At 32.6% G+C, this 72089-nt stretch overlaps 3 protein-coding genes across 3 annotated transcripts; 2 read left to right on the forward strand and 1 right to left on the reverse strand.

Moving 5' to 3' along the window:
* Nucleotides 1–13457: 13457 nt before the first annotated feature.
* Nucleotides 13458–18846, reverse strand: LOC127701031 (uncharacterized). The gene is made up of 2 exons (XM_052204803.1): nucleotides 18792–18846; nucleotides 13458–16060 (listed from the first exon to the last, which is right to left on the reverse strand). Exon 2 carries the CDS (start codon nucleotides 16012–16014, stop codon nucleotides 14485–14487), a length of 1530 nt encoding a protein of 509 aa, XP_052060763.1. The 5' UTR covers nucleotides 16015–16060; nucleotides 18792–18846; the 3' UTR covers nucleotides 13458–14484.
* A 359-nt stretch (nucleotides 18847–19205) lies between these two features.
* On the forward strand, nucleotides 19206–36366 carry LOC127701028 (sodium-dependent neutral amino acid transporter B(0)AT3-like). Its single transcript, XM_052204797.1, has 11 exons — nucleotides 19206–19363; nucleotides 23010–23476; nucleotides 25258–25541; nucleotides 27038–27199; nucleotides 27598–27708; nucleotides 28636–28837; nucleotides 30263–30471; nucleotides 30774–30975; nucleotides 33742–33901; nucleotides 34913–35075; nucleotides 35792–36366. Exons 2-11 carry the CDS (start codon nucleotides 23056–23058, stop codon nucleotides 36032–36034), a joined length of 2157 nt encoding a protein of 718 aa, XP_052060757.1. The 5' UTR covers nucleotides 19206–19363; nucleotides 23010–23055; the 3' UTR covers nucleotides 36035–36366.
* An 11803-nt stretch (nucleotides 36367–48169) lies between these two features.
* On the forward strand, nucleotides 48170–55369 carry LOC127701781 (sushi, nidogen and EGF-like domain-containing protein 1). Its single transcript, XM_052205747.1, has 7 exons — nucleotides 48170–48238; nucleotides 49312–49462; nucleotides 50512–50631; nucleotides 53262–53375; nucleotides 54142–54255; nucleotides 54501–54614; nucleotides 55341–55369. The coding sequence occupies exons 1-7, from the start codon at nucleotides 48170–48172 to the stop codon at nucleotides 55367–55369; spliced, it is 711 nt and encodes a 236-aa protein (XP_052061707.1).
* The last annotated feature ends 16720 nt before the right edge of the window (nucleotides 55370–72089 follow it).

The following is a 72089-nucleotide window of genomic DNA, read 5'->3' on the forward strand; positions in this document are numbered from 1 at the left end:
TAGTTCAAAGCCACTAACAACTTATAAAAAAATGATGCATCTAAGACTAAATTATCAATCAGTACACATTCAACATCCAATGGATTTAGTGTAAAGACGTCATAAACAGTCAAAGAAATACATGACCTTGTGCAATGCCAAGATACAGGTATTGACAGACTGTAGATCCATGAATGTGTATAGTTAGATAACAATAATATTTAGTTTACTTTTAATAGCCAAGTATATCTAGCATATTTACCTTTATCGTTAGAAAATAAGGCTTTAGATGAGTTGCAGCAAATATATTTGCATTCAGATCTACCAAACGACCATTTGATTAAATAGGAAAACTTTTGTTTGATAAGATTGTGTGGAAGTTTAGTGTAAAGAGTAGAAAAGTCAAAACTGTCAACATAATCAAAAGGACTATCAAAAGCACGTAATTTATCTAAAACATCCAAAGAATTTTTTACACTCCAAAAATAGTTAATTCCACTATATTTATATATATATATATTACAATAGTTTATGATAAGCTCTGTGATAGAAGTTAAGAAACTTGTTAAAAGCACTGAAAGATTAGTTGTAGAACACTTACTAGAGGCCGAGATGAAACGATATTTTACTGGTGTTTTGTGTAGTTTAGGTAACCAATACATAGTAGGGTCCTTCAAATGTTTAGAAGAAGCCTTAAGCTGTGATATGGTAATGATATGTTTGTTTACTATATGACTCTCTGAAGAGCACACGGACTTGAATGTAGATGAATTTAAAATTTCATTCTTAAGAACGTCCTTGTAGTATTTACGACATACCACCACCACATTGATGGCTGCTTTGTCGGCCGGTACAAACACAAACCGCTTTGACAGTTCTCAAAGTTTATTTCTTATTCTGGAAATAGGTGTATTATGTACTATTTTATTTATTTCTGAATTAATTTCAAGATGTGATATTCTATTATCTACAACATATACATTTATTTAAATAAGAATCAAGAAATTTTTTTATCAGATTTTTCCCGTTTTCACCGATTTTTACAAAACGAGGAAAGAGCATTTTTGGTGACCAGACGACAATGTTTCAAGTCTATTTTAGATGAAGGACGATATTTTGGTCCTTTCTTCAAAAAGTTTTTAACCTCTCTGTATGGTATTGCAGTGATGACGTGGGGTAACCTGAATATATAAATTAATTGCTAAGGTGACTTTTAGTAACCTAAATACACATATATATTCAGGTTACCCCAGGTCCTTACTGCAACACCATACATGCTGAGGTTACCCTAGGTCAGCTTTAAAAGCAAACATATTTCCAGCCAACCTCAAGTCATTTCTGTATTACTAAAAAGAGGGACGAAAGATACTAGAGGGACAGTCAAACTGATAGATCGAAAACATACTGACAACGTCATGGCCAAAAATAAAAAGACAAACAGACAAATAATAGTACAGATGACACAACATAGAAAACTAAAGACTAAGCAACACGAACCCCACCAAAAATTGGGGTGATCTCAGGTGCTCCGGAAGGGTAAGCAGATCCTGCTCCACATGTGGCACCCGTCGTGTTGCTTATGTTATTACAAATCCGGTAAATAGTCTAATTCGGTAGGTCACATTCGTGAAAAGGGAAGGGTATTGTAGTTACGACATAAGGAACATATCCGATATCATCTGTGAAACGGTTATTCCATAACGGTCAACCAACTCGTGATGGCGTCCGTAAAATTTACGAAGGGATGATTTCAACTTCACCCTTTGGAACTCTTGGTTTAATAGCTTATAAGAGTAAATTAAATGGTCAGGTTACCTCAGTTCACCTCAGTTTGACTAAACATGGTCCGGTTACCTCAGGTCACCGCCGTATTACTGTACATGCTCAGGTTACCCCAGGTCAGCTTTACAAAACACTCATATTTTCAAGTTAACTCAGGTCACCACTGTATTGCTGTACATTTTCAGGTAACCTCAGATCACCATTGCAATACTGTACATCGCCAGGTTACCTCAGGTCACCATTGCAATACTGTACATGATCAGGTTACCTCAGGTCACCATTGCAATACTGTATATAACATGTAACCAAAGTCACAGTGACAGTACACTTGTATATTCAGATTACCTGAGGTCAACACTGAAAAAAACATACATTTGCATAGTCAGGTTACCTAATGTCACTTTTACGAAAAACCAAAATAGTATCTGTAATACAATATTTGATTATGTTACCCAGTTTACTTTTGAAATTCAAAATAAGACCAGGTTTCTTAATGTCACTTTTACAACATCATTGCTATTCGGGTTACCACAGGCCTCATTTGCAATACAGTACATGGTCAGTTTATTCAAAGTTCACCTTTTAGTACAAATAAAAAAAGGTTTATAAAACAAAAATATTTCGAGGTTACCTCAGGTCATTGGATTACTGTACATGGGCAGGTTACCTCAGGTCCCCACTGTATTACTGTACATAGTCATAATACCCTAGGCCAGCTTTACAAAACACAAATATATTCTGGTTATATCAGGTCAGCATTGTATTACTGTGCATGTTCAGGTTACCTCAGGTCACCCATTGGTCGATCCATCCCCCAGCCCATTTCGTGGGAAAACTGTGGTTGATTATATCGGAAATCACTATAGCATGACAGTAGGGGGGCTATTAAGGCAGTAAGTAGCCCCTCTCTTATAAAAAGTTCTGGATCCGCCACTGTCACCACTGTATTGCTGTACATGGTCAAGTTACCTCAGATCACCATTGCAATACTGTACATGGTTAGGTTACCTTAGGTCACCATTACAATACTGTACATGATCGGGTTACCTCAGGTCACCATTGCAATACTGTACATTGTCATGTAACACCAAGTCACATTTAAATACACTTGTATATTCAGATTACCTGAGGTCAATACTGCAAAAGCATACATTTGCTTGGTCAGGTTACCTTTTACGAAAAACAAAAATAGTATCTGTAATACAATATGTTACCCAGTTTACTTTTGCAATGCAAAATTAGACCAGGTTCCTTAATGTAACCTTTATAATATCATTGCTATTCGGGTTTCCACATGCCTCATTTGCAATTACAGTACATGGTCAGTTTATTCAAAGGTCAACTTTTAGTACAAAAAAAAACAGCTTTATAAAACACAAATATTTCCAGGTTACCTCAGGTCACCATTGTATTACTGTACATGGTCAGGTTACCTCATGTCACCACTGTATTACTGTAAATTCATGTAGTCATAATACCCTAGGCCAGGTTTACAAAACACAAATATTTTTTTAGATTATCTCAGATTAGCATTGTATTACTGTGCATGGTGAGGTCACCTCAGGTCACCCTTTGGTCGATCTAGCCCCCACCCCTCCCCACCCCTTTTCTTGGGAAAACGGTGGTATGATTATATTGGGAATCAATTAATCATGAATGTAGCGGGGCCTATTAAGGCAGTCAGTAGCCCCTCCCCCTTTATAAAAAGTTCTGGATCCGTCACTGTCGCCACTCTATTACTGTACATGGTCAGGTTATCTCAGGTCACCTTTGCATTACCTAAACGGTCAGGTCATTTTAACAATTTAATTTTTCCTGAAAATCCTATTTAATTTTACCGTTTCTCCCCAAGTCAACTCGCACACATATTAAGATAAATGATCGGTGCCTTAGGTATGAAAATAATTAAATCGCCTGGCAATTTGGTTAACATCTTTGGTATTTAGTCACATCAAAATTTGGTATTAAGATTGATCCAAATAGGGAACTATATTTTCGTGCGAATTAATCGATGACAAATTTCCCCGGTTACCTGAGGGCACCTAATACCTGAGGTCCTACATCAGCGGACCTTTTATCCACCTGCGTTTCATTTCAGAAAAGTCCATTGACTTTAATTGCAATTTGTAACCTTTTATTCAATTTACTTGAAACTTTCTTTTACTGTTCTTTTAATTTCAGATATGAACTTGATTTTAGTACCAGTCACACTTACAAGGATACTAGGGTTTTTACTTTCCTATCAAAAAATTGCAGCTTTTTTCTTCTTTTTAATGCAATGCACTACACTCAGACTAATAAATCAAATTTCTGTATTTTTTTTCTAGAAATGCATATGACCCTATAAAAAGGTCGACATCTTGGTATAAACATATATTTTGAATTTTTAATCAAATTATGCAATATTTTTTATATCCATAGTCACTCTCATAGCATAACTGCATGATTCTTACATGGAGCTGTAATTTAGAGCGTACAAACGATACAAACGTTTCAGCGAGCACACGTTTAGATCATTTGTTTCTATCATACGTTTGCAAAGTGTGCATAAACTTTGACAAATTATACACTCGCTGTAAATGCGTCTACAGTTTGTCATTCGTCGTTTGTTAGTACAAACGATGCATTTCGTCCTAACATTAACATTAATAAAATCAATGCTGCACTTCAAAAGAGGTAGTATGTTCTTTCTTGTCATAACTCAAAATAATGTCTAAAATTACTCAAATTTAGGTATTACCCTCATTTCTTTCATTGCTGTTATTTTCAATTAAAAGGTTTTATCGTCACTATATTCATAGATTCATTTGATGAAGATGAAGAACTGCCATTAAAATGAAATATGCATAGAGAAGCAATGTCCGATGTGTCTATAACATTTTCAACAGAGGCTATTTTCCCCGCGTAATAAGTTCAAATACCAACAACATGTGCATGCGTTTTTTGACAGTTCAAACAAGGTCAGTATACACTGATTAAACGATGCATTTGTTTCCACATGGAGGAAATAAAGATCCATTCATTCATTCATTCATTCATTCAACGTTTCCCAAACTTTGGTTAGAAAGAAAGGGCGCATTACGTTTGCGCGCATTTGAGGATTAAAACAAATTACATTTGCGCGCAGCTTTTGATTACATTTGCGCGCATTTATCTTTCAGGTAAACTGAGGTAAAAAAAAGGTAATATAAATATAAATAATATAAAAATATAAATGACTATAATTTGTTAATTTTCATAATAGATATTACTATAAATCAATAACTTTGAAAATATTTTTTATTTGAAATTACACATTGTTCATATTGAATTCTAAGACAAAATATAAAGTGTTCATGATAAATCCCGTAAGAGCTTAAAGCATACATGTAACTTCATTGCGAATATTTCAGAGTGAACCATTACCCTGAATAGTGATCGCTTTTAAAAATAATTTAAGTTAGTTTGTAAAGTTTGGTCAAGGCACAAATATTGGATTTTTTTTAAAAAACAAATCGGGGGGGGGGGGGGGGATCATTAGTGTACGATGGATATACTTTCCGTATTGATATATATAATACAACGGACTTATCCTGCTTGAAATCCCACATCCACCTCTTCGTGGGCGAGTAGGGGACTTAGAATAACGGAAAGGGTACGTTTACTTTACAATAAATAAATAAATAAATAAATAAATAAATAAATAAATAAATAAATAAATAAATAAATAAATAAATAAATAAATAAGTATTATTCCACTGTTTAAACATATTGATAGTTTAATCAATATTTGATTGGTTGAGACTATCCCACGTGTCATTGAACAAATCATATTATTCCACTGTTTAAACATATTGATAGTTTAATCAATATTTGATTGGTTGAGACAATCCCACGTGTTATTGAACAAATCTTCATATTCCATTCTGAGGATCATATTCCCCTCTGAAATGTCGGGATTACTTCGTGCGACGTTACGCACGGTTAATGTACATAACGTTTTGAACTTCTTATTCTTCTTAGAATAGCGATAGCAAAAATCATTATCATGTTCAAATTTATTTCAGACGATAAAACAAAAAGACTTATAATTAAATTTTGATCCTTACTATTTATCAATGGGTATGTCGTGTTTAGTTTGACTTACAAAAACAAGCGGATAAGTAAAAAAATGTATGCAAAATAATATTTAATGTATTGATAGTAAACAAAGCATAGGCAGTGGAATAAAACATTCATTTCCCTTTGCCTCGGGAGATATGAAGATTTGCTCGCCCTCGTGAAATATGAATTTTCTTGGGTGAACAAATCTTCATATCTCCCTCCGGCACGGGAAATAAATGTATAGTATTACCTGTATTTACCTGAGTTTACCTGTCAAATAAATGCGCGCAAATGTAATCAAAATTTGCGCGCAAACGTAATGATTTTTGCGCGCAAATGTAATGGTAATGCGCTCAAACGTAATGCACCGGAAAGAAATGCACTCTAAGTTTCAAAACGATAACGGATAAGTTTAAAATCTCACCTTTGACCGGGTGTAATTAAGTTTAAGAAGGATAAGTTTTTTAAATCTCAACGTTGACAGGGTGTATTTAAGTTGAAGAAAGATAATATAAGTATTAAATTTCAGCGTTGATAGTATGCAAGTAAGTTTCAAAAAGGTAAGTATTAAATATCAGTGTTTACAGAGTAAATTAAGTTTCAAAAGGATTATTAACATAATATATTGTTTTATCTTATATCACAATTTATTATGTACTGAAATCTTACAGGATATTTTTACCCTCTTCCTTTTTCATAAAATACTTTACCCTTCTCATGTGATACATACACATTTAACTCCGAATATAAACGGAGGTACATAGCTGAACATAACAGAACAATTGGTCTATATCAGGTTCTAAGGGTCCAAAATTAAACTACATGTATTTTTTTTTCAACAAAAATTGTATTATTGGGGATCTTTCATATGCCGAATCTAACCCTGTATTTAGATTTTAGACCCGGTTATCAGATTGGTCCACATTGAGGTCCAGAGGGTCCAAAGTTATACTTCGTTTGATTTCATAAAAAAATGTATTCTTAGGTTTCTTTTCATATGCTGAATGTAATCTGAATGTAATCTGTATTTAGATCTTGGAAATTGGACCATAACAGGTAACCATAAATGTCCAATTTCAATTTTTTTATTTCTTAAAATTGAGAATGGAAATAGGGAATGTTTCAAAGAGACAACAACCCGATCAAATAGCAGAAAACAGCCGAAGGCCACCAATGGGACTTCAATACAGCGAGAAAATCTCGCACCGGGAGGAGTACCTCAGTTGGTTCCTAGACAGTTTCTTACATTTATAGAATTATAAGTCAATATCTGTAAAAAAAAGAAGAGACAAATCAAATTAACAAACCAAAACTGAGGGAATCGCATGATCTGCAAAATAAGCAATACCACGTACGTCAAAACAAAACAATAGTGAATAGGACACACTCAGTAAAGTAACAGTGAGCTGAGACTCCGTCACATCGTTTAAGAGTTTAGTTTGTCAGGAGCACACCCCTATTATTGTATTCCGTATAGTGTAAATGTGCTGGACCACATACGTATTTGGACCTTACGGGAATGGTAATGACCATATGGGTATACTCATATGGTCTGACCATACGAGTATTATACTCGTTTCGTTATTAACGAGCCAGACCATATGAATAGAAGAGTATGAACAAATTAAATAACTACATTGTATGTGTAAATGTAATTCGAAATGTTTAAGAAATTTAAATTTAAAAATTGGATTAATTTTTGTGCCCTCACTCGTGCTTCCAGCTAATTCAACAGTAGAAGCAAACAGTGGATTATGTCGCTCTAAGTGATCTTTGAGCCTTTCCACAAATTGCTGAACCTTTTGCATAATTTCTTTAACGAATGTGTTCCGTGTGTTTACTGGTTCTCTTAGATTTTTTAATTTTTGTTTAGACTTTAAGTAGGCCGTAGAGATTTTCAACAATAATTCTAATTTCAATTTGTCTTTCTTTGGTATTTTACCATTTGAGATAAAATGAAAGGATCAAGTATATATCTCAGAGTTGACAAGTTTTCAGTTTCGGGCCAGATATTATGTGCTGGTTGAGTCATTGCATAATATGAGCATCCCCTACCGAATTTATCTTTTAGAAGTAAAGGTAATTTGGATTTAGCTAATATATGTTTAACTACATCTGTATACCTCAACCAACAAGAAAAGTGTAGAATAGTCATGCCGTTGATATCTTTTGTGTTTACGTCAATTTTGTGCTTCTCGACTACTTTTAATTCTTCGATGATATCATTTTGAGCATCCCGTCTTATCTTCAACGCGTTCTTATCAAACGTAGAATTTTGCTTAATGGATGCTACAGGATGAACTATCAGTCCGTGGATGAAGGAAACGGCATAGTCTGACTGAATGATGTAATCTTCTCAGTATATTTTCACAAAAATGTGTCTAACTCGACTGATTTAAGTTTATTATGATAGAATGAAGAGCTGTGTATCCCCTTTGATGGCTCTCACTTGTCAAAGAAGTTCCTCCATCGACTAGTATTTCTACTATGTCAATACCTAGGTTGCCCTTTAATGTCACGTATTAGGTGTAGAGGGAAACCATTAAAGAACCGATCCAAACAATTGACATTAGCACCATGTTTAAGGAACAAATTTAAGAGTGGCACGTTAGATGTGACGACAGCCCAATGTAGTGGACAATATATCATGGCGTTGCTATTGAGATTGACCTTGTACTCTTTGATGAGTTCTAACTTCCGCTAGATCCTTTACGTCATTCTCCGATGCATTAATTGTAGAAAAACTTGGTTTAATTCTACAGAGATCACAAAGAAAATGTCACATTAACATGATGACACTTTTCTCTGTAAGTTCTTTCGTTTGTAGTAACCAATGTCTAACTTTCTTTATTTGACATAAATGTGTCTCAGCGGTTGGAACGTGTGCGTGCAAATATAAAAAACATGGAGCTTGTAACAGTTTCTCAAATGATTCTAAAACGGAGTTCTCGCCTGCGAGTGTTTTTTCGTCAGTATGTTTCAAGAGCAGCTCCCATATTTCAAGTTGTACATCCTTGTCGCTAGCCAGATCTATGCTTGATTTGCCATTTAACTTGGCGTCGATGAAAGTTTTTAGGTATGCGTTGTCGACCAACTGTTCAACCATTCTAATGTTATTTTCAGGAACGGCTTTTTGGAGCTTCTGTGTAAGCGATTCTTCATCATCAGCCATCCTCCGCTAAAAAAAAATTCTGTAAAAAAAATTTATATATTCAAACCATCATATAACATGTTTATCATTCCTTAGAGAAAGAAGGAGAAGAGGTTAAAAAGTTTCGGATCTCAGTCAATACATTCTGTTTGAAAAACTTCTTTGATAATCCTTGATGTTTCTTCTTAAATACTGATGAGAATATGTTTGTTTTGCTATATCATGCTTTTTACAATAGAGGAGGCATTGAAGTTCTTTGGTTGTTTCCTGGAACAACTGCCATAATATTCTTTCGTTTATATAGTTGTGGCCTGTTATCAATTTCTCGCATAAGGAATATTCCTCGTATCACACTGCACGGAGTGTGATACGAAAAATGCGTTAATTTGATTGGCTAACTCAATATTATGGATCATTGGCGAATGCTGTTTGTTTATTTTACATTAGCTACATTTATAGAGCGAGATGAGATTCACAAGGCATGTTTAACCCAGCCGCATTTTTGTGCCTGTTCAAAGTCAGGAACCTCTGATAAATTCATTTAAGAGAAACTTCACTAAAGCAGCGAAATATTCTGAATTCAATAAAATTGAGAATGGAAATGAAGAATGTGCCAAAGAGACAACAACCCGACCAAAGAGCAGAAAACAGTGGAAGGCCACCAATAGGTCTTCAACACGGCGAGAAAATCCCACCCCCGGAGTCAGGTTTTAGCTGACCATTTATCCTTACACCACAAAACCGAAACTTCAAAAATCTAAAATGTACTATGGACACATTCTTGTTTATGAATGTAAACGTATTAATTTTGTTTTCATATGAAGTAAATTTACGCTCTACTAGATAAGTGGTCACTGGTGGTGTATTGAAAACGAAAGCACATGTCCGATAAAAAATAAGAGAATAAAAAAAAATATTCGGGTTTACATGAACATTATAAACATAAGATCTGTCAAAATTTTGTCGACATTAATATTAATAAACAACATACAATATTAAGACATATAAAACACACACGTGACACATACACATGGTAATGTTTTTAGAAGTATAAAGTATTCTATCATTTAAATTTAAAAGTTAAATGACTTAATTCATTGGTACAAATGCAATTCAATGCAAGAACTTATTACTGCTTTGACGCTTTATTTACAATACTTCATACGGATCACACGAGGTGTGGTCAGGATACACTTAACATGCCAAGAAATTGCCTCCGTTGAAATTCTGCAAATATCCCATGGAGCAAATTACATGGATGATTAATATTGACCATTTGGTATCTTGTCGTATTCTAAACGACACGTACATGAAGGTCATAAATTAATTTGTTGAATGAAATCAAATCTTTAACTACTAATGTGTGCCGTAGGAGGTCGACCGGAATTTTTAGCGAGGATTTCTTGGCATGTAACAGATTGAAAACTCAGGGTTAGAATTCATAGAACAGAAAAAGGGGCAGTGGCAAATATTTCGTGTATATTTCCTACACAGAGGGATTAACCCGGCTGCCTTTGCCCAAAAAAAAATTAATTTTCTTCTATGTGCCTTCGGACTTTATGTTTTGAATTGTAGTTTCACTTTCCATATTAGGTATTTATTCTAATGTAAGCTCCGCGTGGTAGAAATCACGTGATGCAGGAATATAGTATCTTGGAAAGGCTATTTCTTTCTTTGCGGGCGGGCACTCCCAGCAAACATAATGAATGTGTATAACGGCATTGTAGATTTTCTTATTAAATAAAGAAAGTTGCCTGTCCGGTACATGAATAGATCGGTTAGAAAGCAAGGTTTTAATAAGATTGGAAACCTTAATTCGAGGGTTGAAAATAGAGAGCACAAAAAAAGGGGGGGGGGGGTGGGGGGGGGTATTTTTATCTTATGAACTCTACATTTGAAAGATATATTTTTTTTTTATTTAATTAAAAGGGAGAAACACAAATGTAAGACAAATAGTGAATGGTCTTTCTTCCTTTCTCCCATGCCAAGAAATTGCCTCCGTTAAAATTCTGAAAATATTCCATGGAGCAAATTACATGGATGATTAATATTGACCATTTGGTATCTTGCCGTATTCTAAACGACACGTACATGAAGGTCATAAATTAATTTGTTGAATGAAATCAAATCTTTAACTACTAATGTGTGCCGTAGGAGGTCGACCGGAATTTTTAGCGAGGATTTCTTGGCATGAATGCTTAAGTGGTTTACTTTTATAAATTAAACCTATAATGGTTTACTTTTATAAATTGTGACTTGGTTGGAGAGGTGTCTCATTGGCACTCATACCACATCTTCCTATATCTATTAAGGGCCATGAGTGGTAGGAAAACTCCGGCGGACCGTCTCCGACAAAGTAATGATTTGAAAGAGGGGTTGTACTATTTATATAAATGTTGAGATTCACTTGTACATTAAATGCAATTAATGGTTATAGTTTCTAGCTAAATGAATACTTAAATAAGACGAAAATTATCTAGATTAAAAAATGTGTAAGTTTATTTGGCTTATGTCATCGGAGGATGAATTTTTTACTCTATTGAAATGATATAAAAAGAGATAATAAATATAGGAAAAAACTATCCCAGTCTATTTTCCTCGAATGTGACATTCCGAATTAGACTTATTACCCGGTTTGTACTCAAATGAGCAACAAGACGGGTGCCACATGTGGAGCAGGGTCTGCTTAGCACCAGAGATCATCCCCTGTGTTTTTTGGGGTTCGTGTTGTTCAGTGTTAGTTTTTTCTGTGTTTTGTGTTTTGTGTGTTAATGTTATTGTTGGGTGTTTAATTTGTTCATCGTTTTATGCTATGGCCTTGTAAGTTTGTAAGTTTGTTTTCGACTTAATAATTTAAATGTCCCTCTATCTGTAAACCCCACCAAGACCCTTATGCATGCATAGTAATCCCACAGGGTTGGCTACGCACTTCATAACGCTCGTTTTGGTGAACGTGTGGTTCTAAAAGTTTTTGTTTGTTACCTTTATTTGAATGTTTTTATGGATTTTTTTTTAAATTTAACATCAGCATACTCTTTTTGCCTCTAGAATGACAATTGTTTGGCCCCGTTCGGATATATATAGCTCCTAAACGTCTTTACACCCCTGTTTTTCAAATGTTTTTGGTCAATTATTCTCTACATTTCATATTTAGCACCCTTTAATTCTGTAACCTTTGATTTTTTTTGTGGAAAATTCAGTTTTCTCATTTTTTTTAAAATTAATATTATTTGAGCACTTTATTCTGCATTTTTTTTTATCTATTATTCTCTTTTAAGTAAATCAATAAATGGATGAATAACAAGAATGTAAGAAAATGAAAGGAACTGAAAGGAACTGAAGGATAACACACGACGGTGGACAAAAAGATGAGTTCAACTTCCCAATTGTGAACTTTCTATTTCTATGTAGCAACTTTCTAGTAGCACCTCTATATGGAGTATATATCTCGTACGACATTCATGATCGTGCATTTCCTATCATAATTTCTTTCCAAGGTAGTTGTGGAACCAAAATTTTAAATGGGTGAAGTTGAAATAATCTATTCGAAAAATTTACAAACGCCCTCACGAGTTGGTTGAGCGTTTCACGGAGGACGATGGATATGTTCAATAATCCCGGTCTATTTTCCAAGAATGTGTCATACCGAATTAGACTTATTACCCGGTTTGTACTCAAATGAGCAACAAGACGGGTGCCACATGTGGAGCAGGGTCTGCTTAGCACCAGAGATCATCCCCTGTGTTTTTTGGGGTTCGTGTTGTTCAGTGTTAGTTTTTTCTGTGTTTTGTGTTTTGTGTGTTAATGTTATTGTTGGGTGTTTAATTTGTTCATCGTTTTATGCTATGGCCTTGTAAGTTTGTAAGTTTGTTTTCGACTTAATAATTTAAATGTCCCTCTATCTGTAAACCCCACCAAGACCCTTATGCATGCAAAGAAATCCCGCAGGGTTGGCTACGCACTTGATAACGCTCGTTTTGATGTACGTGTGGTTCTCAAAGTTTTTATTTGTAACCTTTTTTTGAATGTTTTAATGGATTTTTTTTAAATTTGAACAATAGTATTCTCTTTTTGCCTCTAGAATGACAATTGTTTGGCCCCGTTTGGACATATATAGCTCCTATGTTTCTTTACATACCTGTTATTCAAATGTTTAAGTACAATCGTGCCTTGTGAAGGTAAAAAATAAGAAGCGCTTCGGATGCACGAAAGTTATTAAAAGTGTTAATTTCATTTTCGACTTACACATGCTTAGAAAAACCAAAGAAAACAACCGTTGTCCAAAACTTTTTTGACACAGTTGGCGTATTTTGTATTTATGTATTCAGTGCAAAAAAAAAATGCGGCTTGTGCTCTAAATATTGCCAAAAGTTTTTGTTAGCCAATCATTGCTAGATATCTTTAAAAAAATAACACCATTTATAACGTCACAGAAAACATTAGAATTATTACGTGAAGTCTTATATTTCGAAGGTTAGACAAGGCAGATTTGAAACTTTTTCAATTTACAATTGGTTAAAAGATGTGTTTTCATTAGTAATTAGTTTTCGTGTATGATAAATAGTTATCACATATAAATAAATAGTAAGTACATACAAATAAATAGCACATATGAACATATAAATGAATAGTAAGTACATACAAATAAATAGCACATATGAACATATGAATAAATAGTTATCACATATAAATAAATAAATATCATAACGGTTTTGCATTTGTATTGTCCTTCTATAAGAATCATCAAATATCGTGTTATCAAAATTTCTAACGTGTGAGGCGTAAGGCAAGAAAACTTTAGTATTTATTCAGCCCCTAATGTATGTACCAGTTGTAAGATTTTAACTCTGAAGGTCATACAAAAAGCGTATTGGTCTAGCATTGATACCAGCAAAATGGTTTTATTTTTATATTAATTATAATAATTGTATCTGTAAGGTTTGCAAAATTTGGTGATTTTTAAAACGAAAATGGCAATTATCTGAATACTTTTCATTGAGACAGCAGTCACACTTCTTGTTGGAATAAATACATTAAAGTAAGTATTCTGTTCAGTTTCTTGTTATCCAGTCATTTTTGACAATGTCATGCAGTGTTAAATATATGATTGTTATCCAGTCATTTTTGACAATGTCATGCAGTGTTAAATATATGATTGTTATCGAGTATTAATGCTCTGGAAGAGGAAGAATTCTGTGAGTAGGATTCTTTGAGGTAGAGGTAGAATTCTTTGAGGTAGATATAGGATTCTTTGAGGTAGAGGTACGATTCTTCGAGGTAGAGGTCGAATTCTATGAGGTAGAGGTAGAAATCTTTGAGGTAGACATTATCATCATTGCTACTGAAAAAGTACTGAAGATTTGTTGCACGTGACAATGCCCATTAGTCTCGGTCTAAGGTTTATATAGTATCGGGTGTCAACAGAATGCTCGGCCAATTCGTTCTATGATCGAAACTGAAATCAGTCTACGAATATGTTACAATCAGGCTTATATAGTATCTGGTGTGAACAGAATGCTTGGCCAGTTCGTTCTATGGTCGAAACTGAAATCAGTCAACGCATATGTTATAATCGTTGGTTCTTTATCTGTAGATCTTTGTGCATTAACCGATTTAATAAAGTCTATTCCTTTCTTTTCCAGAACAAATTTACATGTGGGCGACAAAAGAGCATGTGTATCCCAGGGACTTGTGTTTGCATTGTTGATGATGATACAAAGTCCACAGCTCATGCATTCGATCACGTGTTCAAACCCGTTGCGATAAAATCCGGCATCAGCAAACTTTTGAAAATCTTCATCCCCATTATCTTCCATAGACAGGTCTGAATTATCAAACTTCTTATGGTGTACTCGATACGGCGGGAATCTCGCTGGAGCTAATGTTTGTTGCACATAGGGGCATAACGGCATGTAACTTGCATGATATAACATTGGCTCAAGGTCCATAGCTGACAAAGGAATATGCCATCCACATTGAAAACACTGCATGCGGTCAGGTTCAGCTATGCATACAAATCCTGCCAGCGCAATCGTCTCTCTTCTACTCTTGTCCTCTATGTTCTTTAAAGTTTCTCTTCTCTTGTTTATATCTTCAAATTCAGGCAGAAATGGAACTTGCATTTTACTTGCTGCTTTGTTTAACAGTGCATAAACGACACTACCAAACATATCATTAATGTAGTAGGCATGTGACGGTTTGTATTCTCCACTCACTGAACAAGACACAGACCACAAATTACTTTTAGAATGGGGATTGTATGCATCCATAACACATTTCATCAACTCCAGTAAACTTGTACTCATCTCACTATTACCGAACTTTTCCTTCTCAGTTTCGAGGAAATCATCGGTAAATCCCAAACTAATTGTTGTATTCAGATCGCATAAAAATCCACAGTCTTCGCAAGCTTGTGGGACATTTAACTTAGTATGCTCATTAATATGTTTAGAGAATTCGGGAAGATCGATTAAGAAGTTCTTATTCCTGGCTGTTATCAGCACCCCATACAAGTCCATGTCCATTTGTTGGAGAAGAAGGCCCTTTGACGAAACAAAATTTGATGCTCCTGTATTGGCATGTAGGATGGAATACCCTGGTATAATTGTCAATAGTTCAGTTTTGAGGTTCGAAACCCAATTTGTGTTAAATCTTATAATTGATGTGTCCTTAAGACAAAATAAACCATTGACGGACGAAACTTTGCCATCTGTTATCAGTGTGATGATTTTTCGCCTTATACTTGGTTCGGTGCACGCGGCCTTTATCATATGACTGCATATTTTGTTTACAGATAGACTTTTAGAAAAAATTATCAGTACTTTTCTAGACTTTGCGACGAGACTAAATGCAGTATCGAAAGTGTAACTGCCTGGGATGCCATGTTCTTGTAAAGAACTAAAGGAAATATTCTCTGTTTCTAAGACCGGAAGTATATCTTCCCTAGCTTGTTCATCACTGTCGTCATAAAAAACAAATAATTGATATGGTTCTGGTCTCTGCACGGAACTAGCGTCCATGCTTTACTGTGCAATCAGCTATATGTGTTCAACTCATGATTGGAATCTTAAAAAAACAAACATAGAATAGAAGAAAAAGTTTTGAGAAAAAATAAGAATTAAAATATTTCAGTCTTAGATATATGATTTTGTATTAAAAAAAAAAAAGTTGGTTTGGAAAAGTTATGAATAAAATTAAAGTGTACTATCTGAATTTTGTCCGAACTGCAAATTCGAGCTTTTTTCACGAAGATTATTTTAATTTTTGAATTTGACAGCAATATATCAAACTACCTAGTTACTTAGGATTCAGTAAGATAAATCTATAACTCAGTTAGCTGTATAGTTTGATTGAAATCCAAGGTAATTTAAAAAAGTTATGAAAAATGTTATAGTGTACTATCTTAATTTAATCAGAACTGCAAATTCTAGGTTTTTTGACCAAGATTATTTTAATGTTTGAATTGACAGCAATACACCAAACTGCATAAAACAACCTTGGATTTAGTAAGTTCAATGTATTACTGATATAGCTGTATAGTTTAATGTAAATCCAAGTTGGTTTGAAAAAGCTATGAATAAAATTAAAGTGTACTATCTGAATTTAGTCCGAACTTAAAGTTCAAGCTTTTTTGACAAAGATTATATTAATTTTTGAATTTGACAGCAATATATCAAACTACCTAGTTACTTGGGATTCAGTAAGATAAATATATAGCCCAGTTAGCTGTATAGTTTGATGAAAATCCAAGGTAATTTAAAAAAGTTATTAATAAAATTAAAGTGTACTATCTAAATTTAGTCTGAACTGCAAATTTGAGCTTTTTTGACCAAGATTATTTGACCTTTTGAATTTAACAGCAATACACCAAACTGCATAACAACCTGGGATTTAGTAAGGTCAATGTATTACTGATGTAGCTGTATAGTTTAATGAAAATCCAAGTTCGTTAGAAAAAGTTATAAATAACATGATTTTTTATTAGTTGTTATTGGCTTGGAACTAGGTCAGTAACTGAGAGCACTCTCAGATCTGTACTTAATGTCTGTTTTTTTTATGTATTAAGTACCTGTCCACGTCCACTCTGTTGTTTGTTAGATGTATTTCTATTTGTATCCTACTGATCTGATGAGCTAAGCCTTTTTCAACTATTTTTTTTATAATTTGTTCTTATGTTGTATTGTTACACCACTATACCTTGTTAGGGGGAAGGTTTGGGCGCCCGCAAACATGTTTAATCCATCCATATTCTTTATGTGCCACTACCAAGTCAGGAGCAGATAATAAAGTGGTTGTCGTTTGTTGCTGTACATAATTTTTGTTTTTGGTCCATTGTTTTGTCCATAAATCAGGCTCTTAATCTGCTCGTTTGAATTGTTTTTCATTTTTCATTTCGGGGCCTTTAAATTTATAGCTGGCTATGTGGTATGGGTTTTGCTCATTGTTGAAGGCCGTACGGTGACCTATAGTAGTAAACTTCAATATCATTCAGTCTCTGGTGGCAATCACACCACATCTACTTAATTTTATAATCAGACTTTGTTGAATATTTTATTCCCATCATTGTGGAATAAGTCAGTATTAAGAAAAGTGTAGAAATCTATTAAAATTGCTTAAAACTTGCTTAAACCCTCATTTGTTTATCATACGTTAATGTGTCTGTTCAAAGACAAAACATCTTTAGTTATCATTTTGGTTTGTTTTTAGGGATTCTATTTTGTATATAAATGGCAGATCTGTGACGGTCTCTTAATTCACCAGAGTTTTTGAAAAGTAGTGGTCCGAAGAATTTTCAAAGGATTGACATAATTTTGGTGTTTCGCAAAATAAATAATAGTGAGGACCAGCAGATAGTTCCTATATCTGTGGAGTGAGATGCAAACACTTGTTTCGGGATGGATTTTTTTCCAACGTGCAATAATAGTACACTAAATGAAGATGGAAAATAAGGTTTAACCATTTGATAACGTAACGGATATGGTCCGAAAATGAAGAATTTCGTACATGAAATGGTGACGTAAATCTGTCTTTCAATTTTTGGTTTTTTAATTAAAAACGACACTTTACTTAGATAAACACTCATTACAGTATAAACATATTGTAAGAATAAAGGAGACTCGTTAATTTAAATTTACTTAAATTATAATTTAAGGAATGAAATCAGATCATGAAAAATAGGTATCAAATATATTCGTTTAGTATATGTTTACTTGCTTTTGTTGATATGTCTGTTGATTGAGTTAAGCCATTTCAATTGATATCTTATAGTGTGTCTTTCTATGTTGTAATGTTACACTACTGTCTCAGGTTAGGGTAAAGGTTGGCGCCTGTTAAAACGTTTAAAACCGCTGCATTTGTTTGCACATGTCCTAAGTCAGGAACCTGTTGTTCAGTGGTTGTCGTTTCTCGTTTTTAATATAGATTAGACCGTTGGGTTTCCTGTTTTAATGATTTTACGCTAGTCATTTTGGGGCCCTTTATAGCTTGCTGTTCGGTGTGAGCCAAGGCTCTGTGTTGAAGACCGTACTTTGACCTATAATGGTTTACTTTTACATATTGTGACTTAGATGGAGAGGCGTCACATTGGCACTCATACCACATCTTCTTACATGTATCTAGAACCGTTGTAACGTGTTCGCGTATACTAGAAATTCCCATTTCTAATTATAGAATAATAAATAACCTGTTATTTCTCTATTATCAAAATTCATTAAATAAGAGGGAAGTAATAGTTTGGAAAAAAACGAATTTTAACAAAATTAAAAATGATTTTTTAATAAATAAAGAACTATCTTACCGTTTCATGCCACAAAGTATGAAGGACAAAGCCATTTTGTTTCTTTCAATGAGCATGCCCAATGTATCAATAGAATTACTCTTGCATTAAATACTGTAACTGTATGATATATTTATAAACTTAATTTTTCCAATCAATAAAAGATAAGTAAACATTATTTTATTTCCCATTTTGACGAATGGATTTTTTTTTAAAGTTTAAATCCGGGAAATATATCTGATGTATTGGACTTTTAAAATATAGATCTTTTACTTTTTGTGGTTTTAATAGCCATTAGCACACCGTGAGAAAGCGACGCGTAATCAGACATATTTAAATTACATTATAGTATACAACCAAATAACATGTGTCTATAACAGCGAGACATAACGTGTATCATTAATGATTATACATAAATTGTATTATGTTACCTGTTGGGTAATTTTTAAAATTTCCCATTTTTTGTCCTAATTCAGTCACCCATGCATAAGACGACTGAGGATAATGACTTGACATATAATACAGACTTTTAAAACAGTATATAATATAGTTTGCTTTAGTGTGTTTATGGAGTGTTTAGTTTTTGTAAATGGGTGAGTCATATATATACATTGTTACTTACTGTATTTTCAAATGGTCTTACATTGGTCTAATATACATTTGTGATAGATTATAAAATACTGTGCCCTATAGGTTTTGCTACATGTATGTGATTGTAGCAGGTAGATTCTCGTTTTAATTCTTCGTACACAACAAAATCAAGTTTACTTGTACATTCTCCATTCCCTTCATTGTTATTCAACTAATGGAGATAAGAAAACAAAAGGAAGGTTGATAACTTTGGTAAACCAGCCACAAGTCATGTGTTGCGTTGTTTTTTTTTTTGAGTCTTGTTACTATTTTAACAAGGAAACACGGCTCTAGTTTATTGCGCCTTTTTAACCATGTTCCTAAATTTAGGCGAAAATACCAGAGATAATCAAACTCAAAAGTCGAAAGAGAACAAACAATGCCAAAGCAGATAACAAAAAACGACAAAAAGGCTGTATAAAAAAACACAACACTATGGGCGCAAGAAATTTGGGCTAAACCATAAGCCTGACCAGGATATCATTTGGGTTCAAACTTATGCAGTCAAGTTTACATTTGGGCTAATTATTTTCTAACCTGTATAGGTAATTTACAGGTAAATTTATCATATTTGATATGATACATACAAGATATCAAACAAAACAAAATTACAACTTACATAAAAATATGGTCATTGGGAAGCCATACTAGTTTAGAAGAAAAAGAACTTTAAGTTTTACACCATTTGATATAAATGGGCATTTTTAAAGGCTGTTAGATTTAAATTTAAGATCAGAACCAATCTTTGAGAAAAATCTATTGGATGTACTTTTATTAATCTTAGAATAGCTGTTTTATACCTGGAATTCACGTTGTACATAGTTTAAACAATATTTGTGATATAAAGACTTGTTTTGCTTAAAATCCCACTTTCACAACCCCGTGGTGAGCAGGAGGGAGAACACACTGTATAGCTAATAGAAGGGGTACATAATAGAGGAACATGTTATCAATAGAATGTCATTTATTACATATAAAATATAAATTTATAATCAAAATATAAATATTTTACATGTAATGTACCTTTACTTGCGATGATAAGCCCAAAATGTCGACTTTGAAATTTATCTCAAATGTCGACTTGTGATTGGTTCAAACGAAACATTTTTTAGCCCAAATTTTACACCAATTAGCCCAAACGTGCTTAGCCTCTTTCAACTGATTTTTATAGTGCGTTCTTATGTTGTACTGTTACACCACTGTCCCAGGTTAGGGGAGGGTTGGGATCCCGCTATTATGTTTAACCCCGCCACATTCTGTATGTATGTGCCTGTCCCAAGTCAGGAGCCTGTAATTCAGTGGTTGTCGTTTGTTTATGTGTTACATATTTGTTTTTCGTTCATTTTTTGTACATAAATTAGGCCGTTAGTTTTCTCGTTTGAATTGTTTTACATTGTCATTTCGGGGCCTTTTATAGCTGACTGTGCGGTATGGGCTTTGTTCATTGTTGAAGGCCGTACGGTGACCTATAGTTGTTAATTTCTGTGTCATTTGGTCTCTTGTGGAGAGTTGTCTCATTGGCAATCATACCACATCCTCTTTTTTTATATATCTCGCAAAACTAAAGACTGAGCAACACGAATCCCACCTAAATGACCAATCAGCTATATACTTTACTGACTACACAATCAATATAAGCCTACCGATTTTTTTTCTAATAGCCTAACTTATATTGTGATTATATTCATAACTACTCTCCATGAATGGAGAAAAAACTCAGAAAAAAATGAAATAATTCGGAAACATGGTTCAATGTAGAGACAGGTAAAGTGTTAAACCAAAAAGAAAGGCTATGATAAAATTTATAAATGTTAATACAAAACTGATAGACGTGCATTCTATCATAATTAGGCAAAATAATCAAACAAGAAAGGTCGCTTTTTGCATTTGCCATCAGTTTCTATATGTTTAGGGGTAGCTCATTTATTTCTAAGAGAATTTGAATTCCATGGCTGTCAATAGTGAAAATTTTATTTTACTTTGACAGAACTATGCCCGTATATATACGAATCAAAAGTTATCTTATAAAGCCACCATTTAGTCAGGACTTTGATCAAGTTTTAAGATGTGTTCACTGAAATAAATGCTTCTATAAATACGAATAAAAAGTCATGTTATCTATCAAAAAAAGTATCATATTAATATAACGTCATTATAAAGTCAGGACTTTTAAGTGACCACGTTTGAATATTTGTGTCTGTATGAAGTGGGAGATTATTGAAGAAGTAAATAAAATTGAGAATGGAAATGGGGAATGTGTCAAAGAGACAACAACCCGACCACAGAACAGACAACAGCAGAAGGCCACCAACAGGTCTTCAATGCAGCGAGAAATTCCCGCACCCGGAGGCGTCCTTCAGCTGGCCCCTAAACAAATGTATATACTAGTTCAGTGATAATGAACGCCATACTAAACTCCAAATTGTACAGAAGAAACTAAAATTAAAAATAATACAAGACTAACAAAGGCTAGAGGCTCCTGACTTGGGACAGGCGCAAAAATGCGGCGGGGTTAAACATGTTTATGAGATCTCAACCCTCCCCCTATACCTCTAGCCAATGTAGAAAAGTAAACGCATAACAATACGCACATTAAAATTCAGTTCAAGAGAAGTCCGAGTCTGATGTCAGAAGATGTAACCAAAGAAAATAAACAAAATGACAATAATACATAAATAACAACAGACTACTAGCAGTTAACTGACATGCCAGCTCCAGACTTCAATTAAACTGATTGAAAGATTATGTCTTCATTAAAGGAATATCAGGCACAATCCTTCCCGTTAGGGGTTTAGTATCATACCATCATAACATATATGAGAAATTTGTTTTGCAGCAATGTTCTGGCAAAAAATCATTCCCCGTTTTCTCAAAGCTGTGCAAGAAACAGTATTGTAAAACAGAATGAAATATCAACCTAACAGCACGTATGAATAAAAGGAGTATTCATTTAAAGAAAAAAATTGAAAGCATGTTTGTCTTGCTTGCAATAAGAAAAATTATGATTGCCAATAGGACAACTATCCACCAAAGTTTAAATAACGTGGATGTAAGCAATTATATGCAACCGTACGGCCTTCAACAATGAGAAATAGTCAATGTCTACATTGTTGAGCAGCGGTTCATCAGTAATATAAAAAAATCACTGCAGAATATATAAATGCTTCTCTTTGATCAAATCTATTTTTAAGTACTTGTATGTTAACATGAATATTGATGTTATGGGGTGGGACTAATCTGTGCATTCACCATATATGAAGCTCCATAAAGGGAGGGGGATATCCCTCCTTAATCCACCACGGAGTTTCATCGTTTGTATCTCAACCAATTACCCATTTAATGTAACTATGGTTGTGTAAATAAATGTTGTCTGTTGTATTTCATGTGACTAGAAAAAAAGATAGTTTGCTAATGCATCAGCAGCTTTTGTCGTCATTTTCCCAACAAATGTGTCATAAAATAAGCGGGAGTAAAAGAAATTGTTGAGACATATATTTTCCACTCTATGACTAGAAAAATAAATTCACCAAAGTTTTGAAATATATTTACAGATCTGTAATAAAAAAAATCTATAGTCAGTACAGAATTGCAAGTATCTCTTTTCTTCAGTTACAGAACCTCACCGGTATAATTTGAACTAAAACAAATCATAATCATGACCAAGAAAAAGAAACAAAACAATGGAACAATGAAAGGACAGGTAAACAAAGGAATGGACACGTCCAGTGTGTTCACGATCGAATCGAGTGCATCCAATTGGCGCGAGTCAAGAGAAACACTCACAACAGATACGCACACGCCAGTTCAAATGTCTCGAAGAAATTCTTTTTCATCCGCAATGGAGAGTGGCAGTATATTTTCTGGAAGTATTGGGTCCGTGCCATCAAAGGCGAGTGCATTATCTACGGACGCATTGTTATTGAAGCAGAAAACATCTTCAGAGGATATCGAAGGACAATCTACCGAACGCGAGTCGTGGGATAATAAAGTGCAATATCTCTTAGCCGTTGTCGGGTTTGCAGTTGGACTTGGAAATGTCTGGAGATTTCCTTACCTAGCACAGAAAAATGGTGGAGGTAAGCGAGGCTTCATCAATTGTCTGTTAGGAAGGGGTATCTCTATGTGTGGTGTCACTGAATACAAGTTCCATTATGATAATTGTTTAAATGAAATTATCTATATTACAATATTAGTTGATAAAGGGTAAATAATATTTATTCCATTGATCCAGAGAATTTTCTGTTAATATAAAAAAAAAGATATGGTATGATTGCCAATGAAACAACTCTCCACAAGAGACCAAATAGCACAGAAATTAACAGCTATAGATCACCGTACGGTTTTCAACAACTAGCAAAGCCAATGCCACAAGACAGGTACTCACAAACGTTGACAGTGGTACTGTTTCTCCTTTTTGAAGATCATAATTATCAACATGGTAGTCCTATGACCTCGGGAGCAATATTTTCTTTGTCTGTTTGTTTTCTGATATTTGTATTTACTTTTTGCTGTTTTTAATATCAATGCCAATTGATACAAAATTAAACTATCAGCACAAAAACGTTAAAAAATGGAATAAAAATGCGAAGTCATATGTTATATGACTAATTTGATGGGTGTGTCTAACCTGTAAAACATGTAAAATATATGCTTATAAAACTTATCTTCTCAGAGAAGTTACAAAGTATACTATTTTATATCACATGAGTGGTTTATAATAACTAGTTTTGGCAATTAATTTACAATGCTAAACATCTGAAAGGAGAAATTGTGATAAGGCAAATTTTTAGAGACCTGAAAAAAGTATTTTGAATCTATCAAATAACATCCTTCATGTGTTCAAAAGAAAGTCGATAAGATTTCAGTATCCACACTTTTCAATTATATCTTATTTATATATTTTCTGTTGTTCAATGATTTAACACAACACTGTCAAAATCATTTTGAAATTTTTCAATAATATTTAAAATGAGCACACAGCCTTAACAAAAAAAAAAACCCATCATCTTTGCTTTGCAAAATATGTCTTATAAAAATGAATACAAACTCGTTCTTGGTAAGATATTTTTATAAATTTTGAAGAAAAACTATGAACAGATATATTGTGGATGGGTATTTGAGAAAAATAGCAGCCGAGAGAGAGTAAAACATTCTGAGTCGCTAAGCTCGTGAACATGATCTATTTGTCAATTTCAAAGAAGACAAAAAGAGATTCGAAATTTCATTCCAGTATTCTCTCGCCTAGCATACAACACTATCAGCAGTCTACACCAGAATCTTTTCCAACTTCTAGTCTCGAAGATTCCGACAATTCTTTCTAGGGCATCGGACTAGTGGTTTATAGAGTAGACTGCTATAAGGATGTCAAAATAGCAACAATAGCTGTAGTTAATAAAGCGGACAAATTATCAAGCGTCTATGTGAATGATAAAAATTCGAAACACCGCGACACAGAAGGTTAAAAGGAGAAACTTTAAAAAAATTGTGCAAATATCCCGGCGGGAGTGAATTATGAACGCAATTAATCTGAAATATTTTCCCGAATAATATACATGAATAAATAAATCAAAAGGTTTGCATTTGATATGAATCGCTACTCCTTCATTTTTTAGTTGCACCATGATAGCACATTTCCACATACGGAACAGAGGAAAAATACCAGTGTCATTTTATGGTGAACGTAATGGTGCAGGACATAATTATGAAATATATGCCACTGAACATCCAACAATTTTACATATCATTAGTTCTGTTTATTTTTAAGAAAGTATACAATTTTGAAAATTTTGAGTTATATTTATGCCTTCTACGTTTGAAAAATATTAGGTAATTTTAAACTATTACCTTTTAATTACAGGTGCTTTTCTTATTCCATACGTCATAATGTTAGCAATCGAAGGTATTCCTTTGTTTTACCTTGAACTTGCAGTAGGTCAAAGGTTACGGAAAGGAGCCATAGGAGCATGGAATGAAGTTAGTCCCTTTTTAGGCGGGATTGGAATAGCTTGCTGTTTTGTCTCGTTTTGGGTAGCGTTATACTATAACACTATTATTGCATGGTGTCTGTATTATTTAGTGCTGAGTTTTCGAGCTACCTTACCGTGGGCAGCATGTCCAGATCCGGTACCAAAAGAGTGCAATGTAAGTATGGTACAGATATACATTATTGTGAGGGGCCAGCTGAAGCTCGCCTCCGGGTGCGAGATGTTCTCGCTACGTTAAAAACCCATCGATTGCGATTTCTTATGTTTTGTCTGGTTGTTGTCTCCTTGGTACATTCCCCATTTCCATTTTCAATTCTATACTGTATTAAATGCATCCTTTTCATTTTGTTCCTGACAGCTAGATGCTACCCCGAGTGTACGAGGTGGTTCAAACGCCAATAAGTAGTAACAATCCTGAACAATGCTCATTGTAAACATACCAACAAAATCCAAGTAGATATTAGGAAATTAAAATGATTTTCAAGATGCATTTACTGTTGAGGTGTTAATATAAATGAAAAGAATAATTTCATAAGCAAGATTTGCTTTATTGCGTTTTTGAATCGACTTCGCCCAGAATTTTTATGTACTAACATTTAGTTGCGTGATGATTAATGAATAGAATAAAAGAATAAAAGTTAATATTGGATATACGAAAATGAAATCACCCCACCCCACCACCTTAACAAATTCTGTTGGCTTGCATCAAATGAATTCAAAGCTGAAATTACACAACGTGTAATTTCAACTTTAAATCGCATTGTTTCACTTTAGCATACATTGTAGACATCTGTTAAAGGGACTTGGAGGATAAACCATACACAAACTTCACACAAGTTCCAACCGACTGTAAATATAAACACCATCAAAAGGATCCAACTTAACTTGAATATTAAAACATAACTAAATATGAATTTGTATACATTAATAAAACCGTCTGATCCTGTCGATATTATTTTGGAATTGCACAATGTATTGCTTTTCTCTGACTGTTTATGACCTCCTTAACCTAAATCCGTTGGATGTTTTCTGGTTTATATTGAAGTCTCCCTCTGGATGAATATGATTTTGTTTATTGGTAGTTATTGGCTTTGATGTAGCTTTCTGTAACTTCGGTTTCTCCTATTTAAAGCGGTACTTTGCGTCTCTTTTCTGTTTTTTTTTAAATATTTCATTTCAAAAATTTCTAAGAAGGGCATTCTAAACCGGAAGCTTATCAAAAAACCCTTTCTTTTACGATTTTGCATTTACTCTAGCACAATTTAACGGCACAATAGAAATACAGGAAACAGCCTTACGCTATATCCTTTCTTTTCATTATATTGTATTAATTTATGAGACACACTTGAAAAAAAACCAAAAGCGAACTTTATTGCTGTTCATTATCTCAAAACCACAGTGGGTCCTTCAACATGAAACAAACGTTCGCACCTGACTAAGCTCCAGACAACCTTGGCACCGGCTTGAGCGGAAGTCTTAATGAAGATGCATGTATATTCAAGGTTTTAGATATGGTTTAAATTTTCCATATATTTTATTTCCTGTTTCAGTTCTTTTCTGTGGCTTTTTGTTCGTCAGTTTTTGATTTAGACTTTTAAAGATCTATCAATGCAATTTGCAAAATTAAAGTTGACCCTGATCTCCGTTTTACAGATGAGCAGTCCGACAACTTATTTCTGGTACAGAAAGACTTTAGATATTTCGTCATCAGTAGAAGAAACTGGTAACCTGAACTGGTGGATACTGGTTTCTCTATTTGTAGCTTGGCTCATTGTGTTCCTATGTATGATTAAAGGAATTGCATCTTCCGGTAAAGTAAGTCACCACTGAAATATAAGTTTTACCAAGACTGGACGAAGATTTTAGTTAAATAAATACAAAGACCATTCTTCTTTTGTATTTTCCATCTGAGATTTTAAATTGTAAACCTTTCGAACATTTCGTTCTTTTTATTTTTGAATTGTTTGGAAGTCTTATCTGGCAAATAAAGGCAACAGTAGTATACCGCTGTTCGAAACTCATAAATCGATAGAGATAAAAACAAATCCGGGTTACAAACTAAAACTGAGGGAAACGCATCAAATATGAGAGGAGAACAACGACACAACAAAAACACAACATTAAAATGTAACACACACAGAAACGAACTATAATATAATAATAATACTATAATTTATACAATACTTTATTAACTCATCTTTACTTTTTCCTAGGTTGTGTATGTCACTGCAACATTTCCATATTTGGTTTTGATCATTTTCTTCTTCCGGGGAGTTACTTTAGAAGGATTTCAGCATGGACTAGAATATTTCTTTGTGCCGGATGTAAGTATTTACACAGATATTGCTGTACAGACGAAAGTATTGCGTTGTACTGGCTGTATTTCGAAGTATCATAAGAGATTCATATGCTGTCTTTACCATGTGTTTGTTCTTGTTGTTAATAAAATCAAGGATTTGTATAGTAAGAAGGATTGGAAACTCGTGGACTTAAAATTTTAAGGAAAACAAAAAGGACGCCATTTAACATCCTATGTTCAGACGTAATTAAATGTATATCAATATTCCGTCTACATTCTGAAAACAATGTTTATATGAATAAACCATTACTTCAAGCAAGTTAACAAAAATACACTACATTACTATTCTTTATATGCAAAATTTATTTTTGGGAACTAAATCAAATCAAATCAAATATTTTATTGGATAAATGACATAATATATGTGACATTGCGTAATCCAGGTGTACAACATATACAACATGACAAATAAAGATGCTAAGTTTTTACGTAAAACATGTTAACCTTGGAAAATAAAATAAAATGCGTTCAGTATATTGTTGTAAGTCTTTTGGTTGTTTTTTTTTGGCATGGCGTTGTCAGTATGTTTTTCTTCTTATGAGTTTGAATGTCCCTTTTTGGGGTATATGTTGTATGTACGAATTCCCACCAAGTCTAAATACTTCAATTGGAGACCCTATTAAAAGGCGCAGAGGCAGAGAAGATATTTTCCTTTCAAAGGACGACAATACTATGTTTATGTAAACTATAATCAATATGGTGTTTAGTCCTTCAGTCACCTATGGCTTCACTCCTCAAATACCACTTTAAATGTTCTGAAATACGCCACGGATTAATATTTATTTATAAACATTATGCTAAGTATCCTTTTCAAGCGTATGTACAAAAAGTGAACCTTATTTATACGGTTTAGAAACAATTTTACATACAGCGTTTTCATCTTTTATTGTAGTTTTCTAGATTAGGAGATCCACAAGTATGGTTAGAAGCAGCCACACAAATTTTCTTCTCATTAGGATTAGCCTTTGGTGGACTGATCGCCTTCTCCTCCTATATGCCAGTGAGAAACAACTGTTATGTTGACGCCATCTTGGTTTCTGTTATTAACTGCGGAACATCTGTTTTTGCTGGAATCGTCATATTTTCTATATTAGGTAGTTGTGATTCATTTTTTTGTGCTTAATTTTATATTCAAAACTAGTTAATTATGTTGATTTCTATTACAGTTTATCAATGTGTACATTTCGTGTTCACCAGGAATATTTAATTTTTTCAATAGTAATGATCTCAAAATTCACAATGAATTAAAAAAAAATGTCCGAAATATTTGTTTACACCTGAAACATGTTAGATTATAAATTTTGTATTTCCTCGCATAGTTATTAACTGCGGGGCATGTGTTTTTGTTGGAATCGTCATTTTTTTTGATATTTTGTTGTTATTAACTGCAGAACATCTGTTTTCGTCATATCTTTTATACCAAGTAGTTTTAATAGACACCACTGCGGGATTTGTCCAAATATGCGTAATTAAAAAAGAAAAAAATAATAACAGGATGAACATTGATTATCAAAACCAAAATTTTGTAGGAAGTAATTATGGTCCATTGAGAAAAGAGTTGTGTATACTAGTTTACCCCTGTCCGTCCGAAAAAATTACAGCTTCCTGAGATTCGGTAAGCTTTCAGCATTTTTCTACCGTGTGATGCATTATAACGTTCAAAATTCATCAACTTCATTTCCACCGAAATTTAGAAATTATTACGATGAATTGATTATTGAAAAATTTGCGTTGGGAAATGCTTTGCAAACACAGAAACTCGCATTTCAAATTTGTATGCAGCATTTCATGGAATCGCAATAATTAATCTCACATTTTTGTCAACTGTTCAACAATCTCAATAATAAATGCACGCAATAATTTCTGAATTTACAGTACTTAATTACATATATATTCTTACACATTACGTGCGCGTTTATATATGCATTCGTCGTCGACAGTATCGGGAATGAGGGAGGTTGTGCTTTTGATCCCAGGCGGGCAAAACCACAAAGACTAGGAAATTGGTAATGGCCGTTTCTATGCAATGTACGCAGCATTTAAGTGAAAGAGCAAAGCCTGATTGACGCGGAGTCAGAATAATTTGCCCAAGTAGGATGGGATGTCTTCTTGTGGACTATAACCTTGTGAACTAGCACGTTAAAAATCTGGCTAAGCGTGTCGGTCTAGTAGGGATCATATTCTATTATTATGTTCTCATTATAAAGAAGCATTTAAATTGCCACTGGACGTCTAACGACAACAATCTATCATCATTAACTTTTTTTTTATCTTAGTTAACTTAAAGGTGCATTTCGATGGAAAGTTTTACCAAAAAACACAATATATAGCAATGCAAATCATTTTGATAGTATGGGAAAATACAAAAGTGTTGCATCTTTTTTTTAGTATATAGAATAGTCTCCTTATTATTAAAAATCCAGTGAGATTTGAAACCTTTTAGATTTATAATCTGCTCATACAAGGGAACAAGGGAAATTGGTCCTACTCCTTTAGTATTATATTATTGTTTGATATAGGATTTAAGGCTAACAACTCCTACAACGAATGCTTAGCAACAAGGAATAGTCAGCTGATACGTCTGTTCAACACAACGGACCTTACAGTACCGGAAGCTGGAACACAAACAACATTTACCGTCTTCGAACCATCTCTTCAACGCTGGATACAAAAACTCGGAATAATGCCTGAACTTCCAGTCTGTGATTTGCAAGCAGAGCTTCAAAAGGTAAAATTACCAAACTTGCTTCTTCTTTCTCTGTATGCGTTTGTCACTGTTTTGTTTCACAGTTAATTCATTAATGTAATAACGTCGATATCTAAAAAAAAACGTGTTAATTCTTTTTTTCCTAAAGAAAAACATAGCACAATGCAAAATAGAGACAAATACAAGCGAGGAATGTATGTAGAAAATATTTTTTTTTCCTTTACGTTTTACAACATGGTATGTTATAGACAAAATCTTTTGCTATATAAGTTGTCTTTGACATTCCAGCATATTTTGATAAACCTTTGTATCTATCTTCTTAGTCGGGTTCAGGAACAGGACTTGCCTTTATTGCGTTCACAGAAGCCATTAACCAATTCCCAGCAGCACCATTCTGGTCGATCTTGTTCTTCCTGATGTTACTGACACTTGGGTTAGACAGTATGTTTGGTACACTGGAGGGTGTGGTGACCTCTATAATGGACATGAACCTCATATCAAACTTAAGAAAAGATGTATTGGCAGGTAATTATAAGGTTTGATTTTTAGAATCGCGCAAAGTAAGTAGTATCTACCAATCTTCCCTGTATTTTATTGTTAACTTACAAGATTAAAAACGGAAGAACTTCATTAAGACTGCACAATTTTTATGAAGGCGGTTTGGTTTGACTTGAAGATGATGCTTGCATATCAAGAGACGCTTACCTAGTTTCGTGCCCTTTATAGGTCATATGATGCCCTCGGACTTTGTTTTTTTTTTCACCTTGATTTCATCTACTAGATAATATAATGAAATATTAAAATCGGTAAACTGCTGTTGCCTCTATGTTAAAACAAAATTCAGCCATAACTACTTTATTTGCAGTTTAAATGCAATATCCAGCTTTACTTACAATAGAAATTGATTTTTGATTAAGAATTCCTTCTTAACCATTTTACGAAAAAAATTGAAAGACTTAGAAAATGGCCCTTTGTCTTGTGATACGCATTTTACCACCAAGTACAGATTGCCGCAGCCGTATTTGGCACAATCATTCGGAATTTCAGATTTGTTCAGCTCTTCAAAAATCTGTTTTTGGCCTTCTAACAGTGTTGATTCAAGCTCCACTGATAAGTTTAATGGAAATTATGCTCGTCTGGTTTATACAGTTATAAGCCTGGTATCATTGCCCTCCTTCTATCATCACTTCTCATTAATTTGGTTCATTACATTAGCGCATATTTGGGGATTATTTCTTTTTTTACGTTTGCGTGCAGCTTTTGATTACATAATAATAATAATAATTTATTTTATTAAAGTGTCGCATACTTGTCTACAAAGTAATATACAGATTATATAATATACATTGCACGATAATAAGATAAGACAAATACCCAGCCTAAATAGGCTTATGAGACACTATACATACAACTATATAAACTATTTAAAAAATCCTAAAATACAAATTGTAAAAAGTAGTAAAATGTCAAAAATGTTTTACATTTGCGCGCATTCGTTTTTACAGGTAACACAGGTAGAAATAAAGGTAATTCATAATAATAAAATTGAGAATGGAAATGGGGAAAATGTCAAAGAGACAACAACCCGACCAAAGAGCAGACAACAGCCGAAGGCTACTAATGGGTCTTCAACGCAGCGAGAAAATCCCGCACCCGGAGGTGGTCCTCAGCTGGCCCCTAAATAAAATTGTGTACTAGTTCATTGAAAATGGACGTCACACTAAACTCCAAAACATATAAATGAACTAAAATTAAAAAGACATACAAGACTAACAAAGGCCCAAAAATGCGGCGGGGTTAAACATGTTTTGTGAGATCTCAACCCTCCCCCTATACCTCTAGCCAATGTAGAATAAAGAAACACATAGCAATACGCACAGTAAAACTCAGTTTAAAAGAAGTCCGATTTCAGAATAGGTAACAAAAGAAACTAAGCAAAATGACAATGATACATAAATTAACAAAGGACTACTAGCAGTTACTGACATGCCAGCTCCAGACCTCAATTAAACTGATTGAAAGATTATGTCTTCATCATATGAAAATCAAGTACAATCCCTCCCGTTAGGGGTTTAGTATCATACAATCATAAAATATATGAGAAGAACATAACCCGTATCATGCCAACAACTGGTTTTAGAATCATAGTGTTTATGTCCGATGCAAATACCCTATGAGTGAATCAATATTAATACCAAAATATGCAATCCTTAATGACCTGACAACAGTATCGTAACTAGATCCTTTCCGAATAAGTCTGTTTAAAGGTTTGGTTAGCTTTTGAGGTGAATGCCGACATTTTTGTGCTTTGTAAAGAATATTACCATAAAATATTGGATGTGAAATACCTGAACGTATAAGATGTCCACATGTTGATTTATAATTACGAATGATGTCCTTGTACCGATGATAAAATTTAGTAAATGTTTTGACTAGTTTGTGATACTACGACTGGATTATTAATTTTCATAATAGATATGACTATAAACGATTAGATTTGAAAATATTTGCTAATTTACATTATATATTTTTTTCATACTGATTTCTAAAAAAATATATAAAGTGATCATCAGAAATCCCGTTATAGCGTAAGACATACATGGAAATTAATTGGGAATATTTCAGATTGAATAGTATACTGTTTTCTAATTTTACCGAAAAGTGACCGCTTTTAAATTAGTAAATATTCTAAGTCAGTTTGTAAAATTGCGTCAAGGCACAAACACGGATTTTCGGTTGTCAGAAATAAATCGACAGGATACTTAAATCAGGGAATATTTCATGGCGATGCACCGTAAAGAGCCACGGTGACAAAGATAGGATAAAAAACTGATGAACATTGAACAGCCATTCAAATGAAACCTGTGAACATGAAATGAGTTCGATTCTAGCAAACTTGAGAGGCAGATTATCCGTGTGGAAAAATAGTTAAATAAATAAATAAGTATTATTACTTTTATTTACCTAACTTTACCTGTAAAATAAATGCGTGCAAATGTTTTTAGAAGCTGCGCGCAAACGCGTATTTTTTTTAGCGCAAATGTAATGGTAATGCGCGCAAATGTAATGCATCGTGTTATTAGTGAATAACTATTTCGTTTCTATATTTCAGGTGTACTCTTTGCTGTTTCCCTACTGATGTTAACTAGTGAACAACTATTTCGTTTGTTATATTTCAGGTGTACTCTGTGCTGTTTCCCTACTGATGTTAACTAGTGAACAACTTATATTTCAGGTGTACTCTGTGCTGTTTCCCTACTGATGTTAACTAGTGAACAACTTATATTTCAGGTGTACTCTGTGCTGTTTCACTACTGATGTCCTTCGGTTTTGCCACACAGAATGGACCATATATTTTTGTTCTTTTTGATGAATTTAGTGGCAATATTCCATTATTAGTTATTGCATTTTTCGAAGTCATTGGAATAAGTTACTTTTATGGACTTAAACGGTATGATATGATTTATTGTTTGAAGTGTCGACCTCTCTATTTAGATGGTTCAGGGTTTTTTGATTACTTATCTAAATAGTAGAAATTGAGAATATAAGCCGAATGTCTACGAAGTCGACATCGCCTTATGATATGGCGAATGCCGTCGGAATTACAGGCATGATGGTGTCATCATTTCGGAGTTCTGCACATTCTTTTTAAACAATAAGGAATGTCTTTACCAAACTGTGCTTTGTAAACCCAGTAACAAAGGGAAGACCCATATTGATTTCAGGGTCTAGCGGTCAAAGATCAAGATCACAGCGGCTATTGCCAGATTGAAATTTGTGTGAATGTTTGGTTTCTGATGTTATCCTTTGAACCATAATTTCGACTTTTATCTAACAAGATGCAACGATGCCCCATTACGCGAGAAAACAACTAATGGATTTTTTATTCTGGCGTCAATCGATCAAAAGTCAAGGTCACAGCAGTTATTTATAGACTGAAATTTCGGAAATATATAAGTATTTCTAGACTGAAATATATGCAAAATTTTGTTTTTTGATAATATCTTTAAACAATATGTCTAACTTATACCAAACTTGCTTTGGTAAAACTTCATGAGATGGAGAGCCATAAATTAGATCTTCACATCTTCTTATTTTTGAATCTATATTATATTTCAAAGTCATATAATGATACGGGAAGATAGATGGAAACACTGCAATAGGGACCCTGGTAATTTTTGTACCTGAAAAGAAAAAACTGTTCAGTATACAGTACAAGTAATTCTAAAGATCGTATCGCGATAAAAAAAAAAGACAAAAAAAAAAAAAAAGGATGCATTAAAGAATGATCAAGATTTCGCTGAAACACTGATAGTAATATTCATTAAAACGTATGAGAATAAAGAGAAACAGGTTGAATTTGCTTACAAAAGTTCATACTGGACATGATTCTTCTTTTAAATAACATAAAATTGTATATTCTTAAATCTTCCATACTCAGTTCAAACCGGTTTCATTTTAGATTTGGAGATGACATCTCTTTAATGATTGGATACAGACCAAATTACTACTGGTTGATAATGTGGAAATATGTTTCACCTTTAGCAATCGTTGTCATATTCCTGGCGAGCGTGATAAAAATGGCCGTTACTGGTACAACATACGATGCTTGGGATTCTGCAACGGTAAGTGAATAAAGATTTCAATTTAATTCGTTCACATTACCTGAAAACCATTGTGGCCAAAGGATCTAAGTAGTTCATATACAGTTATCCCGAGCATGTAAACACTGAGGTTGTAGGTTTGAACCCCACTCGTGGCAGTTGCGTTCTTCCATCTTATCTAGGATTGCTATTTGTTTCCTAAAGTCGATGGTTCTCTTCAGGTACTACGGCTTTCTCAACCAATAAATAATTATCTCCAAGATATAACAAAGAGTACTGAAAATGGCGTTTTACATCAACAATCAATCCCAGTACCGGGAATTTCAATTACAACTGCAGGTGATGGCAATCCTTCCGGAACAATTTAATTTAATTCCGTCGGCGATGGAAGATGTCATGATTTTGGCTTCGGCGTCGGCAGCGTCAATAATGTTTTAGCTTGTGATGAGGTCACGCACACGAGACATATCCACAGTTTTATACTTTTTACATGTTTCATAAAGTGAATATTAACCCAGAAGGGAGCCGTCTGTACTATTAAACAAGATTTGAAATGATCATTTTTAAATAGAATTGATCTCTCTTTGGGAGAGATTAATTCTATTGCTTGGGGTACATGTTTATGACTTGAATAATATCAACAATTCAGCCAGCACGCACACGAGAAAAATACAATTAAAAAATGTTAAATTATTTGCAAAATTCATAAAGTGTTTGATTTCATATTGTAATTACAGGCTACAACGACAGCTTTGTCATGGCCAGGAGGACATAAATTTGTTGCAGCATTTTTAATTCTTACTGCAGTTCTGTGGATACCAGGTGTCGCATTAGTAAAGTATTTCCGGTTGATAAAATGGGAACCTGAAACACCAGCTTATTTTCCGGAAGAAGAATTGAAAATAGAAAAGGAACTTAAAATATATGAGCCGTCAGATATGGAAAGAAAATTATTCTACTGGAGAGAGGTTCTGGATTGATGACAACTCCAAACGTAGTCTCCTATTTAATCAGAAAATATGATCTCATATTGTAGCATTTTAACATTTTGAAATGTATTTTAGAATCGTCATATTAAAGAGGACATTGATTTTAATTGCAGTAATGCTATCAGGATTTTATACGTGGAATTTATATACGTGTGTTTTGAAAAAGTACAGTGATAGTGCTGATGAAAGATTGGATATTGTAAATAGAAGAAATAGACAATACATTTCGTGTCCATCTGTAATCCGGTGCTTTTAGTGTTCGTGTAATTTATATTTTACTCTTAATATTCTGATTTTAGTGCAATAAACATTTTTTATTTTTACAGCTATTTATTTCGATAAAAAATAAATCAATAGATTACATAAAAACAAAGACTACCCTTATTTACTTGGCTGCAACTTTGCTACTATTACGTATGAATAATCTGAAAATTGTTGCAAATACATTTAGGTTGTTCTAAACAATCTTTAAAAATGGGGGGTGGGTCATTCGAATTTCACTATGTTTGTGACATCACTACATTTTAAGCTAAAGTAACAGTACAACTAATGTCAAATTAGTACTTACTGTCAAATTGCATATAGAAATAGAAAATGTGGAGCCAGGAGTCTGCATAGGATGCCAAGCTTCCTGCTTCTTCTGTGTCTAGACCAGCTGAAACACTAAATTAAATGATTAGATCTTTGCAGGGGGCCATCATCAATGTATATTCAAACTTCAGTACATCTTACTTATTATCTTACTATCATTATTTTAGAGGTTTAGCGCTATAAAACCAGGTTCAATCCACCATTTTCTACATTTGAAAATGCCTGTACCAAGTCAGGAATATGACAGTTGTTGTCCATTCGTTTGATGTGTTTTGTCATTTGATTTTGCCATGTGATTAGGGACTTTCCGATTGAATTTTCCTCGGAGTTCAGTATTTTTGTGATTTTACTTTTTTATATATGCAGATCTTTGTTAGTTAACTTTTAATCTTTTAAACGTCTGGTATACAACTTCTTTTAAAAGAATTAAAAGACAACTTAAGCTGTCGTACTATCATTATTTTAGAGTGAACTGCAAAGTTTGTAAAAGGGCAGATCTGTGTTTTACAGTAACAAGACATTTAGAGCACAGATAACTTCCAAATTTTAACCTCCTTTCATATTGTGTACATATAGATATAAATGTATGTTTAGTGTAAGACCCTCATCCCTAGTGGAATAGCTCCGACAGACACAGCAGGATCATACCTGGACAGAATCGAGCAGAATAAAACTAAAACTGAATTCACTATTATACGTTTATATATCAATACATTTAGTCTTTAACACTTCAGGTGGACTGCCATTTCCGACGGCACAATGGGGTGAAAATTCCTCAAAATGTTCTTAAAATGTTTGATTTGGACCTAGTGTTTTGTGCATTTTATTTGATTTATTAGCAAAGTTTTTAATCGTAGTATTTACCATCAAAATACTTGTTATAAGTCATACAGACTATTTCAACGGAGTTTATTAGAGTATGAAAAAAGTAGGAATAATGCCCTTTGAATGTTATTTAGTTATGAAGAGTCTGCAACTCAACTGTCCGAGATTGCATGGACGTCTGACGGCTTTTTTTAAAGACTATTTGAAGCCGTTGGACGTCAGAGCGCTGTTCATATAGAAAACATGTGAATTGCCGACCCACACAGACGGCCATTTTCTTCCTTGAATTCGTAAATGATCCATCACAAGTAGATAAATCATACATTGTTCGATTCCTTATTTTCCTCAACGTTTTGTAACTTGTATTTACATAATTAAACCCTATAGAAGGAAAGCTTTATTTTCAGAAGCAACCTTTCACTTTGAACAAGGAGTTGCGATCTCGCTTTATTTCCTCATGGGAGCTAATTTTTACAAATAGGTTGTAATATACTAGATTATGGAGTGTGTGTCCGAGCGAGAACTTCTCTAGTTCATTACTTTAGGAATATTTATCAAAAAGTAGTATTTCAATATTCAACCCCATTCTACTATTTAGTCAGACGTCAGTCGCTACCCTGATATACCCTTTCTTTTTCGGGTAATTAATACGGATAGCGTTTGACATCTTTAGCCGAACAGATTTATCATTTTTACATAATTTAATTCATTGTATGCTGGTTCATATTCTGGACGCCAGTCTTTGCTCCTTTCTAATATAATTCACAAACAAAAAACAAATATGAAGCTTAGAAATGGAAAAATATTAAATACTAAACTCGTTCAAAGGGTATCTACACGTCTCAATCTTCAAAATCGCTTATCTAAAAATACTACCATCGCTAACATTTTTAACAATAAAAATCGTGGTTACCCTTCTATCGATAAGTGTCATGCCAGAAAATGACTTACATGTCCCCGTCTTTCCACCAACAATACGGTAAGGTCCACGTTTAATGGTCGCACATTTTCTTTAAATTTTGAAACTGATATAACTTGAAAAACAAACAGTATTATTTATTTACTCACATGAAACAAACCGGGATGCGGTATTCAGTACGTAGGTGAAACTGGACGATATTTATCTAAACGCACTCAAGAACATCTGTATCGTTTTAAAAGACCCAATACATTCAAAAGTATCATTTATCAACACCTTAAGAAGCACAATCATCCTATTAAATATTTAGCAGTTCAACCTTTAGAAGTAGTAAATAAGCAGCCTGGTGAATCTCATTCAAAGTTTGTACGATCACGGAAAATAATTGAATTAAATTGGATTAAAAAATTACAGACAGTCTACCCTCTCGGTCTTAATGATAATATCATGGGAATTGGTAATATATCAAGAACCGATTCTGTTAACATTTTGGATATAGTTTCTAAAACTGTTCGTAAAAACCGTTCTCATGGTCGTAGAAAAATTCGCAATCAAAGAAAATTTCGGACCAATCATACCAATATTTCGGACCTAATTTCTATTTCAAAAAACAACGGCAGACATCATCTGTTAACAAAGCTCTGTTCATTACCGGTTAATAAGTTAAATAAAATTTTAGAGGATTGCAACACAATTTCATATAGCAGTCCTAAGTATGAAATCGTTCAAATTATAATGGCATATTGTTATTCTAAACTGTTTCCCAAATTGATCGCCCTGAAGATCATAAAAAACAGTTTATTAAAATAAGGTATGTTAATAAAGGTTTTGATTTTGTAAATATTGCCGGTATTTTTAACGACCATTCTGTTAAAGAACAAATTCGGGATATTTTGATAATACTGAGCTCCCTCTTATTTGTTATATTTACAAGAAATCTACCCGGAAATTTGTGTTTAATTATAGCCAATTGAGTAAAGATGTTAATATCAGTGAAAATACACCTACTTCATGTAATTGCAGTAATTCCGAATACATTTATGGACCCATTTCCCATGTTATAACAGGAGATCTTAACATCGTTCAAGACCGAGAGTTAAAATCATTCCTCAGTAAAGGACCTAAATATCGTCCCCCGTCAATTATTAATTGGAATGAGTGTCGTAATATCATCCACGACTCACTCCATACTTACTGTTTGAAATGGATAAAACGGGAAAAAGCTGACAAAAAATCTTTGGACTCTTTTTTTAATTCAGTAATGAACATAGTTGATATACGTATTCAACATTTTAAAGAACATTTTACTCTTAACAATAACCACAATAAACCTATTTCTCGTATCAAACATAAACTAAAAGAACTAGCCAAGGAATTTGTTTTTGTCCCGGCCGATAAAGCTGCTAATAATATTATTATTGTTTGACGTAAATTTTACATTGAGGTTCTGAAAAAAGAAATCACCAATTCACCAACATTCCAACTGACTCCATTTTCAGAAAACGACATCTGTAACAAACATAAACTTTTAGCTACCGCTTTACAAGCAGAACCAAATACAATGAAAGTCCCAACTATGTATTGGCTTCCGAAGCTACACAAAACACCTTACAAATATAGATTCATTTCGTCTTCAAGCCATTGTTCCACTACTAAATTGTCTATTCTTCTTACCAGTACACTTGGTACAATCAAAAACCTGATAATAAATTGTTCAAATAAGGCCTTCGAAAATAGTGGAATTAATTACTTTTGGAGTGTCAAGAACTCGTTGGAAGTACTTGATAAATTACATGCATATATTGGTGATTTTGAATCTGTTCAAAGTTTTGATTTTTCTACCCTATATACCACATTGCCTCACATTCTCATTAAGAAAAAATTAACACACCTAATTAAATGGGCATTTAAAAAGTCAGAATGTGAATATATATGTTCAAACTCTTTTAGGTCATTTTTTAGTAGCAATAAACAAAAAAAACTATGTCAATTGGACATGCTTTGATACTATATATGCCCTTGAATTTTTACTTGATAACATTTTTGTTCGCTTTGGAGATTCCGTATATCGTCAGGTTATCGGAATTCCAATGGGGACTAACTGTGCACCACTTATTGCGGACCTTTTTTTGTATTGCTATGAGTTACAATTTATGACAAAAATCAGCAAAGACCCATCGAAACAACATCTGATACACAAATTTAATAATACTTTTAGATATTTGGATGATATTTTGGCTCTCAATAATGACGACTTCAGTATGTATACTAAAGAAATTTATCCTGTTGAACTTACTTTAAATAAAGCTAATACTAACAATGACCACTGCCCTTTCCTCGATCTTGATATCTATATCATTAATGGAAAGCTTAATACTAAAATATATGATAAAAGAGATGATTTTTCATTTCCTATCGTTAATTATCCGTTTTTAGATGGTGACGTTCCCTTGTCACCATCTTACGGTGTTTATATATCTCAACTTGTACGATTCGCTCGTGTATGTAACAATGTTTTAGATTTTAACGAGAGAAATTTATGTATTACTGAAAAATTATTACACCAGGGTTTTCGATATCACAAACTAGTCAAAACATTTACTAAATTTTATCATCGGTATAAGGACATCATTCGTAAATATAGCTCAACATGCAGACTTCTTATACGTTCAGGTATTTCACATCCATTTTTTTATGGAAATATTCTTTATAAAGCACAAAAATGTCAGTATTCACCTCTGAAGCTAACAAAACCTTTAAATAGACTTATTAAGAAAGGATATAGTTACGATACTGTTGTCAGGTCATTAAAGATTGCATATTTTGGCGTTAATATTGATTCACTTATAGGGTCTTTGCATCGGCACTAAACACATTTATTTTAAAACCAGTTGTTGGCATGACACGGGTTATGTTCTTCTCATATATGTTATGATGGTATGATACTAAACCCCTAACGGGAAGGATTGTGCCTGATATTCATATGATGAAGACATAATCTTTCAATCAGTTTAATTGAAGTCTGGAGCTGGCATGTCAGTTAACTGCTAGTAGTCTGTTGTTATTTATGTATTATTGTCATTTTGTTTATTTTCTTTGGTTACATCTTCTGACATCAGACTCGGACTTCTCTTGAACTGAATTTTAATGTGCGTATTGTTATGCGTTTACTTTTCTACATTGGCTAGAGGTATAGGGGGAGGGTTGAGATCTCATAAACATGTTTAACCCCGCCGCATTTTTGCGCCTGTCCCAAGTCATGAGCCTCTAGCCTTTGTTAGTCTTGTATTATTTTTAATTTTAGTTTCTTGTGTACAATTTGGAGTTTAGTATGGCGTTCATTATCACTGAACTAGTATATATATTTGTTTAGGGGCCAGCTGAAGGACGCCTCCGGGTGCGGGAATTTCTCGCTGCATTGAAGACCTGTTGGTGACCTTCTGCTGTTGTCTGTTTTATGGTCGGGTTGTTGTCTCTTTGACACATTCCCCATTTCCATTCTCAATTTTATTGACTTCCTATTCGTTTGCATACAATAGATGGAAGAAGAGGCAAACCTCAGTAAAATATACAGGTCACTTGAATCATGTGTATAAATTAACACCTAAATGTGAGGCAATGTGGTATGAGTGCCAATGAGACAACTCTCCATCCAAGTCACAATTTGTAAAAGTGAACCATAATAGGTCAAAGTACGGTCTTCAACACGGAGCCTTAGCTCACACCACACAGGAAGCTATAAAGGGCCCCAAAAAATGACTAGTGTAAAACCATTCAAACGGGAAAACCAACGGTTTAATCTATATAAAAAACGGGAAACACTTATGAACCATATAAGTATAAAATATCAATTGAAATGGCTTAACAATAAAAAAAATATATTATATACACTGAACGAATAAATTTGATCTATGACACAATGTAAATACAAAATCAATAAAATAAGGGGTGAGATGTTAAACAATTTCAGAAAGACAACCATAACCTTGAACAAAATGCCGCCAAATAGAATTTTGTCGTTCATAGAACGAGAACAGAAGTGAAAATTTATAGTCATACCAAACACTTACCAATATCAAAGCTAGTATATATCAAAAATAGAGGACGAGATATAACACTAATAAGTAAACATTAAATAACAAAAAAGCATAACAAATTGTATCAACAGGTCAAATTAACACGAAAGAACGATTTGATGTACTCGCAGTTACTGAAAGCCAGTTAAAAGTCAAAACAATTAATAATAAAAAATCATGCATCAGAGACTAAAATCTATGCTTTTTATAAAAAAGAATCATTTCAAGTTTATTGCGGGTATGGAGAAAACACGAGTTTGTAAAACAAAATATGTACTGTGGATGACTCCGAGGAAATAAATTTTATGCGGTACTAGAGTATTACAATTATATCAACATAACACCGCTATCTTTTCTTTCTTCTTCTTTACACGAATTAACATCAGGGTCACGACTTCCTTATCAATTTCTCCTCCTACCACCGGTTTTCTCCAAATTTGTTCATACTCAACACAAACAATTGAATGATAATAAACTCAAAAGACAGTAATACGGCATTATTAAGACTCCAAAAGGCATTGTTTTGCCGGGTATTGATTATTGCCTGAATAAACATTTTCTAGGAAAAATAAAGAGTCCATTATTAGCGACTCAAATATAGAGTCACTTATGCTCCGCTGAAGGCAAATGAAAAATAAGATAAAAACTAACACAAGTTATGATGAATATTTTATGAAATTGAGTGTGGCCAAATTTCTGTATGTTCTTCCTTTGAGCTATTCAAAAAGAGCCTGCATATTAAAACATGTGCCTGAAGTAGCGCCCCCATTTCAATTACACAATTCCTAAAAGTTTCATGTGGGATGTATTCCTAAATACAAAAATATTTTCTACATATTTCTAAAATTTACAATCGTAATATAAAAAAACTCACAAATAAAAGTTACAATATTTCATTGTACCATAAAATCTATTAAATAATTATAGCTAATTTTAACGCAATTTCAACCAAGATGAACTCTTGATAATCATTTATATGAATTAAGTAACATCGACTAAGAAACATAAATGTATAAAGAACTATAGATAAAAGGAACATTAGAAAACGTTGCAAATATTAGAAGACACTTCACCTTTTAAAATTAAAATGTGTGATTAAAGTGAATACAGCTTATGAACTTGATATATTTTTAGTAATGAGGATGTTATCGACACCTTTTTAAATCAAAAGTAAATATTTCAAAAAGTTATGTTTGCTAAAAATGGGTTATCAGCTAACAACAAACATGATTAATTGATATATAGTTGAAGACCTATTCTCAAAACAAATGTTTGTTCATATCAATCTGTCACATTTGGAGAACGTGCAAACATTACCAAAGTTTTTAGTTCTTACAATCCGGAAAACACAAGTGTCAAGTTTACAAATTCAAAAGTACTGTATCCACTGGTTTTATGCAGATTAAGCAAAGGACCAAAAACTCAAATTATACTGGTAATGCAGTCAAGTACTATGTATGTATACTACAGACCAGGAAGGTACGTATCATGATTACAATCGCCTCAGATATATCAGGAAGGTTTTTGGTAATTGGCAACAGTTACATACATCCTCATTGAAAATGTATATAAAGATGCCTTTGTTCTGTCGACTGTTATTTCATACAGACGACAATGAAAGTTTCAGCATTTGTATCCCTGATTGTATTAGACTTTGCAGTCGGTATTCCATTACACATGTTTTATCCATATGGTCCTACAAATGGCGACGCGCGGCTACCTACAGTGGATGATGGAAGTTCTAGTGAGATTTACATTAATACAGCATTTAATTTCTTCGGCAATAGTCACAGATCGCTTTTCGTAAGTTTTTTAATATCTCCGAACGATTGTTGGGTGACATATTCTTGTTCCCTTCGTTTTTTTATGTTATTATTATAACTATAGCGTTACACTTTTGTCCGATGCATTTCGGGGACGCTACTGAACCAATGTTGATGTAACATCATCAGAATGAGAAGCACCATATGCACATTGTTAGATGTGCAGTAAGACCTTTCCATGAAACAGAACAAATACGAACAATAGAAAAGTGTCCAAACTTAATGAAACTGAATAGAAATGTCATTGGTCAAGCGGAGAGATGGCGTTTGAGTTTGATATTTGTACAAATGAATGATGTTACCATGAAAACAATGCGAAAAATTTCAAAATGCTCTAAACTTAAAGAAACGTTACAAAAATGTTCACTGGCATGTTTAGATGGGTAATTTATCTTTGAAATTTCAAAATGGCTGTCGCTACTAATGCAAAAAATTCAAAATTTCTGAAAATTTACAGATATACATGTTGTCATACATGTATGTGCATTCGCTGTTAAAATCGTGGAAATGGCTGCCGTTTAGTTTCAATTCAAGGAGTATCTGCCTTTGCTTGCAATTGCAATTCTTGTTTTAGTTTTATACTCACCGACAAGATTTGTACGTATCCTGCTAGCTAATTTCGAAATTTTCGCTTATTAATTCTTTAGAATTACAAGCCAGATATCTCTTGCGAGTTTTTACAACCACTGGGTCGATGCTTCTACCGATGAACCTTTCGTTTCCAAAGGTACTACTAGCCACATAGTCAGCACTTTTGTGCTGACATGAACATCATTGATATGTTCATTTTCTATAAATTTAAATTTGATGAAATGTTGAAATTTAAAACGGTAAGGGGTTTCTACTCCCGAGAAATATCAGCTGTATTAGCACGAGTTTTTATAAAATGTTCGGTTATTAATGCTCTTTTACTTCGTAATAATTAATTTGGCTATGCAACTGTTTTGATTTGAATGTCTGGCGTACCAAATTATAAGCCTGGTATCTCTGATGTGTTTTAAGTATCCAGTTATGCAACTGTAAGTCACATCTGATAGGAAATATTTCATATGCAATTAAATAGATGTAGTGGCATTTAAGATCATTGGCATCTCTGAAACAGAAATTTGAGAGCATAACACGTACTTAATTATGCTTATATGCTTAACAATAGGCCGTATTAGAATCTGTGTATGACAGATTACACTAGAAGACGATTTATTCAGCTTATATAAAATAATAGATAGACAAATTAACAACCATTTATTGGATGTGTATTTATATATTTAATCTAATTGTAAACGTCAAAATGTCTTCGTATATTCTTTATTAGATTTTAACAATTGTAGGTGAACACTAATGGTGATATAACCTTTCTGTCACCTTTAATTACATATTCCCCAGCAGCATTTCCATATCAACAAAATACACAAATCATAGCCCCGTACTGGGGCGATGTTGATACCAGGAATGGAGGTGATATTTGGTTCAGGGAAACACACGACTCGGGTTTACTTCAACGGTCATCAACAGAAATACAATCTGTATTTCCGGAACAGACGGAGTTCAACGCCACATGGATATTTATTACAACTTGGAGCAACGTTGCTTTCTATGGTGCTGACCGACATGGAAGACACAGAGTAAGAATAAATAATTATTATATGAATTTCACATAAACAAATTTGTGGTACATGATAGCTTTATTGAAAAATTAGCATTTTTCACATGGAATTCTCAAAAACAATTGTTGTATGTTAGTATATCAACAATGATTCGAATCATTTAATTTCACATTCAGATATATTGATGATGTTCTTTCCATTAACAATCCAAACTTTTCTGATTGGGTTCCATTAATACATATCCTCCAGAACTAGAAATTAAAGAAACAACAGACACGGCTTCCTCTGCCTTATTTTTAGATGTATACCTCGAATTTGACATAAGCGGTCATCTCAGTACCAGAATCTATGACAAACGAGACGTGATTAATTTGGAAATTATCTATTTCCCCCAACTTAGTAACAATATACCAACTTTACTGACATATGAGATATACATTTCCCAACTCATTCGATATTGAAGAGCTTGCAGCTGCTACTCAGACTTTGTAAAACATCACTAGTGTCTGAGCAGAAAGTTGACGAACCAGGGGTATGTCAAAGAACGTCTCGTCCTTTTTCTAAAAAAGTTTATCGGAAGATACCAAGACCTTGTTGATGAATATTTCGTATCAACTTTACAAATAATACACAATGGTCTCGAAGTATAGATTCTAGGTACTGACGTTGTTTATAATCTTAATAACGTGTTATAATATTCTTTTATTTGTCTTTGTAAATTAATAATTTCACTGTTCAGTCTATTTTTGGTAACATTCATTTGACGTGACTCGGTACTCATACATCCCGTCATTGTGTTATTGTGCTATGGTAAATTTTTGCATTCTTGTCTTTCATTTTTGCTAATGTGCTTTGTCTGTATACCTTTTTGTTTTTCCTTGTTGACATAATTGTTTTTTTTTTATAGTGACTAAGATTATAACACAATGTTGACTGCTGTACCCCTATTTTTGACATTTTTACCTATTATGTCTGTTTGTTTTGTTCACACATCGCTGTCAATGTAATAGAATTTCATGCGACTGTCTTACCAGTGAGAGGTTTAATCAGCTATAAAACCAGGTTCAATCCACTATTTTCTATATAAGGAAATGCCTGTACCAAGTCAGGAATATGACAGTTGTTATTCATTCGTTTGACGTGTTTGAGCTTTTGATTCTGCCATTTGATAAGGGAATTTCCGTTTTGACTTTGGTATTTTTGATATTTTCCTTTTTTGCTGTGTTAGGACAGAAATGATAACATAAGATGGAAATTCTTATTTCAATTAATTTTTATTGTTACTATTTACCAGAACGTTTTCTTTTGAATAATTATAATTGATAGCATCCTTGTTAAAAACGAAACAAACCTTGAAATAATCATGTTTTCAGTGTTTCCAGTTGAGGGAATATTTTAACACTAGATTTCCCACTGGTATACATCGCTCATGAGGACTAATTTCACGCCATATGGGTCGTATGAACATATTATACGAAAGTAAGCTTGGAATTTAAATATTTAATAAAATTATCTTATTTGTATCGGTTAGTCTATGAAAAGGTATATACTATGAAATTTTGAGCGATGGGCTTGCACATATTTTCAACTCAAGCAATTTTTTAATTGGTCTGTTGATAGTTTATTTTGGCTGACTACTTGTATCATAGGTGTTTGTTAAACGGGGTTCATTAAATAAATTTAATGTTTTGTAAATTTACTCACTATTTACATAGCTATCATATGCATATTTGTTCTTTTTGTGACAGTGATCTCCAAAAAAAAATTCAAATGTTGTAATATATAAATTTGTAAGCCTATTGTTATATTGACTTCTACTGTCGATAACTATGAAACGGAACATTATTTTATATGTACCTGTGTGACGTTTACATACTTAACAACTGATGTACGTCTAACGCGCGATTCTACGTTAGAGTTAATATTAACCTAACCATGTGCCTGTCAGGGAAAGGATTCGGTCCCAGTACTTAAAATCTTTCAATCCTTTATGGGTGGATTTAACATAGGCCTTTTTGTGCTTCTTTGTTACATATATGTTTGTTTTTATAGTGATTGAGATTATAACACAATGTTGACTGCTGTGACTTTCGAACAGCGGTATACTACTGTTGCCTTTATTTGAGCTTTTGATTTTGCCATTTGATTAGGGACTTTCCGTTTTGAATTTTCCTTGGAATTCAGTATTTTTGTGATTTTACTTTTTTCTATTTTTTCAGCGATGTACATTCCAGTGTGTTTTGGTGACTAATGGAATTCACTCATTCGTTATGTTTAATTATTACAAGATGCAATGGACAACCGGAGATGCTAGTGGAGGGGACAGCTCAACAGGGCTAGGAGGCATACCTGCTCAGGTAAACAACAGAAGCTGTAACAGATAACAATAAAAATCGGCTAGAAATTTAGAAGAGTCTACAGGTATTCAATTTCACACAAAAACGAACGAAATAAAAAAAAATAAAAGCATAAATAGTAAATTAGAACAACAAACTGTTACGATTGCTAAACAAATCTGACCTATAATGGTTTACTGTTACAAATTGTGACTTGGATGGTGAGTTGTCTCATTTGCACGCATACCACATATTCTTATATCTATGAATATAGAAGCAAGCATATGTTGTATGAATGTCAATAAGACAATAACCCACAAAACCATAGGACATGCATAATGTTAGTACAAATAATAACAATAATAACAACAATATTCATTATACTGCACTTTAAATGTTCGGGTTTCACTTTATTCTTTGTCTCTTTTTGGTTCTTTGCTTTTTAAATATTTATATTTTGACCTCGAGCATCACTGAAGAGACATTGCTTGTCAAAGAAATTTTAGCACACGATCAGTAAAAAGTAAAATCACAAAAATACTGAACTCTAAGGAAAATTCCCTCATCAAATGGAAAAATCAAAAGCTCAAACACATCAAACGAATGGATAACAACTGTCATATTCCTGACTTGGAACAGGCAATTTCTTATGTAGAAAATTGTGGATTGAACCTGGTTTTATAGCTAGCTAAACATCTCACTCGTATGACAGTAAGTGTGCATTGATCGTAACTAGATGTACTATTAACCACTTCCCCTTAAAATTAACAATGTAACATAGTGTTTCTATAGGTTTGGAAAACACATCGTGTCTGGTCATTTAAAACACAATATGTTTTCCGGTTATGGTAGATAAGGGGGTCTTAATACAAAAAAAAAAAAAAAAGGAAAAAACAGATAGAAAATAAAATGATAGAATTAAAAAAAAACAACAAATGAGATGATAGCTCTAAGAATGAATGTATTTACAGAAAAAAAATGTCAATTCTTTTAAAAAGTAATATCTTTTTGGGGTCCTTTTTAACAGATGAGTGAATAATATGCACCGGAATTAAGTTAAATTTCGTTTGAACTGTCTTGTGATGCTTTCATAGGTAGGTTTTGATGCTGGTGACGGCGAACATTATTATGCTGTACAAGGATCTAGAACCTCTGATATTATAAATGTTCCACAGAAAACAAATATTGGAATTGCAGGAAAATTTATATTTCGTGTTGATATGATTACAGTAGAACAGGCTACATGTAAGTTTTGAAAACTATTATGCATACTATTATGCATATACTAGTATCCGACGAAGTTATTCTGAAAACTTAAATTTTTAATATAATTTCTTCCTTGTGTGTCTTTAAATCAATTCTTCATTATAACCGGACATATTGTTTTCATATGTGATCCATTGAAACCTCCAATAAGAAATGTAGCATAAATACAAACAAATACTTATCACTGCTTCTATATAAAGGTTTTGTTTTATAATAAAGATTGAGTTTTCTTTCTTCAACCTAAGGCTACTATCTTTGATATTGCTTGAAGTGATTCTTTATAGTATACAAGATTCTTCTGTTCTAAACTACTCGAAATATGTTTTATGTAAAACACCATATCAACGTCTGACGACATTTCGACAATTATTGTATCTTCAGAGATGCTCGAGGACAAAGCCAAAATGTATGAAAATCAAAAATGCAAAACAAACGTTGAATATCTGATAAACCAAAAATGTCTAAGTATATCCAATATCAAATAAAGAGATGTGGTATGATTGCCAATGAGACAGCTATCTACCATAGACCAAATAATGTATATGGTAACAGTATAGTCACTGTACGGCATTGAATAATTATTAACATAATCCATATTGAATAGAAATCTATAAAAATCACCGACATTACAAAAATCGGACTTGGAATCAAAGCTAAGCATAAAGGAATCATATTCCTTAATTTAGAAAAAAAGAGGCGAAAGATACCAAAAGGACATTCAAACTCAAAAGTCGAAAATAAACTGACACCGCCATGGCAAACAAAGAAAAATACCAACAGACAATCAAAAGAACACAAAACACAGCATAGAAAACTAAAGACTTAGCAACACGAACCCCTTCAAAAAATGGGGTGATTTCAGGTTATCTGGAAAGGGTAGGCAGATCTTGCTCCACATGATTTCATAATTTCCGGAATATGAAAGGAAAACATGTCAATTGATATATTGACAAAACTAAATTTTATAGTGGATTTAAATATTTTTCAGTATCACACACATAAATCTATTAAGCCTTTTTCTTTCAAAGTGATCAATGAATGTGATAACCAGATATGTCAAAATGAAGGAACTTGTGAAGATTTAGACGGGTTATCGAGGTGGCGCTGTAACTGTCTGCCTGGATTTACTGGTATACATTGTGAAACAGGTAAATATTGGAAACTTAAAATATATTAGCATCAATGCACCAAATATTTGACTGAATTATTTTAAAAGATGAAAAAAAAAAATAATAAAGAAACAACTGAACGCAATAGAGAATAAGCAATAGATAAACCGAAACCATTACCATTCTACGGTAACAATTGACCAAAACTCATATATAAGTAGAATTTTGACTCCCTGATAGTGCATTTTATCATTTCTTTAGAAGTAGTTCGTGTTCACTACTGTAAAGGCATTGGAGATACATTTGAGAATGCTCCATCATTTCCGAAAAAAAAATATAATTCTGGCTTTTAACTTGGTTAGGAGTACGTTGGAAATAAAGAGACTATTGACATTTAAACATTTCTTTTATGTCCGTCATCCGTGGAAAGGGAGATGTTCTTCACCTTTATGCATACTGTGACTTTTTGAACAGAAAGGCAAATGGGATATGAGGGTTTTGTAAGTGTTGAGTTACCTGCTTGGAACGTTAGTTTACCACTGTACCAACAAAGCCACCAATTTACTAAACAATTTCAACATTTGTTCGCAATTAACTCATCATAGATACCGGATTAAAATTATGTACGCCAGACGTGCGTTTCGTCTCCAATAGACTCACCAATGACCTGTGCCCAATGAAGATTTTTTTTTAAGCCATGAACATCTTGGTAATTTACTTTTCAAGATCACTTGGGTCCTCTTGTTCATTTTGGGTACTATAATCAGAGTTCGTTCCAATATTGGATATTTCGTATTGCGTGTTACTTTAGCGTATCTTACTAAATATTTTCATTGCTTACATTTTGATCAATCGTCGCTTGTTTGGTTAATATGTACGGTTTCTGTACCTTGTAATTTTTTGGAAAACGGCTGAAGGTTATGCTGTGTCATTTGTCTACAGGATGCTTCCACTTCTGCATTCATTTTTAGTTCTAACAATAGAGACGTAATGTACTAACGGGACAAACCAACTAGGTTTATCACTGCTCTAGGCTATTGTGCGACATACATTGGCTTATCAAGGAACACTACTCTTATAATTGCCAATTCTTACTTTTTGTATAGCTTTTTGTGGCCTGTTAATTCTGTTTTCGTATTTTTCTTCGACCATTATTTTTTTTAAAGTCGGGCACAGGAAATATATATGTTTTATTTTCATTTATCCTGCAGACACTGTAATCTTCAATTCACACTGCTTTTGTTTTCAGACATTAATGAATGTGCAAGTTCACCTTGTCAACATAGTGGAAAATGTTTGGATTTGTTGAATGCGTATAGATGTCATTGCAGGAATGGATATACTGGAAACAGTTGTCAGATAGGGTAGTAGATATTACATTGAAAATATCCTTGATTATTTTTATCATTTCATGTTAGACATGCATTCAATGGTCTATAGAGTGTCTCACAGAAAAGAATTTGACATTCGTTTGCGGAAGTAATTAGTCTTTGGTTCTTAGTAGAAATTACAGATATATGTATATCATATTTACGCATCAAGACGCACTTTGTAGCAAATGTTAACTATCCAACTGAGATCCAAGAACAAAATAACACTAATTGTACAAATTAAATTGCGCATTTCGACAATTAATGTATCTTCAGAGATGCTCGAGGACCAAGTCAAAATGTATGATAATCAAAAATGCAAAACAAACGTGGAATATCTGATAAACCAAAAATATCTAAGTATATCCAATGTCAAATAAGGAGATATGGTATGATTGCCAATGAGACAACTATCCACCATAGACCAGGTCTAGTTTACATCAGGTTTAGTTTGATTCGATTTTGGAGTTAAATTGTTGAAAATATCATAAATAAAAACTATCTGTGATACCTTATTCACTGTTTCCTCTTATTTTCCATCAACAGGAAAAGAAAATTCAGATAGCACTTTTGTACAGTTTATACTTTCATGATGCGAGTGCTCTTTGAACATCATCAAATGACATAGACATTAACAACTATAGGTCAACATATGGCCTTCAACAATGAGCACACCCAATACCACATAATAATCTATAAAAAAAACCGAAATGACAAATGTAAAACAATACAAACGAATATACTAACGATCTGATATATGCCCCAAAAAAATGATATACACCAGCAAACAACAATCACTAAATTAAAGGCCCCATACTCACGACATGTCCTTTCTTAACTTTCGGAAAGCTTCTTTCCAATATATAGATATCAATGTTTAGGGTTAGAAAGGTGGGCATCTAATTCATTAATCCATTCAACCTTCTACCCAAAAAGTAAAATCACAAAAGTACTGAACTTCGAGGAAAATTCAAAACGGAAAGTCCCTAATCAAATGGCAAAATCAAAAGCTCAAACACATCAAACGAATGGATAACAACTGTCATATTCCTGACTTGGTACAGGCATTTTCTTATGTGGAAAATGGTGGATTAAACCTGGTTTTATAGCTAGCTAAACTCTCACTTGTACGAAAGTCGCATAAAATTCCATTATATTGACAACAAGAGTTTATTAAGAATCTAATTTATTATCATCGTGTTTTCAAAATGTATAGGAATATAGATACGGATTAATATAATTTATGTTATACTGACGATTTCAAAAATTTGATAAAAACTTCTTATATTTTCATTCTAGATATTAATGAGTGTGGGAGTAATCCATGTATGCACGGAGCAACATGTAGAGATAAGGCTAATCATTATCTGTGCGATTGTCAGTCTGGATACATAGGTGATATTTGCCAAATAGGTAATAGTTATGATTTTAAGGCAATACAAATATTACCTGTAAAACACAAATGAAATAAATATTCCTGTGATATTCCTTGTCAAAACACCCGAAGGATATCATGTGCAAAAAATCATGAGATGTTTAGTTTTACTGAGTGTTCATTCAACATGGCTTTGCAACTGTTTTGATTCAAGCGCAAATGATGAAAACGAAAAGCTAATCTGATGATTCGCGTAACATAGTAAGTTTTTGCAGAAAATCCCCCCCCCCCCCCCCAAAAGGAGGGTGAAGATACTGGGTTTAAAATAAACATATAAACAGACAACACATTTATAAAACGACAAAGAGACAGAAGCAATTAAAAAAAACACCATAGAGAACGATTGAACAACATGAACCTTGCAAAACACTTAGAGTTAACTCTGGTGTGCCGGACTGGTCAGACATTCCTCCTCTAGCAAGGGCATCCGCCATGTGACTTCTAATATCAAAAGACGATGCGCAGTTGTATCTGATGATAAGAAATCACCCAAATATTGAAAGGATATATGGTCCGTATCTAACCCTAAGACATTTTTCAACTCATAAACCATCGGTCCTATTAATTCTCTTACTTTAAAATCTTACCGAATGTTAAAGTGTTAAATGAAAAAGCTTTTCAATGAACAATGAGAGACAAAAGGACATGAAATAAATTATGAAATAGAACAAAGTTAAAAAAAAAATATGCTAAGGTAACTGTTGTGAAGACGAACATTAAACAATTCTTACATTAAAATTTCAGACATTGATGAATGTCAGAGCAATCCATGTTACAACAATGCTTCATGTATTGATAAAACACCCGGATGGGATTGTGCCTGTTTACCTGGGTATACCGGAATCAGATGTCAGACAGGTTAGTAAGAAGAATACAAAATATCTTTAACATTTTCCACTGGCAAATGAAATGTCTTAGTATTCACCTATATTCAGATTTTAAATGAGCATTTTTCTATAACAACTGTAAAGAATAAATTAATTTGATCGCTCATAAATCAAAGGTAAAGAAATTTTCATTTTCCAAGTTTACGATCGTAATATTTGTGTACACGCAATTTTGTCGGTTTTGTTAAATACTATACACGCAATATTAATTTTCAGAGATAGACGAATGTCAAAGTAATCCATGTGAAAATAATGGAACATGTGTGGATCTTGTCGATGGTTATGAATGTCTTTGTACAAATGAATCATCCGGACTGCACTGTGAAAAATGTAAGTTGATTACCGAGTCTAGCTAATGTATCATGTATAATCTAGATAAATATGAAGTTCTATTGAATATAACACTGACCAGACCAGACAAGTAACTGATCCTAAATGACACCAAAGTTACCAACTTAAACAAAGGTTTGATAGCTGCAGCATACACAATACTTGTTAGTACAGAATGTTTTAGTGAACATTTTAACCTTAAAATGAAGAAATAGTTGTTTGTTATGAAAAAAAAAATATTTAAACATTTCAACTTCTTGAACTGTAGATTCTTTTCTCTTAGCAAGCAACAAAATTGATAACACTGCTCTCGGCCTAACTGGTAATAACTAAAACGGAATTAATCAAATATGAATTACAGTAGCGGTCGTAGTCTACGATACAGCTTTTCAAATACGACGAGAGGGTAATGACCTCTCAAATTTTCTACAACAAGGGCAAAGCTAAACAGTATGTTAATAAGCCAAACATCTGTGTTCAAATTTGGAATGAGAGTATATTAAACGTAAACGTTTTGTACATTTAAAATTTCATTTGGTTGGTACCTTATGTTGTTTTTGAAAGGGATGAATCATTGTTCATCAAGTCCTTGTCTGCATGATGGTATGTGTATAAATCAATATGGCGGATTTATATGTAAATGTTTAGAATCTTGGTATGGTGAAAGATGTGAATTTAGAGAAATTAACAGAACTCAGGTAATTAAACGATAAATTTAAATTTTAGTATTCTTTGTGAGAAATATCAGTTATTAAATATTTTAAAGATTAAATGCATTTACAAAACTTTTTTTTCCAGTTTCATGCATTGTTAATTTACATCTAATGATTTCAAAACAACTATTGTTAGAATAACCTTTAAAAGGTATGGTTTGAAAAGACAGAAATATAAAACAACTGATATTAACGTTTACTGTACCCGACGCAATTAGTTTAATCAGAATTACACAATTCTATGAACTAGAAATTTATATACACTTTAATCTTCCAAATGCTGAATAACTGACTACAGTGTAGGTGGTACAATCTAGGATGGTAATTTGACAATAATGCGTACCCACTAAAGAACAATAATATCTGGGTGTACAACACCTATTAACTTTAACAAAAAGATAACAATACAAGATAGAATAGAACAATTCTGGACGTATTATGATTCAATAAAATAATTGGGTTGCGAACTGTCACCTATAGTTGACCACTACCATTTAATTTTGTCTACATTGATACATGTTCCATATCTTCGTATTTTTTAACTTTTATATCTATAAAGTGTTTTGACTGTATATTCTCTGAAAAAGTTATCCTACCATGATATATTTATTGAGTTTGAAACCATCCCGACGATCAATTTGGGATAAGGAAATGTGGTATTATTGCCATGGGACTATTCACCAGGGACCAAATGACAGAGATCTTAGCAATTATTGGTCGCAGTATGGCCCACAACAACAAACAAAATCCATACATCAATTACAAAAATTCCGAAAAGTTGTGCGAACTACTGCTTAGGCTAGCTATGCATCGAGTAGAAAAACCTTAGTGTTTTGATTATTCAATTTGTTAGCACAGGAAATGACCATATTGTTGATAATTCATAACGATTTTTTTATAAATGAATCCTTTTGTTAGCACAGGAAATGACCATATTGTTGATAATTCATAACGATTTTTTTATAAATGAATCCTCATGTTATGTCACATGAACTTAATATTATTCATTTACTATACTTGATAGCTATGTACTGATCTGGAATATACCGAATGCTCCTGCTTTACTCATCAGCTGAAACCAAAACCAAAATCGAACAAGTTATTAATTGGTAGCATTGGGTCTATTATAGGATTGTTTATGACTCTTATTTTTTACACTACATGGATGTTATTAAATACACCGAATAATAAAGGTAATCGGGTTGACCCAGAGAAGACAAAACTATTTCATGATAACCAATCAATGAAGAATGAAAATATATCTGAACTTATAGATAAAAATAAATCACCAGTAGGCAGTGTTATGCGTCAAAAGAAACATCACAACTGTTTTACTGATCATAGTGGATTCGATTTTTCTAAACTATATGTAAACAAAGATGGCAGCAAAGAATTATTAAATGCAGACATCAAAGAGATTCATGACAATAAATAACGTTAACTTAGTTAAAATGTTTATAAAACAGCAAGTTCTAATAAATAAAAACGTGCAAAATTTAATATTTATAGCTTTCTTAACGGACAAGTTGAATACTAGGATGCAAATTACAAATCGAAATTCTGTTATGCCATGTTGTCAAACGGTTAATAATGGTTGCTGTTATGCTTAATAATTTTACATGCTGTTACATCAATTGATGAAAGGAACTTTGGAATACGCCAACTACGAAAAACACGACAAGTCCAATGTGTGTAGTAAGATCTTCATACCTTTCTGAGCACCTGTGATCGATTTTTGCTGCGATTCGTTTTGCTCAATCTTTAGTTTTCTATGAAAATTTTTGTAGACTAGTGATTGTCTTTTTATCGTTTTCCCCACTTTTTCAAATTATTTTCGTATATTCGTTGTTATTCTGTGGTTAACACGTCGAAATGTACTGTTATATTATTTATCTATGTATTTCACTGTCCTGAGTGTTCTTGCATTTATTTGTACTGTATTCCTGTCATGTAATGTTGACATTTTAGGGGTATATTTAATATTGCCATGAAGCGCGAAATTTTGCTAACCACAAAACCAGGTTTAACCCACTATTTTTTCTTAAAATGTCAAAGGACAATTCAGGAATATGGCAGATGTTATCTACTAATTCGTTTCTATGTATGTTGCATTGTCGTGTGTTTTTTGTTGCACTTCAGTGTTTTTGTTGTTTCGTTGTTTTCCTCTTATAGTTGATGAGTTTCCCTCGGTTATAGTTTTAACCCGGATTTGTTTTCTCTCAATCGAATAATGACTTTTGAGCAGCGGTTTACTAGTATCTACTGTTGCCTTTATTTGCCATAGTATTGTCGGTTTCATTTGTAAATTTTGTCAAAACAGCCTGGTCTCGCGAAGATATTATGAAAGTCATGAAATGAAATATATTAACAGACTTATTGATTTTATGATCTTATCTAGATTATTTGAAATTCAAAACTTCATACCTCAGTTACATCAAAAGTCAGTATAGAACATAATGATCCTTCAACTCAATACCGTGAATCGTTGAATTTAAGACATAATCCCTATGGCCATGTAATTACATGGGACCTAAAACGGTTATAACAAGGACCTCAATTTCGTTCTCCATCTATAATAGATTTGAAACAGTGTCGTCAGGTCATTAGAGACGCTCGGTCATGCTATTGTAAATTGTTTATTGGTAACTTAAAGTACAAAAAAACCGTAAAATATTGTTTCATCTCGGTCTCTTATGACAGTTCTACTTCTAAACTTTGAGTGCTTTTAACTGGTAACTCAAATACTATCAAAGAACATATCAGCTGAAGCCCGCCTCCGGTTGCGGTATTTTTCTCGCTGTGTTGAAGACCCATTGGTGTCAATCGGCTCTTTTCTGCTCTTTGGTCGTGTTATTGTTTCCTTGACACATTCCTTATTTCTATTCTCAATTTTATTATCATTAACTTTGTGAAAACATATAGGAAAAAAGTTGAATTATATTATTTTGGAGAGTAAAATTCCATGGAATAGTTGAATTGTATTATTATGGAGAGTAAAAAATCTGTGAAACGGATATTTCATAACGATCAACCAACTCATGATGGCGTCCGTAAAACTTACGAAGGAATGATGTCAACTTCACCACTTGGAACTCTTGGTTTAATAGCTTCCTTGTTAGCAGCAACCCTCTATCAAGGAAATCATGATAGGAAATACAAGCTCTGTAATATCGTATCAACTGGGAGATATATACTCCGTATGCGGGCGCTGCAATGTTGCTACATAGAAATGGAAAGTTCATAATTGGGAAGCTGAAATCATGTCATAAATCTTTGATACACAGCAATAATTGTCCTCTCTAGATTTAAATAGTTCAGTTGCACACGGGAAACTCTATACAAAAGTTTACTTCAAAAGAGACGATTTTTCGTTCCTGATTGGTAATTTTCCTTTGTTGAACGGTTATGTCCCTTTGTCATCATCTTACGTTGTTTATATATCCCAACTCGTTTGTTATGCCCGTGTCTGTAGTGACGTTTTGGATTTCAATAAACGTAATCTATGTATTACTGATAAATTATTAAGTCAGGGATTTCTTTTTTTATTAATTTTCTTAGATACAAAGATTTCGTTAGGATGCATTGCTGTACCTGTAGATGTCTCATGAAAAACAGGATATCACAACTTTTACGGCGAAGTTGTTTAGAAAGCCCGTAAATTTTGATACAATCAAAGTATAATAATTGGTCCTTTGAATAAATTTATTCCTAAAGGTTATCAATTTATCAAAGTTGGAAAATGTTTAAATATTGTTTCTGCAAGTATTAACATTAATTTTGTTTTTGAAAAACGTTAAAACATAATTGAATATATTTCGCTATATATGTACAGTTATGACAACTCATGATCCTACATCCTGTTGATACTGTTTACTTATATTTTGGCATAGGACGAGATAGTTGTTTTAATGAATCGTACCGATGTTTTGAGTTGAGCCAATTGCAACTGATTTTTACATCTTTTTCTATTGTTGTGTTGTAACACCTCTGTCCTAGGTTAAGAGATTGAACACCCAAACACATATTAAACCCCTTTTTATGTCTATCCCAAGTCAGGAGTGGTTCAATGGTTGTCGTTTCATTTTTGTCATATAAAAAAAAAACATGTGGTATGATTACCAATGAGACAACTCTCCCCAAGAGACCAAATGACACAGAAATTAATATCTATTTGTTTTGTTATAAATTAGGCCGTTGTCTTTCTCATTTGAATTGTTACATCATGTCGCGTTTTTATGGCCGACTATAAGGTATTGTTTTTGTCATTGTTGAAGGCAAAACAGCTGCCTTACATCCACTTCATTTGAACTTTGGTGGATAGTGTCTCATTGGCAATCATATCACATCTCCTTATTTTTAGATTGTGATCAACACATGTTTGCTGTCTGTATTGGTAAAGGAATCATAAAAACGTATGTGAATGAATTATTGAAAAACTTCATACCCTAGTCAACAAAAAAGATAGATGTAGAAAGTCTTATAACAACAACACTTTAGGGACTGCTGCAAAAAATTGGTTCACTTCCGTTTGTAAAAATAGATGTGTAAACTAAAACTCATCATAAAAGAGAGGCGATAGATACAAAAGAGACATTCAAATTCATAAGTCGTGCGTTTTTGCCTCACATCAATGTAAAAAATTACACCAAATAGAGCATTCAAAGTGTGGGACCGTTCTGAATTTGATTTGATATAAATATTATATTACCTTGTAATGTTAATTTTGTTGACTTCAACTTCACTTTAATTAGTTAATGAATAAATAGAAGAGGTCGTTTATCGTAACAACAGGTTTTTAAAGTTTAACAAACTACTTTAGAAACATACAATTACTTATCAATTCCTAAATAAGTAGGAATTTATGATGAAAGAATATATTTAAAAACAAATGATTGGAAAAATACTGGCAGTCTGTATCAATAAAATATAGATTTCAATGATTTGTTCACGGCCCATGAATGAAACAGTCATGTCATAAATTGTTCAAGGTAAAAGGACGAAGCCAAACATGAGGGAATGTAGAAACCACATGTATTTGTATAACGTTCAAGATTTTTTAGAATGCCTTTTAATAGCAACCAAAAATACACAAATCTGTTGTAAGTGTGAATTATTCGGTACAAAAATTAATACAATTACACGTATAAAATTAACAATATTATTTTAACACACTATAATGTATGTAAATATTAAGATATTAAAAATACTTACAACGCTACAAACTTTTTTTTTTTATTTGATCTAAGAAATCTGTTGATGGGTCAACTTGTAAAACTGCTCTTGGCCAGTATTCCATTACATCCATAATCATCTTTGATATTGATTTTAAATAAAACGATTCACAAAACCACTTGAATTTCTTGAACACTGTAACTCTTTGCATCATCCAATTAAATTTACACAAGAAACATCAACGAAAAAAATTATTTTCTTGTTACTACGAGTTACATCAGTTACGAAACCAGTATCTTCAATTTGAAAAAAAAAAACCCACTTTCGTTGCCATCACTACGAGGGAGAAACAATGGACAAATTTAACATTCGGCTATAAAAGGCGAATAAGCATCAAAACTGACCAAATAAAAAGTAAGATATCTTCATGAAAAAGACGAAAAAAGGTACAAGAACAATAAACATAAAGTTTATCATTGAGCATCGTCCTTAACTCCAAGGGAAATTCAAAACGGAAAGTTCATTTTAGAATGGTAAAATTAAAAGCTAAAACACATATAACGATTGGAGAACAACTGTCATATTCCTGACATGGTACAGGCGCAACCGTCATTCTTATTTTGGTTGCTATGATTCTATTGGCTTAATTGATTTTTAAATTGAGATATTCACAAATGACGACGAATATGTTACAATCGTCGTGCACAATCTCAAATTGATACAATTTAAATATTTGTCTAATATCCACTCTCTTTGTATGCTAGATTGTCATGATTTCATGCGATTCCTTCAGTTTTTGTCTTATATCTTGATTTGTCTCTTTTTAGTAGAACGTGTTCAAATTGATTTAACCACTACTGGTCTCTGACGTTCTTATTCACTTTATATATAAAATTAACACTTTACAAATTGTATGCGTCCGAAGCAATCATCTAGTTATTTATATGTAACCCGGATTTGTTTTTTTTCTCAATCGATTTCTGAATTTCGAACAGCGTTATACTACTGTTGCCTTTATTTGTATATGACAAATATTTAGAAAATGTGTACTTAATAAGTTGATGAATAATTAACAGTTAACAGACAGAAAAAAAACCAGTACATGTATTAACTTTTTTAGCGTTGGATAAATTAATGAATAATTTTCTCATAATAATATATGCAAAAAAGTAAAATCACAAAAATACCACATACCAATGAAGATTCAAATGGGAAAGTCCCTTATCAAATGGCGAAATAAAAAACTCAAAGACATCAAACGAACGGAAAGAAACTGTTATATTTCTTACTTTCTACAGGCTTTTCCCTATGTAGAAAATGGTGGATTAAAACTGGTTTTAAAGCTAGTTAACCCTTTCACTTGTATGACAGTCGCATAAAATTTCATTATATTTACAACAATGTGTGAACAAAACAAACAGATACATGTATAATAGGTGAAAATGTTAAACATGGGAGTACAGTTGTCAACATTGTGTTATTATCTTAATCACTATAAAAACAAACAAATATTTCAACAAAGAAAAACAAAGGCATATAGACAAAGAACATAAGCCAAATCGAAAGAGAAGAATACAAAACATAAACATAGCACAATAACACAATAATACGATGGCGGGATGTGTAATGATCGAGCGATGCCAAATGCTTATATTAACAAAAATGGACAAAATAGGAAAGGTTAATAATTTACAAAGACAAATAAAAGAAAACAATAACACGTAGCTAAGATTGTACACAAAGTCAGTACCTAGAATCTATATTTCAAGACCATCATGTATTATTTGTTAAGTTGATACGGAATAATTATCAACAAGGTCTTGGCATCTTCCGATGAAGTTTTTTTTAGAAAAAGGACGAGACGTTTTTTGACACAAACCTGGTTCATCAAATTTCTGCGAGAGGTTTAGCTAAGTATAAAACCAGGTTTAATCCACCATTTTCTACATTAGAAAATGCCTGTACCAAGTCAGGAATATGACAGTTGTTATCCTTTCGTTTGGTGTGTTTAAGCTTTTGATTTTGCCATTTGATTACGGACTTTCCGTTTTGAATTTTCCTTAGAGTTCGGTATTTTTGTTATTTTACTTTTTTCTAAGGTGGGAGAAATTGATAAATTCAAAACGGAAAGTCCCTTATTGTTCATGAATACATTAGAAAGATGTGCAAAGACAAATACATTTTCTGTATCCAACAATACAATAAATTTGTTTGTTTGTGTGTATTTCATTGTGTTATAATCAGTAAATTAATCATTAAAAAGTTTATATGAAATGTGAAAAAATAATTGAAAAATACATGGTTACGACAACTGATGAGTTATAAGTGATACAAAATCATAAAATGCACCAATTTTCCTATTTTATTCGAAACATTTATGTTTTACTCTTATATGTACTAACATGGATAACTACGTACTTAATAAAATGAGTATATGATGTCACATACGTTCTTTTGTTAAAATGACTCAATATAAAACGGATTAATGGAAGTATTTAGGTCGAAAATTTATCATTAGCATATTTTGTTTTATTCGAATGTCACTGATGAGTCTTTTATAGACTAAACGCGCGTTTGGTGTACACAATCTTAATCCTGGTATTTAAGATGGGTTAATTATCAAGAGTTTGTTCATATATATATATTCATAAAATAAATAGTAAAATAAGTAAACAAGTTAACAGTTCCAGTTCAATCGATTTCAATCATTATTGGCGACGTCGTTAACAATGCCGGAACGTCACAAGCATCCTTAACGACGTCGCCCATAACGACGCTAAATCAGTTATCCTGACGAGTCCCAATGGAAGGATGAAATCGATTGGAACTGTTAACTTGTTTACTTATTTTACTATTTATTTTATGAATAAATATATCTGCACATGTGAAAATTATTTTTTTACGCCTATATACATATATATATATATATATATATATATATACCAGTCTAAATTGAAAAAAACGTTCAAACATATGATTGCGTTGGAAAAAAACCGCAATTTTTATACGTGTGCATGAAAAACAAATTTCTTGATAGAGGGGTCTAAGGTAGCAATACACAGTTAGGAGTTTGGTTTCGCATTTTGGCCCCGGTGGATTTTTCAAATATGAAAGTTATTGTGTAATAAAATTCATTTTTAGACAGCTGAGTACTAATTTAGCCTTCAAAGGTGGTTTATAAGAACATCAAGATTATTTTTTAAAATGTTTTATGGGCTATTTTCTGTTTGACTCTCCGTATTTTCATAGCTAGACCGGTCATCGGTCCAGAAATTAATGTAATGTTTACAAACACTTTTTTTCTACACGAAGTTTTTGACGCAATTTTACAAAAACATGAGACGAAAGACATATGATTTTCATTGGATTTATTGAAAGATATATGTTAACAGTTTCAGAAAAGGTATTACTTGAAGTGATTGAAATTCTACTTTTGGCCAAATTTTGGGGAAATATGTGACATCTTTTCCCCCCTTTTTGCTATATTTTATAACAAAAAAAATGCAGATTGTTGCCATGGATACACCATAAAGAAATTATATTTTACCATTTTATATACTGGATATAAAATCTATGGAAGATTCTGATTACATACATATGCACATATATGACACAAACAGTAAGCTTAATATTGCAAGAAGGCAATGAAAAGGGGATGGTAAAATTTATGAGGGAAAATTTTAATATTTTTTCCTAACTGTTTATTGCTACCTTATGGCATACTTACCAAGCTCAGAATTGTATAATTTAAGACTTTTCATACCACAAATCTATTGATATTTAGATTCTAAATCAACTTCTGAGGGGATTAAGTGTTTAAGAATGACAATACATGTCAATTTTATTGTTTACAGTCCTTAGCAACCAAAATTAGACATTTTGACACAAGGCTTATAATTGTACTCTATTTGCTTAACCCTTGCTTCTGAAGGATTGCGCAGTATGTAGTAGCCTAAGTATTGAATGTTTTGTATTTTTTCTTGCGAATATATCGAATTATTATTTTTATCAAGATTTCATGTTACATTTTGACATATATTAAATGTATAGTTGATTCAGCTGTAAGAAATTGATTCCCCATTACCAAGTTTTTTAATCAAGTCTTTGGTATACATTTAACATAAAGATTCACATTTTCATGCTTGAAATTGTTAAATATTGTACAATTTTGCATCATCAGAGGTCTTATAAAGATTTTCAACATTAAAAAAACTGACAAAAGAGGTATAGGTTTTAAGATTTTGCCAAAAATTGAGGTAGAAACAAGATTTTGCACTTTGACTTGGCACCTTTCTTTAAATCAGTTTTTGTCGCGTTTCAGTGTCAACTGCTAACCTTCATAAAATATTCATTATTCAACCAATTTTCAAAAATTAAAGGCCATTTTACTCGTTTTAGTTAGCAAAAAGCAGAAAATTAGTTAAAAGGGAGAATTTGAAAAAAAATATTTACTATTACGGCATACTTACCAAGCTCAGAATTGTATAATTTAAGACTTTTCATACCACAAATCTATTGATATTTAGATTCTAAATCAACTTCTGAGGGGATTAAGTGTTTAAGAATGACAATACATGTCAATTTTATTGTTTACAGTCCTTAGCAACCAAAATTAGACATTTTGACACAAGGCTTATAATTGTACTCTATTTGCTTAACCCTTGCTTCTGAAGGATTGCGCAGTATGTAGTAGCCTAAGTATTGAATGTTTTGTATTTTTTCTTGCGAATATATCAAATTATTATTTTTATCAAGATTTCATGTTACATTTTGACATATATTAAATGTATAGTTGATTCAGCTGTAAGAAATTGATTCCCCATTACCAAGTTTTTTAATCAAGTCTTTGGTATACATTAAACATAAAGATTCACATTTTCATGCTTGAAATTGTTAAATTTTGTACAATTTTGCATCATCAGAGGTCTTATAAAGATTTTCAACATTAAAAACTGACAAAAGAGGTATAGTTTTTAAGATTTTGCCAAAAATTGAGGTAGAAACAAGATTTTACACTTTGACTTGGCACCTTTCTTTAAATCAGTTTTTGTCGCGTTTTAGTGTCAACTGCTATCCTTCATAAAATATTCACTACTCAACCAATTTTCAAAAATAAAAGGCCATTTTACTCTTTTTAGCCAGCAGAAAGCAGAAAATTACTTAAAAGGGAGAATTTGAAAAAAATATTGACTATTAAGGTAGCAATACACAGTTAGGAGTTTGGTTTCGCATTTTGGCCCCGATGGATTTTTCAAATATGAAAGTTATTGTGTAATAAAATTCACTTTTAGACAGCTGAGTACTAATTTAGCCTTCAAAGGTGGTTTATAAGAACATCAAGATTATTTTTTACATGTTTTATGGGCTATTTTCTGTTTGACTCTCCGTATTTTCAAAACTAGACCGGTCATCGGTCCAGAAATTAATGTAATGTTTACAAACACTTTTTTTCTACACGAAGTTTTTGACGCAATTTTACAAAAACATGAGACGAAAGACATATGATTTTCATTGGATTTATTGAAAGATATATGTAAACAGTTTCAGAAAAGGTATTACTTGAAGTGATTGAAATTCTACTTTTGGCCAAATTTTGGGGAAATATGTGACATCTTTTCCCCCCTTTTTGCTATATTTTATAACAAAAAAATGCAGATTGTTGCCATGGACACACCATAAAGAAATTATATTTTACCATTTTATATACTGGATATGAAATCTATGGAAGATTCTGATTACATACATATGCACATATATGACACAAACAGTAAGCTTAATATTGCAAGAAGGCAATGAAAAGGGGATGGTAAAATTTATGAGGGAAAATTTTAATAGTTTTTCCTAACTGTTTATTGCTACCTAAATACAGCACAAACAATATTTTCCAACAGACCAAAAAGTGAAAAGTATATTTTAACAAAACGCATTTGACTAACAGGTCGAACAATTGATGTTCTTAAACCCTGCTGACTGCCATTGGCGATTGCCAAATAAATTGATCACCAGATGTTACATGGATCATAATTATTATTTTAATACCAAACAGAAAACAATAAACTTGCGAAAAGATGGTAAATCTCAAACATGAGGTGCAAAAAATTTTATACACCATATCCGGATTTCGACAATTAATGTCTCTTCAGTGATGTTAGGGATCGAAACGGTATTTGGAAAGCCATACAATTTACCTCAATTTTGGATTGACTCTTGAATTTTAAAGAGTCGAATTGCAAGTCTAAATTGAAAAACGTTCAAACCTATGATTGCGTTGGATAAAAACCGAAAACTTATATATATATATAAGAACTATTGCAAAATGTTCGCTTTATTGTATTGAAAGTCAGATACATTTTGTCTAAAACATTCCAATGACATCTTATAGGAGTTAATGCCCCTGAAATGTTTGAATTTAAGGTTAATTGATTATTACTTCAACTTGGTTAATAACGCCGCCAAGGTCAACCGGAAGTGACCTGGAATAAACCGGAAGTAGCCATTTTTTCACCTTTTTCATGTAAAAGTACCTAGAAAACACAGTTGTTTTTTTTTAAAGGCATACATAAACCTATCATTTGAGACTGAAAATGACCTTCAATTAACCGATAAAAGCTAATTATCTCCCTTATTTCAGACAAAAGTATATAGAAACCATATATTTTTCTAATCCGGTTGAAAAAAACTGTTTTGGACGCTAATAGTAACTTTGAGTAATAAGAAAGTAGCTTCTTATCAATTATTTAATTAATTGATGTGGAAACCCTTCAATTGTTCTCTTAACAATTGATTTTAGATTATCATAACTTTTTCCTCCTTCTTTCAAACCGTTTTTAAACTCGCCTGGTTAAGCTCAAGACTTTTTATTACGGTTTTTCTTGTTATAGATCCTCCATAAACAAAAAAGACAACAACAAAAAATGTTTTTCTTAAGGTAGATTAACTATTTACCGCCATCTTGGATTGTACAATAGCAGTAGATATTCGTTCTAATTCTTTTCCTAAATCTTCAAATTTTGTGGCAGATTTGTAATTTATTTGTAAAACTGTTTATTTGTATAAAGAAAAAATGTGATCTATTGTATTATTAAAAATGTTTAACCAATTACCAAATATTTGTGTTTTTAGAATCAATTTTACAACTTGGCCATTTCAGGGAAGATAACTCTTATACTAAAAGTTTTATACCTGAATGATAGTGAAATTTTCATTTTTTACCTGTAGCAAGAAAACAACTTTGGTGACACCATTTTTTCTTTTTGTTTTCTTAAAGCATATTATTAAACTTATATTCTCACTATTTCATCTCATAGATTTCTTTTTATTCACAAAAATGTGTTTTTTCATGAACAATCTATGCAAATTTGCACGACTTATAGCTTTGAAAATAGCACGGTGACCCATACTTTTTATTATATTTTTTATAAAAGCATAGTAAAATCTTCAGTTAGGCAAAGGATAAAAAAATCTGAGGAAATATATACCGATGATCCACCTTAATTGTTCGTAACATTCTCAGAAAGGTGTGGCTGATTTGGATGGAAACAATCCAGTAACATTTATTTTCTAGAAGTTATATTCCTTTTCATATTACATTTGTCGTTTTTTTTATAACTAGTTAGTTATATAAACTTATACAACGTAGACACTAACTTATACAATGAGGTCAAGGTCAAAGTTCATGGTCATGTTATCAATTTTGACTTTTGCTTGTTTTATGATATCTTCTACTCTTATAACGATAAATATAAAGGAACTTATGCAATGTTTGCTTTATCATTATGGATATATGATGCATTTTGTTACGGCCAGAAATCACATTTAAATTTTACAACAAAAGACACAAATCAAGATTTATTATACACAAGTTTACAAGAAGTATTACAAAAAAAGAAATGTCAACTTAACTGTCAAAATACAAGTTAGATTCTTTATCCGGGATCCTTCTCGTAACTGTACGGAATATGTCCAGTCTAGTATGATGTAGTTAACGTAAATAAAAGTATTAATCCAACTGAGAGAACTTCTGAGAATATTAATGTCTATGTCTGAGAGTCAACCTTTTATTTTAAACTATATCTATTCAGATAAATCATCACAAAACGATATGTTTCAATTGAAATAAATATTTAGGATTCAGAAACAAGCAAATTTGCTTTTACAAATATGTCTCCTATTTCACAAATAATACACTTATTGAACAATACATAAATATAAATGCTGGCATGCTCTGTAATAAATATATCAATATGAAAAAGGTAGAAAATACAATAGAGAAAAAAAAAAATAGATAAACATAAAGTTGTGTAAAAGAGGGACGATAGATACCAGAGGGACATTCAAACTCATAGATCGAAAACAAACTGACAACGCCATGGCCTAAAATAAATAGACAAACAGACAAATAATAGATGTAATGTATACAGTGTGAAATGCTTGGGTTCCTATTGAATGATGAAGCAGTAACATCAAGGGTTAAAGCGTTTGCTTTTGATAATATATTTCTGCACCAAACTAGATAAATGACTATTTTGCTCATCTGAGAGAACCATTGATCCAAAAAGCTAAATTTATGTGTCAACTTAGACAGGAAGAACTGAAACAGAAGCTAATAACTCATGTCTTAAATCAGTGTATATGGGACAAGATAACAGGAAGTGAGAATTTGTTTCTACATCACCACAACGACAGTTTGGGGAATCTACCAAATCAACATTTTGTGTCTGTATATATATATATATATATAGTTGTCATGGAAATCTCTAGAACACTGTAGAAGGGAAACTCACAGAAAAACGTAGAACGGAAACCTCTAGAATACGGTAGAAGTTTAAATTTCACATCGTATATTATGATAATTCCAGAATTATTATGTAAGTTCAATAGAAAGTTCTAATCATTCCATCAGTTTCTATGATTATTCCAGTGATTTCTTACTGCACAATTATAAGTTTACCTTTTGAACAGCTATAAGAATTATATAAACATATTATACATGTTAAAAGGCCACAGAAAACAAATAAGGCCAAGATGAATAAATATAATAATTTCAATGCTATAACAATTTGGTATGAATATATCCAATGACAACTTAAAGGAGACACTGCCCTTGAAATGTTTTTATTTAAGGATAATTCATTGTTACTTCCACTTGGTTCATAATAAAGCATAGTGTCTTTAGCAATATATAGGTTGATATATGACCTTGAAAAATGTCAATCAGAAACTATCTTGGGTAGACCGGAAGGAGTAATTTAGCACGTTTTTTTTAAAAAGTACCTGGAAACCATATATATTTCTTTAAAATATTGACTCATTCACAAATAATTTGAGACCGGAAGTGACCTTTAATAAACCGGAAGAAGCAACTAATCACCGTTATTGGAGACAAAAATATATGGAAACCCTATATTTTTGAATCAGTATGAAAATAGCTAACATATGAGACCAGAAGTAACATTATGTAAAAGGAAGTTGGGATAGTTCTCCCTGATGACAGGCAAAATTATATCGAAATCAGATATTTTTTGAATCAGTGTAAGTAGAGCTATCACATGACACAGTAAGTGACCTTTTTCAAAACTGGAAGTAGCAAATTATTTCCCTTATTCAGACAAAAGTATATAGAAACCATTATATTTTTAGAATGAGTTTGAAGAATCCTATAACTTAACGCCGATAATAACTTTGAGTAAACCTTCTTATCAATTATGCAGAATTTAATTTGAGAAAGACCTTCAGAGAACTATAGGTTTTTAATTATTATTTTTGTTTTTCTTCTTCCGCCAAAAGTTTGTCTTGCTGTTTATAATGGTTTTGAGATGTTACTTAAATTTTTGGGTAATATATAAAATAGTTATTACGCTTTTAAGACTCACCCTGTTTAGACGAAGACTTTTTATTCTACGAGTTATCTCCTCAAACACTGTTTTTCTTTCAAGTGTTTCTCCTCCGTAACCAATCCTAATTTGTCCGTTACCTCCTCAGATATTTTTTGCTGATTTGAATTGAAGAGATCCGGTGACCTCTAAAGGAGTTATCTACCTTTACCAAATAAATTTGGCGTTATATTTTTGTATATCATAAAACCTATAGTCTTTCTATTTGAGGTCCTTGGGTCCTAACTTAAAAATAAGTTTAAAGTCAAGGTCTTGTTCTCAATTTGACTTTTGATTGTTTTTGCTTTCCCTTTGAAACTTGTAAAGAAACTAGTGCAAACTTTTAGTCTTATTGTGATGAAGATATGAAACATTTAGTCTGAACCAATCCGATAACGTCTTATAGGATTAATTGCCGCTGAAATTTTCAATTCAAGGTTGATTTATTATTATTTCAACTTTGTACAAAAGCCATAGTGTCTTTTGCGAAATGTTGGTTGACATTTGTCAACCGGAAATGGCCTTGATTAAACCGAATGTAGCCTTTTTTGCACTTTTTTAACGAAAAAAAATCTAGAAACCATGTATATATTTTTAAAAGGCATACATAAAACTAACAGTTGAGGCCAGAGGTGACCTAAATAAACCGGATGAAGCTAATTATCTACCTTATTATAGCTACAGTATACATAAAACATATACTTTTTATAACTCAGTGTAAATACAGCTTTCGTATGAGACCGGAAGTTACTTTTTCACATAGAAACCTATGATTAGACGCTAATAGTAACCTTGAGTAAACCGGAAATAGCTTTTTACCAATTATTTAGAAATTCAATGTTGAAAGAATTTCAATTCGTCCATGAACAATTGATTTTAATTTTATTCGAAATTATGTTTTTCTCTAAGTGTCTGTTTTATAATATCTCAACCGAATTGTTGAAGTTATTATAATTTTCTCTTCGTGACTTATGGAACATATCACATTCAGTATACATTTTATTAACAGTCACCCAAACAAGTCCCTCGCCAATTTGAAAGAAAATGATGTTATTCTTTCTGTGATTTTTGTTGTAGTATGGTTTTTCTTTGAGTCTTCAACTATTTTGCTCTTTACTTTCCAAACGTTTCTTTACTTGTTTTTGTATTTGACTTTTTTCTAATTCTTTAATTGCTCTTGTTTTTTTTTACTTTTGAACTGTTTAATTATTTTGTATTTGTTTCTTGTTTGCCCTTCCAAACTTATTTTCTCAAAGGTTTGAAAAACGAGGTTAAATCGGTAACTTTCTTTTCCTTTTAAATACTTTATGCAATTTGTGTGATGAAGACTATTTCGGGTATCTTATGAATTTTTCATCGATTTAATATATAAAATAGATAAGTTCCCTTAAACCATCTTTTCAATAACAATGAAATGCGTAGGTAAACTACACAATATTTGAAAGGAAGTAAGTAATATTTCAAATCCTTATTCTAATAGTAGAATACAATGTAATCGCCAAAATTATAAACGATTTTACGTTAAATTCAAAAGGTGCATTTCTATAGTTAATATATTTCGGGAAATAGTTCACCAGTATAGTAAGGCTCATATCATAAATATGAGTTATTTTTGTGAATTTTCTATTGGTTGATATTCTGTTTTACAATCTTTTCAAAACAAATATAAAAAGGTTAACCTTTTTCGCAGGTCTAATTTTCACGTTACAGGATGAACA

This window comes from Mytilus californianus, unplaced genomic scaffold (genome assembly GCF_021869535.1).
Source record: "Mytilus californianus isolate M0D057914Y unplaced genomic scaffold, xbMytCali1.0.p SCAF_5, whole genome shotgun sequence".
Lineage (NCBI taxonomy): Eukaryota > Metazoa > Mollusca > Bivalvia > Mytilida > Mytilidae > Mytilus > Mytilus californianus.

What these genes read in the sequence shown, in the direction of transcription:
- LOC127701028 (XM_052204797.1), top strand. Translation starts at nt 23,056, where the DNA reads ATGACCAAGAAAAAGAAACAAAACAATGGAACAATGAAAGGACAGGTA. An exon ending in AGCACAGAAAAATGGTGGAG is followed by an intron (nt 23,477 to 25,257) that starts GTAAGCGAGGCT and finishes TTTTAATTACAG; the next exon opens with GTGCTTTTCTTATTCCATAC. An exon ending in TACTTTTATGGACTTAAACG is followed by an intron (nt 33,902 to 34,912) that starts GTATGATATGAT and finishes GTTTCATTTTAG; the next exon opens with ATTTGGAGATGACATCTCTT.
- LOC127701781 (XM_052205747.1), top strand. Translation starts at nt 48,170, where the DNA reads ATGCAATGGACAACCGGAGATGCTAGTGGAGGGGACAGCTCAACAGGG. An exon ending in TAGGAGGCATACCTGCTCAG is followed by an intron (nt 48,239 to 49,311) that starts GTAAACAACAGA and finishes ATGCTTTCATAG; the next exon opens with GTAGGTTTTGATGCTGGTGA. An exon ending in CGGAATCAGATGTCAGACAG is followed by an intron (nt 54,256 to 54,500) that starts GTTAGTAAGAAG and finishes ATTAATTTTCAG; the next exon opens with AGATAGACGAATGTCAAAGT.
- LOC127701031 (XM_052204803.1), bottom strand. Translation starts at nt 16,014, where the DNA reads ATGGACGCTAGTTCCGTGCAGAGACCAGAACCATATCAATTATTTGTT.